The 70020-nt window shown below is 43.5% G+C and overlaps 1 protein-coding gene across 1 annotated transcript; it reads left to right on the top strand.

Moving 5' to 3' along the window:
- Window positions 1-15693: 15693 nt before the first annotated feature.
- Window positions 15694-49377, top strand: LOC147890123 (uncharacterized). The gene is made up of 8 exons (XM_087391118.1): window positions 15694-16362; window positions 19413-19576; window positions 19825-20053; window positions 44638-45031; window positions 45229-45363; window positions 45481-45637; window positions 48186-48603; window positions 48783-49377. The coding sequence occupies exons 1-8, from the start codon at window positions 16198-16200 to the stop codon at window positions 48972-48974; spliced, it is 1854 nt and encodes a 617-aa protein (XP_087247244.1). The 5' UTR covers window positions 15694-16197; the 3' UTR covers window positions 48975-49377.
- Window positions 49378-70020: the final 20643 nt, after the last annotated feature.

Genomic DNA, 70020 nt, shown 5'->3' with positions numbered 1-70020 from the left:
GTAAGCTGATCTAATACTATTCCAAAGAGTTGTTGGCAATCCATAGATTTCTCCTAGAAGGAGTTCCTTAACTGAAATAGAAGAAGGATGGATGCAGGACATGAGTTTGTTAAACCAATTTAGTGCGGGAATGTTAAAGCTGCATCCCATAAACAAATGTTGGAGAGATTCATTTTCAGTTTTGCAGCGGCAACATTTACCATCTCCCTTTCCTATCCTAAAAGCCCTCATGGAAGTCCACACAGCATGATGTAAGATTAACCAAAGTAGGCAAGACTTTTTGGGGCTGATGTCCCTTTTCCAGCAGTTGCTGAACCTAAATTCCCATTGTTTTACATTCCAATTGATTTTCCAAAGTCTATTAAGTTTAAATTGAAGACTGGAATTCAATTTATGAAGAGAGGGGAGGGGGAGAAGCTGACTCCCTTGGTGCCATTTAAAAGATTGGATTTTGAATTCTCCTTTGAAGTGGATCCTTGCTGCCCTGGAGTCCCAAAGGTCTATCCTTTCCTGCACAAGAAGATAATCAGAGTTAGACAATTTCAATAGACTTTTAAGACTCCTTTTATCCTTCCATCTCCTATTAGCGTAGTCCCATATGTGACCCCAGAGCCGAATGCCCTTCTTGTGCAGTTTATAAGCATGTTTCAGATCTCCAGAGAAGAAGTTCTGAAGTTGAGTGCTGAACCAAACAGAGTCCAAGTGAGCCCATGAGCAGATATGACTGGAGTATCTTTTGAGGATAAGTTGCTCTTTGAACTTGTTCCAAGAGTTCCAAATCCCCTTCACCAACTGGGAGCCTTTCGGAATGATTTTGAGAGGGCTACAGATGAGGGGGATAGTGTCCAAATTTTTCCAAGTAGGGCAGTCCTTAAGTCTAAAGTCCATGTTGTGCCTATGGAGCAGAAGGGACCAGTTGTCATTAGGGGAGAGAAGACTTCTAATGACCCATTTAGCAGCCATTCTGTCAGATAGCTCACAAAGGTTAGGGATCCCAAGACCTCCCTTCTCTTTGGGAGTGGTGCAGAATTCCCAGGCCACTTTGGGCAGTTTGTAGATGCTCCCGTCTCCACTCCACAAGAAGTTCCTGCATAATCTGTCAAAGGACTTTAGGTCAGCATTAGAAGGCCTCCAACAGGAGAGGAAATATATGGTGGCAGGAATCACTATGTGTTTGAGGACCAAAACTCTAGAGGCCATGTTGAATTGCATCCCCTTCCACTTGTCGAGCTTGGCTTTCAGCTTGTCAAGGACCCACTCCCATCTTTGGTGTAAGGAGACACCAAATCCCATCGGGATACCAAGGAGTCTAAAAATATCACCATCCCTAATCATTTTGCAACCTTGTTGCAGGAGCCAGTCAGGGGGGAGTTTTCATAGTCTTGATTCCAGTCTTGGAATGGTTAACTTGGCTGCCACTGGCCAAACAGAAAGTGGCCAGACAATCCCAGAAAGAGGAGATTGATTGGTCATCGTTATGGATGAGAGCATTGGTATCATCAGCAAAAAGTTGCAGGCAGAGGTCAGAGGGGCTATTGGGAATGGCAATTCCTTTTAGGGCGCCTTGTTCCATCTTATCCTGGACAAGCCAACCAAGGGCATTAGCAGAGATGGCAAAGAGGAGGGGGGCTAAAGGGCAGCCCTGCCTAATGGATCTCTTGAGAGGGAAGGGGTCAGACAAAGAACCATTAATGGCAACTCTAGATCTTGCATTGCCAAATAGAACCATGACAAATTTAATAAATTTTCTTCCCAAGCCCATGTCATGAAGGGATTGAAAGACAAAATCCCAGTCCAACCTATCATAAGCCTTGTCAAAGTCAATCTTAAAGAACATAAAGTCTTGGTTGGTAGACTGGGCATGTTCAATACCCTCCCACATGCTAATGATAGCATCAAGAATGTACCTTCCCTTGATAAATCCCTTCTGTTCCTTTCGGATCCAGGAGTTTAAGTGGTTGGAGAGTCTCAGAGCAAAGGCTTTGGCATATATCTTGTAAGCAGTGTTAAGACATGTAATTGGTCTCCAGTTATTAAGAAGGTGTTTTTCTTCTCTTTTATGAATAAGCTTGATAACTCCCTCGTTAACAGAAAGTGGGAGAGAGCCAAACCTGAGGGATTCGTTCCACACCATCAAAAGGGGAGAAGTAATACAGTCCCGAAAGGTTTGGAAGAATTCGTTCGGAAGGCCATCAGGGCTCGGACTTTTGCCTTTTTTTAGCTGGTCAATGGTGTACTTAATTTCAGTTTCGGAGAGGTCCCGGTTGAGAATGTAGTTCAGCTCCTCTGGGACAACAGCTTTTCTACAACGAGCTATAGTAGCTCGAGCCCTGGTCTTCTCAGTAGAGTAACAAGGATCCCTACTGAAAATTTCAGAGAAATAGCTTCTTATGTACTCTTTATTCTCCTCTTGGGAAGAGATGAAGAGACCATCTTTTTTCTGCATAAGGGGAAGGAGGTCTCTTCTAGACTTCTGTTTAAGGGTCCGAAACATTTCCTTCGAGGGTCTATCGGCTTTACCAGCCCACCAATTCCTAGTGTACTTCTTAATTTGGTTGCCCTCAATAAGCTCTTCCCTTTTGAGATCAGCCTTGGCTTGAAGGATGTCAGAGAGGGCTACTCGATTTCCAGCAAGCATACTAGTTTCAAGGGTTTTGAGGGAGTCATACTTGGCTTTCCTCCTGAGCTGCCTGATTTGTTGGATAGATCTTTTAGTCTCTCTAAGGAACTGTTGGGTTGATTTCACAGCACAAGCCCAAGCACGGGAGGGAGAAGAGGGACCTTCAAAATAGGAGGACCAAATCTTCTCAATCTGATCCTTGACAAGGGGGAGGTGAAAGAGGTCCTGATCCACATGAAACCACCCAGACTTGATATTAAAATTGGAGTTGGAGAGACTAAGCAAAATAGGTTTGTGATCTGAAAGACAAATGTCTTTGAAGACCTTGACTTGAGAGTTGTTGAACGAATGAAGGAGACCTGAGGAGACATAAGCCCGATCCAATCTAGCCTTCCTATGATCCTTTCCTTTCTGAGAATTATCCCAGGTGAAATCATTAGAGGACGAGGCATCGACCAGGGCATGGCTGTCTTTACATTTATTCCACTCTCTCTTCTCCCTACCACTTATAACAACACCCTTCCTAAAATATCTATCAATGCTAGACTCTACCATATTAAAGTCACCAAGCAAAATAACCGGAAATTGAAAAAAAGAGAGGGAGGTCCAGAGGGAGGGCCGAGAGCTAGCAGGACCCCAAGCATACACAGAGGCCACCACAAAGGTCTCCTCGGCTTGTATCTCTACCGCTACCCACCTGTGAGAATCATCATAGAAAATGTTAGTGATTGATGACCCCCATTTCTCATGGACTCCAAGGGCTGCTCCCCCCTTCCTTGGGGGGTGGTTAGTGTGGAACCATCTGTGGGAGGTTGACACAGCTTTGAGATTGTACTCAAGAGTCTTGTCAACAGCCTTTAATTCCTGCAAGCAAATAAAGTCAGCAATAATATTGTTGTCACTCATCCACTTCTTAAAGACCCTCGGTCTGTCTGAATCTGTTAATCCTTGGGTGTTAAATGAGATGGCTCTTATGGCTTGTTTCATTTCGAGTTAATTTTTCTGTTTCCTAGCTTGAGAACCTTTCTTCCCTATAGATTGGTGGGGGATTTCCTGGCTAGTACCCACTTTGGAGAGCCTGCGTTTAGCATTGAGGTGTTGGGGCTTACCTTGAACCTTGGGTGACTTTTCTAGAGGAGGTTGGAGGTTCCTACCTGGCAGAGTTTCTTCTTCAGCCTGCGAGAGAGAGTTGTCTTCCTCCATGATTGGCTGATTCAGATCATATTCATTTAGCTCCCGAGATAATTGTTGGTCTACGTTGAACTGAGTGTCATCAACAAAATCGTCTACTCCCATGTCATCTGTGGAGGATTTTATGTCTTCTTCCCCTGTCAGTTCTACATTATTTTTACCAGCATCTTTAGATTCCTTTTCATGTGGCTGGGAAACAATTAGAGCTGGTTCAGTCAGGTCAACGAGGAGAGGAGAGAACTTATTAAAGTTTCTACTCTTCACCTTATTGTGGACAACAGTTTTTGAGAGTTTATTTTTCTTAGAAACGGTCTGGAAACCATCACTATCAGGCTCATTCTTCTGCCCTTGGACGGGGGCAAGCTGAGAGTCAGTAGCAGACTTTTTTATTGTCTCTGGGCAGTCTCTTACAAAATGACCAGTACGCATACACTTAAAGCAAGCATTAGGAAGATTTTTGTAAGAGATTTCCTGTTTTCTGACTATGTTTCCTTCTGAATCCTTAATCAATATGAATTCGGGCATAGGACCCATCACTTCCATCTCAATGAGCACCTGCGGGTGCCATCTCGGGTTGATGTCTGTGAAAGGGCGTTGGCCTAGTAATTTCCCTAGAGGTTCAACTATTAATTTCAGTATAGGGACGAGATGAGCAGGCAAATTAGGTAATTCTACCCAAACCGGCATTCGGGTGGGTTTTGGGCCCATAGGGTCAAAATCTTCGTTCCATTTAAACAGAGACAAAGGGGAATTGCGAACCATCCACTGTCCCCCCCCCAACACATTCAACGCTGCTTCTTGACTCTCAAATAGAAAGAGGAAAAAATTATTAGGCAGATACTGTGTAGATAATACCTTGTTTCCTCTAAGAATCCAATTTTGTCGAGTCCACTGACGAAGGACTTCCGCGGGAGGACGAGGGCCATGGCATAGACCAACCAACGCACGTTCCTGATACATTTTGGACCAGCTGAAAAGAAGGTTGGAAGGGATTTGAACAGAAGCCATACCTCCCTTCGATGCTGCAAGTTCGCTGTTCTCACATGAGGCTTGATTGCTGGTTGTATATTTTCCTTGAGCTTGGGAGATTTCTGCAGAAGAGTACATGTCCGCTTGGAGATTCCCAGCAGAAAAGCCATCTCTCGTGGAAAGAATTGGAGGGCTTTCACCCAAGAAGGGGGCCTGGGGAGGGAATGGAGTCCTGAAGCTCCCAAATGCCGGGCTATTGAAGCGGACGCTATCATTGTGCGGGGGCTGGGAATTAAAGAAGGGTCTCAAAGGGACTGAAAAGGGTTGGAACACAGGGTTCCCCGTTAGCGGAGGAAAGGAAGGTTCCCCAGGCATGCGAGGAAATCCGAGGGAGGTTCCAAACATCCTATTATTCTGAAAATCCAGGGCTACCGTTGTATTGGTTCGGGCTAGCGTCTCGAGCTGAGATAGTCTGTCTGTATGGCTTTGAAGGAGATGGTCGTTTCCTTGCAGTTCCTGACCTTGGAAGGCTTCGTGCTCCAAGTCGAGGCGAGGGGGAAAAACTGCTGGATGGCGTGATGCAGGGGAGTCTTCCACCATCTCTGTGGAAGGGCCTGCCTCACCCATGGTGAGGTGGCCCTCCTTTAGGGAGACGGAGAGCCTGTGCGGAAGGGAAGGGGGGGGGAATAAAACAGACAGAGCTGGAGCTCACATGCAAGCTTCCTTCCCTAAGCTCCAGGTGTGTTTCAATTTCTTTCAGCTGTATTGGAGTTGCAAACGGACTATTCCTTCCAAAAAAGTTAATGATGTTGCTTTCTTTTGGCCTGCCCTCAAGAAATTAGGCATTTCTTGAATTTTTTGAAGTGCATTTTTCCTATTGGCTCTTCTTCATTGGACTTCAATGTAGACTTTAAAGTGGTTGACTTTCTCTCTCTCTCTCTCTCTCTCTCTCACCCCTCTCTCTCTCTCTCTCTCTTCCCTTCTTTATCTCCTCAAGTCTTCTTAGAGAGGATCTCCACCTTTTCTCCCACACCCTCCCCCCCTTCTCTCTCTCTCTCTCCCCTTTATCTCCTCAAGTCTTCCTCCACACCATTTCCAGTGGATTCCTTTTTGGCCTGCCCTGGGGGGAGACATAGCATTCTGCTGAAAACATCAAAGCAGAAAATACGATTTTTTTGAACTGAAAAATTAGAATTTTCGTCACTGTCCACTTGGCAAGCTAGTATTGGATGGGAATGCATGCATGTTGGCAGCATTTAGGAGGTGCCACGTGGGTGATTGGAGGATTGAATGCATTGCATGCATTCGTAATCTTTCTTCGTCATTTCCAAACTGGCATAGCAGCGGAAAGAATTCTGAGGATGCCTCTTTCTCCATGACATAGAGGTTATGTTTGGTCTCCGGGAGGATGAAGCTCTTGGTATCCTGTGTGGATATCCTGTGTGGATACGAGGTGGACACGACTATGCAAGAACCTGGATTTTTGGGAGCAAATGATTCAATAGAAGAGGTTCTTGCTTTAATACTGGCCCAAATCAAAGATGCAGAGACATCAATCTACTCTGACCTGATGTTCTAGAAGAAGCCTCCACATATCACTCCAGACAGCAGGAGGCCTCTAGATCCATCCTCATTGACAAAGAGGAAGGGATTGAGCATGATGACTCCATAGTGGTAAGAAACTATGAGCTTTGAATTTCTTCTCTCTTGGTATACTTTTGCTTTAATGGAATTCTAATGTAATGTTGGACTGTTGCAGGAGGCATTTGAGGTCGACCTATTCTCATCTCGGCAACGCCTTGTTCGCAGTAGCTTCGCGGTTGAGATCACTCACTGGCACATTACCTTGGCCAAGCAAAAGGGCGCTTTGTGGTTATCCACAAAAAGTTTTCTCCACATGGCACTGATGACCTCCTGAAGTGCAAGGCCTTGTCAAGAGTGATTGGTCATGCTGACATCAATCGCAATGCTGACAAGGTCATTTTGGTGAATCGCATGGCTGCCCTCAATGCCTTTGGAACCAATTTTCAAGGTATGGCATTGACGGCAGCAACCATGTCCCTGGCCAGCAACGACAATAGCAATGACTCTCTATTGACTAGGTTTAGAGCTAGGAGTGTATTTGGGAATTCAAAGCCTAATGTTCTTAGTGTTTTAGAGAAGAGAGAAAGGCTCTGAAGCCTTATTGTATAGAAATTTTATTTTATATGAATACAGCTATACTTTTTATACAGTGCCCCATTTTGTGTTCTTTTACAAAATTTATTTTATACTGTCATTGTATTTTGTAACTTTAATTGTTATTGGCATTAATATTTTCATTCACTATTCTGTTCAAAAGCATGCGATCAGATAAATATTTGCACTATAATGGTCATTTCTGAGCAATCCAATAAGAATCTCACCGCGTGACAGAAGGCAAATGTATGCGCATCGCGCGGGGAGCTCAAAAATGGCAAAACCCGCTATGGCGCATATGGGGCCGCTAGTCAAACAAGCCCCATACGTGCCATAGCAGGTTTTGCCATTTCTGGGCTCCCTGCGTGATGCCAAACACATTTGCCTTCTGCCGCGCGGTGAAAAAACATCATTTGACCACTCAAATTCACACTAAACTTGCATAAACTGATGGAAAGCATCACGTAACATGTATAATAACATGGGAATAGTAAGAGAACATAAAAATATCTTTTATTCATTGGCCTCAAAGGCCAGAGATTTACAAAATGATTCAGGTTACACCAAATGAACCTAAACAACATCTAGGGCCTAAGGGAGGGATCGGAGCGGATGCGCTTGGCGAGTGCAAGTTCCTTGTCCATCACTGTTACTCTTTTGGCATGGATAGCACATAAGTTCGCGTCTTCAAAAAGACCTACTGTCATCTGCTCCGTTGCCTCCTGAATTGCTCCCATAACGCCTGAAGTGAAATGCACATCACTCTTGTAATGTTGTGCTATTTCACGTACAACACGCTGGAAGGGTGCACGGGGAATGAGATTGTCCATAGTGGTTTGGAACTTGCGGATCTCCTAAAGTGCCTTCACTCCTGATTTTTTGCGCCTCTCTTTTATGTATATGTCGCCTTAGCGACTTTTTGTAATGGCTTCGAGCTGTGCTGAATAAAAGAAGATGTTTTGAATCATGTAATGTTTCTTAGCTATGTTGAATAAAAGAACATGGATAGTTTATGTGATGCAGATTTTGTTTGCAAAATTATAAGTTATGTGGTTTGAGATGGATTGCTGGCTGTAAAGTTATGAATTTAGTAGCCATTAGTTCTTGATCATTCACAATAGGTCGTTTTAGACCCCCTTCATCTAAAGCTCAGTGCACACGGGAAGATTAATGTGCCACTGGAGGCTCATTCTGAAGGTTGGCACATCTCCTATCGTGAATTTGGAGCGCCACTAATGCTCAAAGTAGCACCTCCATTTTGGAGGGTGCAAATTTGAGCATTGGTGTGCCCAACCAGTCAGTTTCTTCTGTGTGGCTCTGAGCAAGGTCTTCAATGCTCCTATACCTGACTGCTGGCTCTGTCCATCCAATGAATTGTTGCCACCTACAAGTTTGTAGTAGTATGCAGGTCACAGAAGGCTCCTTGGAGATGGTCAGACGGTCCAGCTTGCTAACACAGATCCTTAAATGCGTCTTGAATTTAGTTCACACGAAATTACAAGTCTCTAGCTGAAGAGTCGCACCAAAGTCGCATTTTAGGGCATGGGCACTCCCCCTTTACACACAGCAAAAATTTAGGGGACTCCAAAAGCTGAGTCAGTTGCCACCTCCTGCCCATCATAAGAGCTCTCTTGGGTAGGCAACCTTGGCTTCCAAGTGTGGGCACCCATTTCTCAACCAATCAAATTCAAGATGAGGATTACTCCCCATTAAATGCTCCCTTGGGCGGTGTGTAAAGCCCCTGCCCATTTAAGACTTTTCAAGACTTTTTGGCTTGTGCAGGGGGGTAGCCTAAGCAACGGTGCAGTTTTTGCAAAGTAACAAATATCATTTTTTGGATTTTTTGTTGGCTTTAATTTATCATTAGTCCACGTGTGGTGATTAAGTACATTGCATCAAGTGGACATGCACAGTTTGCATCCGTATTTTGTGTGCATGCAATGGAGATCTTCAATCTCGTCAGAATTTGCAAAGTGTAATGGAGATGTTGAATCCTGTCGGAACTCGCGAAGTGTTCTGCAAGAGCTTAGGAGACTCTTCTTGGCAATTGCCATATCTTATGGCTTATCGGCTCCATGGTGGCAGCTTCATTCACGTTGCATTTCGACCGTGTGTATCTCCTCCCGTCTCTGATCTCTTGCGCACTCCATGGCAGGACCCTGATTTTATGCTCTACTTCATTTAATTATCAGAATCTAATTATTCTCTGCATTGAAGTGAAGGAAATTTTCGATGGATTTTTGGACCCTGGCTATCAACTGTTTGGTTCGGCACCGTTCCTCCTGCAAAGAATTAGGTGTAATTGCAAACGTATTAGCCGTCAAGAAGCAAACATTTTTTTTGTGCTGACTACCATGGAGATATTGTGTGGATGCAATAACTACCTTCACATTCTATTTAAGCGCTCAAAATCTTGTGGTTGCATAGCCTTTTATCATCTCTCTCTCTCTCTCTCTCTCTCTCTCTCTCTCTCTCTCTCATAGTATTCAGAATTTGTGAAATGGCTCGTTCCACCGATGGCATGGACACAGACAGTTGTGCATTTGTGAGAGGTCTGAGGAGAAAGCTATCACTTGAGCTACTCTTCCTTGCTTGATTTTGCCCTACGTTCTTCATTCTTTCTTTTATACTTCTCAATCTTAGAGCTTCTTCTTGATTGCGGGTCTTGCGAAGACTTGCCCTGAAGTATTGGAATTTGCTTCTACCCCGGTTCCTGCAAAACTGTCCATTGGTGAACAACTCAAAAAGATTGCCAATTCACCTGATGGGATTGAAGGTATGTGCATGAAAATGATTGATAGTTATATCTACGCAACGATTGATAAGTGATATGATGCTAGCGGATGAGACCCATATGCACGTAGACTGATGCAGTTTTCTTGAGGTTTCGTATTCTGTGTTTGGTCAATTCTCAATGCTTCAATTTCTTCTGCCAAGCAGACGGATGCACTTCTCTTCATATTTTCATGTTCTGGTTTTTCATTTCCCACAATCTTGCCAAGCAGACCGATGCACCCCTGTTTTGACTCTGTTTATGGACCATTCAGTTTGAAACTTCATTCTTGATATTAAGGTATCCGTAAGACGGTATTCGACTTCATTCATCCGCTCGTTGTTCTTATTGAATACATATTTCTGATTTGAAATGCTTTAACAAAGTCTACGAGACTTTTGGATCTCCTCATACAAACAATATATATTTGCTATGTTTTGTTTCAATAGTTTGTTGCCATTTCGTTGGTCATGCAAAAAAAAACAGTACTAATGAAAGAATGTTTTGCTGCTTTATTTCATTTAAATTGGTTCTTGCATTTTGTAGCATTGACTATCAACTTCAATACGAAGAGCAATACTAACAAAAGAATATCTCATTGCATTCCACTCTTCATTAAATTGGTTTCTGCATTTCATAGCATTTAGCAGCATTTGACTATCATTGTTATGCATTAGTATTTGTGGAAGATATATTAAATCTATTCTAATACAGTTTCATATTCATTTTACTTGAGATAAATTTAACACTCTATTAGATATGTATTCAACTTGAAATATAGTTTCATATTCATTCTTCATTATATAAATTTATTTTTGAGATCGATTGGTTAACTAGATAGTGTTTTTAGGTTTGCCTGCTACCTCTGCATGCTCTTATGCTGAAAATAACACATCTCCTCCTAGTCCAAGGTCTACTCCAATGGTGTTAGATACCTCAAGCAAGCCACCAAAGGAAAATCTTTTAAAGAGTTTTCCAATTAAAAAAACACCACGGCAATCGTTGAAGAGCTCGTTCCAAGAAGTGGCTCAAGAGGCGTATGCTCAAGATGATTGCATGACTTTGTTTTTTAAGTTTTAATTTTGAAGGAAAAATGATGTTTGATTAGTTTTTTGTCTTCCTTTTGTGTAGCGAAGAAGCTTCTTCGTGAAAATCCAGACTACGTTAGTTTGAAGTCCACTATAACCTCTGAAGTGAAACGTAAAACTTCATCAAAAAAATCCAAACATGAGGAGCACAAACCTTCCCGACCCAATAAAGACATTACTGATGTTATTGTGATAGATTAGTTATGCCTGTGTCTAGCTTAGAGAACTCTAAATTTATTGATTAGAACGTATTTTTTGAACTTGTTTATAATTGCATATGAAGAAGTCTTATTTTTTATATTATGCAATTTCAATTGTGAAATTTTTTTAATAATATGATCATTATGAATATATTCTAAAACAACTCATTCTAGCAATTGAGCACATAAGTGCAAATCAAGATGAACACCTTTAAGAGACAATGGAACAACAAAACCTTGACAAAATAATGGAAGAAAAACTTCTCACAAATACTTTAGTCCACGGCATTTATACAAGCCAATAAGTTGTTGACTTTGCAGGACACACTATTGAAATTGCACCTTCAGAAGGGTTTTCACCTTTAAGCATCTTCAAAGACAAATATTGTGAAGAGCTTTCATTTCCTATGCTATTCTTTGGAAACCCACAACAATATAACATTCCTAAACATATCTCCTACCAAGACATCACAAGGTGGGAGCTCACAAATGTAGACTGTCGATTTGCTTTTTCTATAGAAAACCTCTTCTTCAAAATAGTGAAAATTTTAGTGAGACAAGTTCTATCATCATCTTGGGTTCGCATGCGAAAAGCACAAACAAAAGGAATAGCGCTACAAGCAAAGGATGCTCTATTGGATACAAACATTGAGAAAATACTTCATTCAAACATAGGATACCGAGACTTCTTCCACCTTAGAACATCAGCAGACTACAAGCACACTTGAAAAAAAACCTTTTCGCAATGCCTAGACAATTAGGCCCCCCAACCTTCTTTGTAACACTATCAGCAGTAGAAAAACTATGGGAACCATTAATCAAAGCCATCCAAAAAATAAGATTGGACCCGCTAGAGGAAAATGCAGATTCACAAATGAATATTCACAACTTGCTTCTAGCAGATCCTGTCACCACAGCTCAATATGATGTCCACAAATTCCAAGCACTCAAAAATGTTATAAGAAAAGATGAAACAATTCTCGGGAAAGTTAGCGATTTCTTTTTTGTTACAGAATTCCAAAATAGAGGTAGCCAACACGATGATGGACTTTTGTGGATTCAAAATGCACCCACTTTTTGAATATCTTCTAATGATGAAATTGAAACTTTTGTTGACAAATACATTTCGACAAACATTTTACTTTTTCCATGTGATAAAAAAGAAATTCAAGCACACAAACATCGTAAAACATGCTTTAAGAAAAAAAATAAATGTCGATTTGGTTATCCTAGGCCACCCATGTATACGACAAAAGTCTTAGTTCCATTACAACATGACCTATGAACAAATAACCTTAAGAAACAACTTCATTTAATTAATTCAAATTTACTACAAGAAGACACATAAAAATTAGACTACTATGCATACTTAGAAACTTTATATATGACAGAAGAAGAGTAGATTTTGGTATTGCAATCATCTATTTCACAACCTACAATATTCTTAAAAATGGAACCAAAAGACATTTACACCAACAACTTCAATCCTACTCTCTCCCACTTATGGGATGCAAACACCGATATCCAATTCATTCTTGATCCTCACGGCGCAGTAGCCTACTGTACATCTTACATGATGAAAGTGGACAAAGAGAGCACTCTAGCAGTTCAACAGGCACTATCACAATGCATCGATTCCAATGCACCGCCTAACGAAAGAATAAGAAGAGTGGGTAACGCAATCTTGAATACTCAACATATAAGTTTGCAACAGGCTGTATATCTAGCACTATCCTTACCACTCTCCACATCAACACTCCACATCAACAATGCAATTTCAATACATTAATACCAATCCACCAGAGAAAAGAACATTGTTACTAAAGCATAGAGAGCAACTCCAACACTTGAACCTCGAAAGCACAAACATTTTCTTCGATGATGTTATTCTAAAATATTTGAAACGCTCAGAAAATCTACACAACATTTGCTTGGCATCCTTTGTTAGCAACTACACAATTTTTCGAAACACAACTAAAAAAAGGAAAAAAGGAAAAATCATAAGATTCAACAACTACAGCCAAAATAAATGCCCAGAAGATTACTATATAGAACAATGTCTTCTATTCCTTCCATATCACAACATTGAACCAACTCTTGAAAACATTACCTCCACATGGCATGATCTGTACAATGACAACAAACATATAATAGATCCAAACAAAATACAATTCAACAAACTCATTCCAAAAGTACCATCAAGTTCAACAACAACTACTACTACTACTACATCATCCAGTGATGTAGAAAGAAGCAAAAACATTGGAAATTACGACATTGGAATGGACTTACCAAAGAATCCACCATCTAAAAAGTATGTCAACAACAATTTCTTAACATACAAAATTCAGTCAAACAATGATTACTACACTAACTTTAGATTGCTCAACAACAAACAACGACTTATTGTCGAGGATTTAATGCTAAAGAAAAGATACTCTCCATCAAAATCATTCCATTTTTTCTTAACTGGAAACGCAGGCATAGGGAAAACATTTACGCTACTCACCATAGTGCAAGCGCTTCTGCGAAACTACTCGCACAAACTAACACACAATGTCCACTATCCAAAAGTTCTTCTTTTGGCTTACACTAGTAAAGCTGCTTTTAACATAGGTGGGATAGCTATCCATGCATCACTTCATCTTCCACTAATGGCATCCCACTACACAAGCTTCTCTACATAAAAGTTACAAGAACTATCACAATTCTATCAAGATCTTGAACTTGTTGTCTTTGACGAGGTGTCATTGATAGGACATAGCACATTAGTTGCAGCGGATCTATGCTTGCGAGAAATTAAACAGAACCACCTTCAGCCATTTGGAGGACTTGATGTTTTATTATGTAGAGACTTATTAGCCCCACAAAAGATGCATGGATCTTCATCAACCATTTAACACAAACATCAATGCAAACATCGTTCTGGAAAGATAATGTCTTCCAATATGAGCTCGCAACTCCAATGCGTCAATCAAACATGCAATTCATATCTATATTAAATAGAATTAGAACGGGAGATCATACACAAGAAGACATATCCTACATAAACAACAACTATCTAAGACAACCATTACTCAAACAAAACATTCCACACCTATTCTATACTAATGCATCAAAAGATATTCATAATAAGGAAGTGTTTCATTTGTTAGAGGATAATCCTCATATTCTAGAAGCTATTTACAAAAGACACAAGACATGCAGCAAGACCATAACAATCCCTTCAAACCCAAGCCAAACTGTTGGATTACACAAAACACTACATTTAAAACCAAGAATGATAGTAGAAATATGTTCAAGAAATCTTAATATACCAAATGGTTTGGTAAATGGAGCAGATGGAATATTCAAGCACTCCACTATAAGAAATGAACAACACGTTTGGGTATTATTCAACAACTCCAAAATAGGTAAACAAGCACGCATACAAAACTCATCCCTTTAAAACATTGACATTCCAAATACGTGGACACCAATTCAACAAATCACAAAAGAGTTCCAAATAGGTAAAAACATCTTAAACTCTATATCTCGCAAGCAATTTCCCATACAACCAGCTGCTGCTCGAACAATCCATAGATCGCAAGGGCTATCAATGGATTACCTTGCCTTTGATCCATCCCTCATTAAAACACATGGTCTAACATACACAACGCCATCGCGTATAAGAAACCCTGAAAACCTTTACCTCGTCAAACCATTGGAACGAAAGCACATCAAAGTAGATACCAATGTCCTAAAAGAAATGAAACGCCTTAAATCAGATAGACAATGGAACCTCCAACAACAAAACTTCTCCAGAGTCCAAAACAACCATGTATTGTTGTAATTCCTAAACACACGTGCATCTACTCTCATTCCACAGACATACTTAATGATAAAAGCCTCCTAGCAGCCACAATTTTATGTCTCCAAGAATTGCATATAAACCCATCAACGCAAATATCATTACCAGGATTCACATGCTTGCAAAAAACAAATGGTGTTGGTATAGCAACTTGTTACGCCAAAGACACCCAATTGGTTCAACAACATTACATCGAAGACAAAGCATCCCAATACTTACTCACTATCTTCAACACAAAATACTCTACATCTATTGCCATAATAAATGTATATAACTCTCCGTTGTCAACAATTAACACACTACTATCATCACTAGAAAAACTAATTCAAAAAATCAAAAGTAATATACCAACAACAATAATAGGAGATTTCAACATAGATTACAACAAACCAAACAATAAAAACATAAAACTAACAACTTACATGAACAACAAAAACTTTACATAATTGATTCTTCAACCAACTACAATCCATGGCTTAACTATAGATCACATATGGACAAACACAAAAAATAACCACATTTTTCACAGTTCTAACTATATATACTGGTCAAACCACTCTCTCCTTTATGCAAACATTGATTTCTCTTATAATTAAACAACACATATTTCATTATTTCTATCGATTCACGGCAGGCCTACTGAATGAAATTCATCTTGTTGTGTTGAGAACGAATAATGCAAAGGTTCATGGGACAAAGATGCAGTGAGAGTAATGTTGGGTTGACTATAAATATGCACATGTGCAACGTGTCATGAAAAAATGTAGGGAGAAAAGTGCACTGTGTGCATGCTCATGATTGACGTCATTTTATGTCGGAGAAACTCTGCTCTACTCTCCTGCCTTGAAAGTTCAGGGAGAGCGACTCTCTCGTGAATTGAGAGAGAGAGAGAGACATAGAGTATACGTTAGTGCAGAGAATTGAGACACTTACAGCCACAGAGAGTCTATGGTTGTGAGAGGAGAAAAACTACTCTCCTTGCGCAAAGCTACTTAGCGCTCAGGAAGAGCAACTCTCTCGACAGACATAGAGAATAGGTAGTGGAAGAGACGGGAGACACATAGAGTATATGGATGTGAGAAGTGAAAGGAGAGTGATGCAGAGAGCTTCCATGTGGGTACCTCTCGTGTCTAAAGTAGACATAGAGAATAGGGAGTAGAAGAGAAGGGGGACGCAGAGAGCATGTGGATGTGAGAAGTCACAAGAGAGTGACTCAAAGAGCTTCCGCCTGAAATCTTGTACAGCTTACGTTAGTTGACGGAGAAAGTAGAAGCCCATCTCGGAACTGAGATTGAAAATATACCGAACGACGACCTGCGGCACCTTGCATGGACCCTGGGAAGTACGGGTATTTGGCTAGACAGCCCGTTACAGCCAACCCACGTCCACAATATGCAGGCCGTGACCGCAGACATCAGGAGCAGGAAGATTCCGTGGGATGGCGAGTTACTTCCAGCCTATCGTACAAACGACCAAAAGCATCATTTGCAGAGGTAATGTTACGGGCGCTACGAAATCTGTTTTCACAATTTCCAAGTTCAGAGTTTGGTAAACCTACTTGGCAACATCGAAACCTGGGAGCTGTAAATCGTACATGAGGACCTGTCTTGAATAAAGTGATTTCTTCTCATGTCAAGAGCGGAATGCGGATATGCAGATGATCCATAGAACTGCATTCTTAGTGGCTTCAGCCGACATCCCTACCTACAGGCGCCTAATCCAAAGCTTCGATATCTTTCAATCATGTTATGTTGATTCTCGTTTTCAAAACCTTCCACGTTGCAACTTCCAACCAAGTCGATCTCTTGTTGTAATACGGAATGATTTCAGGATAACAAAACTTGCTTTCGCGTCAATGTTTAGTACAGACAGTGTTCTATTCAAAGCCGCTTCTTTGTACAGGCAGCTACCAGTAAACTTGTCGGCCAAACAAAGGGCAGCTTTTTTAACAAACTTACATTTAGTGGAACCAGGTTGCCTAGCTGATGAACATGTTAATTGTCTGCAAAGTCCCAACTTGCCAATCGAGTTAAGCAGACATGGCCCGGCCTGATCCATCGAAAGGTGATCAATGGGGTTGTCCAAAACCGGTTTCAAGTAGGAGTCGTAACTTGGAGATATTTCCATGGATACAGGTCTTAATTAGACAAGCAGGGGTGTAAGAGATCTGGTTGATTTGAAATATCTAATCAAGTATCCAGATATGAATGGCTTGGAAAACCCAACCACCACTATTTTTAATCCTAGGATTTGTAATACTACAACGGTAAAGGTAAAATTGTAGGTCCTAATATGCTCTATCAAGGAAAAGCTGAGGTGGTGGGCAATAATGCTCTAAGTTGTGAGTCAAATGAAGAGAGTTTTTGCTCTCCCTGTGAGTTTCCTGAACATCATTCCCACCGACTCCCTTGTATGTATAATCTGTTAGCATATAGAGGGTCTCCTGGGCCCTTCCAGGCTCTATATTAGGCCATGAAGCCCTGCCATTCGAGCCCTGCTGCAGGGCACTCCAGCCCCTCTGGCTCAGCACATCATGCTGCTCATGTGGCAGCCAGATTCGTCAGATCTGCTTTGTGCATCCATATATGATGCAGGTGGTAGCCTTTTTGCTGCCCACATGACATTACTTGATGCCTCAGATCTGCCCATGTAGCATCCTCTACCTATGCCCATGTGGTAGGCTTATGAAGACCTAACCTTATGCAGGTGTCTCTCCCCAATGTCCTTATCGGGGGCTCACATGAATTTCTCTGACATCCTTCTCCTCAAACCAATGTGGGCCTACACCCGCCCGTTCAAAGTGATGCTCCATTAGCTCCCACAGGAGAGCTCTCAGGAACAATTGAAGGGGTCCTCAAACACTGGTCTACAATCTCAAATCTTCTGCTGCTCCTGGTACAGCTCCACACAGTCCTCAGACCTCTGAGCCAACCGGGATTATAAGAATCAGAATGCCGATTGGATTTGCCACTGTCAGACAGTGTCACACTATCTGCCAGAATCTTCTACGTGCCCGGGTAACACCATGGTGTCCATCCACAGAGTCACCGCCACATGCTCGACAGAGTCTTCTACGTGCCCGGGTAACACCATGGTGTCCATCCACAGAGTCACCGCCACATGCTCGACAAGTGGTCAAGCCATCCTTCAACTGACAGGTGACCATCCTCATGAACTTGGATGAGCCTTGACCTTGTCAGGCACCAAACACCAAGGGTCTATTTCTACCCATCCATCATCCAGCTCATTTGTAAACCTAGTAGAGGCATCCATCAATCTGTCTCTGCCTTTCTCAAGATTGAGCCCTGAGACCTCCAAGGTCACCTGTAGACTCCATGTGACTACCAAATCTGACACAATGTATTCAACACCTGACCGTTGCCTGTGCCTTTGCCAGCAGCTGAAAGCTTCTGTGGTTGAGCATGGCTAATTCACTAGAGTCCACCTTGCGACTAATTGTGCCCAGCTGATCCCCAAGATTCTTCACCACCATCAGGTGGTCACGTATAGACTCTCTTCCTTGATCATCATCATGAACTATTGAATTTGGGGCATAATTGTACTCGAATTGTTGTTGGTCTCCTAGTCCAAGGTGCGAGACCATGGCCAATTGGCCAGAATCCACCTTGTGACTAATGACTGCCAGCTGATCCCTGAGAAATCTTGACCGTCATCAGGCGTCAATGTATAGACTCTCTTCCTTCATCATCATCATGAACAATTGATTTTGGAGCATAATTATCATCGAAGTGCTGGTGGACTCCTACAAATTCTCAAAGATGGTCCAAGCTTTAAACGCAGACTCGGTGTACTGAAACACGTGGAATTACTAAGTCATGCAGTTATCCCAATAAACATAGATAATGCTTTAACGTCTCTAAGCACAAAATTTCTGACTGCTACTGGCTCTTCAGGCTTGGTAACCTTGCCGTGGAGTGTGTGGATGCCCCCTTCCCTCCAGCAAAAAGAGATGGACCACAAAAAGCCAAGGCCTCCAATCCAAACAAAAAACTGGGGAATCTCCAAAAGCCCTTCCCACAATGAACCAATGGCCCATAACTTACTGCAGCACACACACACTTGGATCATATACCATTGAGAAGATCATATTGTAGTTTTTCATGTGCCAAAGAGTCTAAGGTTGGCCTTGCAAGAGAAATGCCAAAGAAATGAGGCCTTTGCATTGAGGATTTTAAAGAAGAAAGAAAACAGAAGAAGTCAGCAATGCAACTAGGAAGTAAGGGGCAGGATAAGGTTGAAAGTAAATATTAGCCGTTTCACTTCTTGTTCTTCCCTTGTTGGGTTACACTGTGGAAAAAATATTGGTGTAACTATGATAATTTGGCATATTCAATCCTCTGGGCAGCTTCGACCAGTCCTGGTAGTTCTAATATATTACACAATTTCACGTCTTTGACTTAGAATGGGACATACCATGAATCTTTACAAGATAAATTGGTGTCAGGTCAACTTTTAAATGCAAGTTCTCTTCAGAATTTTAAGTAATGGAAGCTTCGGTACTGTTTTCATGTGCGTGTTGCAGAATTCTATATGCACTCTTTCATGGGATTCGAGATATAAGAAGTATACAGAATTCTGTATTCATACTAATGGACACATCAGGCCATCACAGATTCTTTGGAAGGATCAAAGGCATATTCATGGCCGTAGATTTTTATGGAGGACTGGAGATGATACTGTCTTGAGGTGATGTTATTTTTACTATTAATTTTTTGGATGTTTTCCAACTCGTATTGTTTTCCAATTTCTGATGCATAGCTGTACTGTAACCTTCTGTCCTTTCCATGCCTGAGGAATGGAATTGTGAGCCCCTAAAGATGCAAGACGTTTCCAATGCCAACATGCATGTAAATTGTTTTTAAGTAAGGCTTCTCACAGCTACAAATAGAGACATGTACTAAAATTGTCATAAATATTTCCTTCTTTGTTTATAGGTTTATCAGAGCACCACAGTCAAATCTCAAAGGTAGTGAAACGAATGAACATCCAACTCTACCTAAGGATGTCCTTGATTCAAAGGCATCTGAGATTTTCACAGAAGAACTGGTCATTGAGAACGTTGACTCAACTGAAAAAGGGTCACTTCGAGGTGCTGTTGCATTAATTACAGGAACGAGTGTCGGTGCTGGAATATTGGCTCTTCCAGCTAGAACTGTACACGCGGTGTGTAACAAAAACTTGTTACTAGTTAAATGGCAAAAAAGTGTATGAACATCTATAAACAAAGTAAGCGATCAAAAACTAACTATGGCTAGGACCCTGGCCAAAGAAACTCTATAACCCTTGTAAAATGTCTTTCACAAAGAGCGTAACCAAGTTTTGAATATGCTTATATTTGAATCTCTGTACTAATGTCTTAGCCATCACTATGAAAAGCTATGAGTAAAGTAGGATGCACTCCTAGACTTCAACACTGCCCAAGATGATTTATTAATCATTTTCTTAACAACTCTGTCATGAATGTGGAAAACTATGAGAAAGTAGGATGCACTGACAGACACGAGTTCTCGCTCTATCTTGAGGTTTTTTTAATGCTGTGATGCTGAGCAATGTAGCCATGTTCTGTCCACCAAATGTTAAATGCCAGGGCCTTTGTGTAACTTCCTCTAAGAAAATGATGCAAGGACAGTGAATAAGGATTACATTCATTCCAAAATAGGGATGGATCTTATGATTTGTCTGAGGTGGGGTCAGTCTGACTCTAAGAGGAAGTATTACGTCCAGCCTTTGACTGCTTGCAAGAGGAGATTTCCCTTTAGTAGCTGTGTGATCTCCAGCTGCGCTTTCCTTTAAAACAAGGAGGAGGACCCTAAACTGTAAAATACATATTTATGCAATGGGAAAAGAAATCATGGAGAATCAAAACATCGACATTACAAACTGGGATACAAGATGAGAATTCTGGTACAATAGGTGCTGCAATAGGAGCTGAGGTAAGCTTATCAAACGTTCCTCCCTTTAATCTCTGTATAGACACACTTTCTGCTTTCTTCTCTCTCCTTCATTCCTCTCACTCCTGGATGATTTCCCATGCTGTTCCCCTAATTGCCTTGCTCTCTACGCTATTGCCTCCTTATTGCCTGCTGTACTTTCTCCTTTGTTTTGACCAAGTCAGCCAGAGGGTACAATTTAATGCTTGCCTCCACTTTTCTTTGATCTGCTCCTCATCCACAGGTTGATGATTGAGCCTATGAGTACAAGGTTCTCATTTGCTGGCATGTCCTCGCCTATTCTGTGCTGAGAGGGAGTCAGTTTTGTGGTTGACAAGCTTCTTTTGCACTAATCCATTGGTCTTCCGCCATCACTACAATGACACAATAAGTGAAGCGGCTAAATTAATGCGCATCTATAAACTGGTACATTACATAGTCTGTGGATAGCCATATCCTTCCTCCATGCATATGCATAGATAGTCCACCAGGAATATGCCATTGGACACTTTCTGGACGTCTGAAGAGTCATCCTTTTTTTAAAAAGTTCTCTGCGAATAATACATTCATTGGTGAGGGAAAAACTTGAGCCAGTTGGTAAGCGCTCTGGAAAATTATGTGTAAATAATTACAAATTCTTATTTTCCTTCATTTCTTCAAATAGACAAGAACTAAATATAAATGATTGATTTTAAAAAGCTCTGGATCTGAGTCTATCACTCATTCACAAGCAGTCTGAGCTTTATTGTGCTGCCACATTAGGCTATTCAGATGAGTCATGTGGGTGAGGGTCTTATGCATGATTATGATCAGTTTTGAAGACGCATTTTAGCTTACATGTCTATCCTCTTGTAAAACTAATCCTGTCGAAAACATTGAAGCGGTATGTGAGATGTTTTAAGTTGTTGCTGAGCTTGTGTTCTTATGCTTTCTCCTAGTGGAGTCACCTCTATGGTGTGATTGACCTTCAAAACTTCAATCTGGCTGTAGCTCTTGTTTCTATATAACTCTGACATATCCCATTCCTCTTCAATGTTTGCAATTTCCAAGATAGACAAAAGGCTGGTTTTGTTTCCTATTTTCTCCTTAGTGAGTAGTTCATTACTTTTTTTCATGGAGCATTTTTGCCCTTGTTCCCACTTGCGAGTGCGGCCTAATCTGATTTTGACTCATCGCTAATATATATTCACAAGAAATTACACCCATCAGCTAAATGAACTGCCAGTCTAGCCTGCAGCAGGAGGCCTCCAAAAGGTGGTATAGACAATGCCTGGACAACTTTGAATCAAGCATACCATGCATGCACTGGTATGTGATAGGATCCATTTGATGATAATGTCTATTTCCTCAAAAACAACATTTACCTGGCTGTCAATTCTGCTGCACCTGGGATCTCTTTTCTATTTGTACAAAAGCATCATAGCAAAAACTCCCAAATAAGGAATGACAAGTTCTCTAAGCAATTGTGGTATTAAGGAGTCTCCCTTTCGATAGCTGTGGTCGTGATACAACCATGCTAATTGTTTTCACCCAAATGAATGCTAGAAGATTATTTCCTCTGATCATCTCCACAATGGATAAGCTCTTCCATTTTGCTACACCATTTGACTATGGGGTATGCATTGTGATATTGCCTCTTGGTCCATTTCTGCTGTAGGGATAACAATCCTTTGAACTAGACTCTCTCTCTTTCTTTTCTCAAAAGATCTTCGGCCATTTTCTTGTTTCAGTCCTGACCTTAGCGGACCTTGTGCATTCACGAAAGTGTGCTGTCGTTGACATTGTTGATCTCTTTTCGATGAATGAGAGGCACACGACGAGTAGGGTTGTGCATGCTCCTTTCCCCTTCTGAGCTCAGCTCCCAGTACCTTGCTCCGTTGCATTGAGGGAGGGTTTAGAGGCCATGGGTTGTGGTGAGTTGCAGATGGTAGGTGAGTCTGTTGTTCGTCTGATTGAGGGTCTGTGGGTGCCAGACCCATCTGTCGCACCTGGTCAAGTTGAAGTGCGTGAAGTAGAGCAGTGTTGACAGAGTTTGGAAGCTGGTCTATGGTGGCTTCTCATAAGTTTCGAATGAGGAGGCGCTCTAGTTGTTGCAAGCGATATCTTGTGTCGATCTCAGGTTGCAGACCGTGAAGGGTGGAAAGATTCAGATAAGAAATATTCTATTGTCTGTGAGATTCCCTTTGGAGAAGGTTAACCCTCTGAGCTGGCTAGATTGGCAAGAGGAGGGCTGTACGGGATTCCCTCATATGAGGAGCTGGCTAAGTCCGTGGTATTTGAATGTGAGCTGCTGGTTGATGCTTATGAAGCTAGATTTTTAGGAAAGAGTTTCTTTCGTCTACATTGTATATCTGAAGCAGTTCGTAATAAGTTGGTAGGACGATCTTTTTGGTTTGCTGGGGTCTTTTTGTGGCATCCTGACTTCAGTTTTGATGAATTTCTCTTCTATGAGTACCTTGTGTGGGTGGTATTTTAGGGTCTTTCCCTTGGCTTGGGAATGCAATCGAGTACCTTGCATGTTTCCTCGGGAAGTTCCTATTCCTCCCTCCTTCAACTAGAACATCTCTGGGTGTAAAGCAAGCATGGATATTGTGGGATCAGCCTTAGGACCTGCCGGATTAGTTGGATGATTGGCTATTTGGAATTGTTTCACTAAAGTGGATAAGGAGTTTCTCGGTGTGGGCAATCCTCTTTCTTTGCCGAAAGCAGGGATTGACAATGGATCATAGGTGGAGGTCACTGACGGGGAAATATTTCTATACTCCTAAGTGATCTGTGTTTTCCCAAGGGTTTGGAGGAGTCATCGGGGAAGTCGGCCCAATATAGGGAGGGAAGAAGTTTGGCAAGAAGGGTAGGGTTTGCCCAAAGGCAGGTGTCGAGAATCCTAAGGTGGTCACCCGGAGGCTTAGCCAGAGGGAGGCGTAGTGGTGTTCCGGATGCAGGGCAGGCATGTAGAAGGGTTTGGGCGTAACTCTGCTATTTTGTGGTTCTAGTGTCGGACTTAGATCTGGCCCATGTTCAGGTTCAGGAGCTTGGTTTGGGTCTGGACCTGGATTTGGGTCTGTTCTTAGCTAGGACCCGAGCCAAAAGCTTGGCTTCTAGCCTGCCTTGTGGCGTGTTTCCTAATCCAAACTTGGTTCTTGGACTGAATCCGATTAGGATCTGGTTCTTGGTACCATTCTTGGACTGGTTCATGTTATATGTCATGCATGCCGCTTTTGCAGTCTGGCTTAGAAATGGTCCTAGTTTTGGTCTGTGTTTTACGGAGTCAGATGAAGACCTTCCTGATCGGAGGAGAGTACTGAAGGGTAAGATTTAAACGAGGCCTCTTAAGGAGACTGGCAACATTAAGCCCAGTTCCAGGCCCTCAAGTGTGGTACTGTGGTTTGGTCAAACTAGGTTCGTTTGGTCAAAATAGGGTTTCTGACTGAAGAGATGAGGGCAGCTGTTGTGATTGAGAATCCCTGTCCAGCCTGGTCTTTAATGGACCTGATAAGAATGCTTCGAATAATCAGGCTGAGTGTGGGAGTCTACTTAAAGGATACATTAAGGGGGAATCTTGGCTTCTCGGTGGGAATTGGAGTATGATGGAGAGGGGGCTGTACCAGTTGCACAATAAAAGGGAGGTTGTGGTTGTTGTAAGTAACAGACTGGAGCAGTCTAGTTGAGTCCCTTGAGCTACTTGATTGCAGAACTGGATCTGGAGGGGATGGCGGGTTTCATGTGGACTAAGAAGAGAAAGGGGCCCGAATTTTGCATGGGCCGTATTTACAGGTTTCATGTATGGGGCAGTCGGTGGATGAGAGCCCCCATGGTCTTTCCCATCACCGTGTTTACCTCTGGTCTTTCCGATCACCTCTCGATCAAACGGTCCTTTTCCCTTCCAATCCAGCCGGGTAGGTACCATATATCCCATTCAAGTATTTTTTTATTTTTATTTTCAAGAAAGAGACTTCTATTAAGTAAGAGAAAAAACCCGCGAGAGCAAGCTCTAAGCGGAATACATCATGAAATCATGAGGATAAATAAAGCCCCCTCAAAGTGAGGTGAAAAACAACCAAGGCTGAGGCTGAAAGTGCCACCACAACCCTGTAGGAGTCTCAGAGAAGAAAGAAGAATTCTTCCATTCCCTGAAGAAAGAAGCCCTCCTAGCTGTGGCTGCACAAGAGTCTCCCTGCATACTCGTCCATACGGCCATCAAAGTATGTACGGTGTCTGTCCAGATATCTGTCCAGATACTAGCCAATGTGTGCGAGGGATGAACCTGAGTACCCTCCAAAGCCTTTGTGCATCCGGCTCTCCAGATATGCCAGGATGCTATGCTCGCTAGAATCTCCCAAGAAGTATCCACAGAGGCATGTACAGCTGTAAAAGGAAGGTGTGGTACCACATCCAATGAACAGGACTCAATCTGATGACGTCGAACCGAAATGGCATGAGAGGAGTCAAGTCTCTCATAGAATACCTGAGGCCCTGTAAGAGAAAGCCAAGCCACTGAGCCCCGTGTCATAAAGAATGGGGAGTGGGCAAAGTGATTGAAAATCCTAGCTACCCCCATCCAAATCATCCTCGCCTGTCTCCAATCCCATAAGCAATGTTGAATAGTCTCTAAAGCAGAGAGGCAACGAGGGCAAGTAGGGTCGGCTCCGAACCTGGATCTCCAAAGATTCACTGCAATCCCACCATGGATAGAGAGCCAAAAGAAGAGAGTGATCTTTCTATTCCCATTCAAGTTTGACAAGCATCATTTGAGTAATGTGGAGTTCTATTCATTAATCACCAAAGCTTGGGTGGGTAGTGCTTATCGATTGTGGATCCTTGCCTTAGGTGGGATGCTACCATTCGTAATGTAGTTCTCTATGCCGTCAAGTGAGATAGAGAGTTCATAATCTCCAAATTGAGAGTGTGGTGGGAATCAGGGCGAAGCTCTATGAGGCACTATGGTTTTGGGCCCAAGACCCCTATCTTGGGGCTCTGATTGTTGAAGTGGAGGATGCTTTGAAGAGGGGGAAGCTGAAAAGGCGGAGTATTAAGAGCAGGTAATTATGGCTGGCGTTGGGTGATGCTCTCTCACATTATTTCTTCCAAGCTATTAAACGTAAGCAAACAAGGGATTTGATTGACATGGTCTAGGATAAAGAAGGGAATGTGGTGATGGATTTCTAGTACGTGACAGAAGCGTTCTTGAGGGAGCTAGGTGAGATTGTGTGAGAGTTGACCAAGTGCCTGAGGGGAGGGGTTCCTATCCTTTCGGAGGTGTTACCGGAGACCAAAGGCCGTTGGCGTGAGAAGCAGAGTGTTGCAATGCTCTAATGCAATGGATCGTGCAGAGTGCACCGTGCAGTGGTGTGCGAGTGTCATATGCTATACTGCAGTGAACGATGACGTACAAGTGCACTATGCTAAATGACAATCACATGAGAACTCCACAACATAAGCAGAAGACGAAAAACCTGGTCATACACTAGTGAATAATCCCCATGTCGGGAAGAGACAAGAAAGATGAGAAAGTGATCAAGATGGCCAAAGCACATATCACTGGACCAACATCTACAGGTCACAAGTCGCAAGTCACTAGAACACACAGGTCTATCCACATAGTAGATAGAGGGTCCTTGGCGAGCTCATAGCTCCAGCCTTTATCTCTCCTCACACTCTCCTTTCTCCCGCTCCAGTGCTGAATACCGAATGCTCAATGCTGACTCTCCCCTCCCCTCTCCCCCTTCGCCTTCATCCTCATCCCCGCCTTGGAGGGTCCCTTCTTCACTGAGAATCTCCCCCTTTCTTCCCATTGGTCATCCTCTTATCTCCTTAGCTATTGACAATAGTCGTTGTGCCGCTAGCTCTCTTGATGGCTACAGCGACTTCTTGACTCACTAGCCTCTTCTAGTCAGGATGGTGTAAATTCTCCATGTGCAGGTGAGCTGGATCACCGCACCACTAAACCATTGAACCACTGTGTAAGTGTAAATACTCCTGACTGCTCCATGTGCTAAGCTCACTCTCCATGTGCGCAACTCTCGGTGAGATTGCCTTGGGCATGATACTCCTGGTTGACTTATGGTTGACATGTGTTGATGCATGGTTGCCTCGGATAGTGGATGAACCCGTGTGGTCAACTCCTCGTGTCGTGTGGCTAACCTGTGTTGACACATGGTCAACATGTGGTGACATGTGGTCAACGCTTGTCAACATGTGGTCAACGCTTGTCGACATGTGGTCAACACCTGTCGTCATGTGGTCAGGGGTGTTTCTATTGTAACAGTTTCCCCCGCCACTATCATTCACCGTCTCGGTGAATAGAAATGGAGGGAACGCGTCAAAAGAAAAAAGCACTTACAAACCATTGATATGGTGATGGAGTAGGAAATGAAAATGTTACAGACCATGTGGCTGGCTATGCGAGTAAATCCAAAATTTGTAATTGTGAAAATAAACTACTGTTTTTTTTTTTTTTCAAGAAAGAGACTTCTATTAAGTAAGAGAAAAAACCCGCGAGAGCAAGCTCAAAGCGGAATACATCATGAAATCATGAGGATAAATTAAAACCCCCCCTCAGAGTGAGGTGGAAAACAACCAAGGCTGAGGCTGAAAGTGCCACCTCAACCCTGTAGTAGTCTCAGAGAAGAAAGGAGAATCCTTCCATTCCCTAAAGAAAGAAGCCCTCCTAGCTGAGGCTGCACGGGAGTCTCCCTGCATACCCGTCCATATGGCCATCAAAGTATGTACGGTGTCTGTCCAGATAGTCTGTCCAGATACTAGCCAATGTGTGCGAGGGATGAACCTGAGTACCCTCCAAAGCCTCTGTGCATCTAGCTATCCAGATATGCCAGGATGCTATGCTCGCTAGAATCTCCCAAGAAGTATCCACAGAGGCATGTACAGCTGTAAAAGGAAAGTGTGGTACCACATCCAACGAATAGGACTCAGTGTGGTGACGTCGAACCGAAATGGCCCGAGAGAGTCAAATCTCTCATGGAATACCTGAGGCCCTGTAAGAGAAAGCCAAGCCACTGAGCCCCATGTCATCAAGAATGGGGAGTGGACAAAGTGACTGAAAATCCTAGCTACTCCCATCCAAATCATCCTCGCCTGTCTGCAATCCCATAAGCAATGCTGAATAGTCTCCGAAGCAGAGAGGCAGCGAGGGCAAGTAGGGTCGGCTCTAAACCTGGACCTCCAAAGGTTCATTGCAATCCCACCATGGATAGAGAGCCAAAAGAAGATAGTGACCTTTCTATTCCTGTGGGATTTCCAGAGTCTCCTCCAGAAGCACCTCTGCAGATCCGCAGTGATATCAAATGTCTCCCAATGAGGAACTCTGGAAGGTCTTGAACCTCTACTACTAAGCTGAAATCTCCTGGCATTATTGACCGTGTAACGAAAGAAGGGGATGCTCTTCTCTCGATGCCCTGCGTCAATCCACTCCCACTCTCCGGGGTCCCACTGCAAATACCTGATGGGAACTCCCCCATAGAGCAAGAGCCAGAGCCTCCAAGACCCGGTGGCCAGGGGTATGGGTCTAGGAACCACTCTGAATCTGATCCCTGCACCAAAAGACCTACAACCGTGATAGGCTGAAAAGCAGACTCAAGCAAGATGTCCTGTGTGGACTTGAGCAATCTGCCACCATCCTGGACACTAAAAACTAAAGCAACCTCCTGTGCATCTCGAAAGGCCAAAACCTGAAGCGGAACACCGCCTCTTGTAAAAGTACCTGCCCAAGTGGAGGAAGTGAGGCATATCATCTGTGTCTACCCAAACCTCTAGAAGGGCTGCCTCAATCTGCAAGATCCTCCCTGCACTCCCTCTAAGATGTCCTGTCAACCTTGATTTGGTGTCCTCTGGAAGCGTGCGGAAAGCTTTCCAAGACCCCATAGATGATGCAGGTCCCCTCTCCCACCTGGACCACTGCATGTAGAGTGAGGCACCCAGTGGTGTGCCATGATCATCTAAAATACTGTCATTCCACATGATGGGTTGCCAATCCTCCGAAGAGTGCTTCTTAAACTGGCCCAAGCTTTCAGAATGGCAACCATGAGAGGGGACAAAGGTGATTTGAGGTGTGCTGTGGTGAAGATCCACCTAACGCTGCTCATCCAGTCTCCTCCTGAAGAAGGTGTGCACCTCTGTATGCTGCTAATTAGAAAGTCCTTCCACGGTTCCTGCCCTAGCATAAGTCCCCGCACCACCATCTTGCAAAGTAAAGCTTTGCATTGTAAATCTGGATCAATAATATTGAGACCCCCTTCCTGTGTAGGGAGGATGAGGGTCTCCCAAGCCACCCTGGCTAAGGCATCTGCTGTGCCATCAAGCCCACAGAAAACTTCTGATCAGTCTTCTGAGCTGAATGATGCAGTCCCTAGAACGGCACCAGCATGAACAAACAAACCAAGCCGTGGCCAAGAGGACCTGGTTGACCACCACAACTCTAGAGGCAAAATCCAACTTGGCTGAGCTCCGAAAAAGAAGCTTCCTCCTGATGCTCTCCAAAACGGGAGCAAACTGCTGCGTGGAAGAAATATCCAAGCCGACCAGGCAGCCCAAATACCTAAAAGGCACACCCCTCTGCACCCAAGTGAATCTATGTCAAGCCCCCAAACTGGAGTGTCCTCATCACTGATCCAAAAGCCATTGTATTTATGCCAATTTATCTACGCCCCTGCCGCCAAGCAAAATAAATCCAATGCTGTCCTGAAATAAGTGAGCGTCTGTGGAGTGGCATCCAAGTAAACTGCTGTGTCATCTGCCAACTCACTGTCAAGTAGCTCCTCTTCCCTTCTGATGGGAAGTCTCAGCCCAAAGATGTCAGCTTGAGATCTAACATAGATATTCATAGCTTCGGCCACGAACAAAAAAAGGAAAGGAGCAAGGGGGCATCCCTGACGGACTGATCTCGAAATCTGAAATCTCTCACCGCTTACCCCACCAATAAGTACCTGGCTGTGGGCTGATCTGTACAAAGAGGAAACACCTCTTATCCAAGCATCAGTAAAGCCAAAGCGTAGAAGGGTGCCTTCCAAAAAACCCCAATCTACTCTGTCATAAGCTTTCTCAAAATCCAAAAGTAGAATGGCTAGATTCTGGCCACTCTGCATGGCCCACTCTGAAGCTTCCCAGAAAGAGAAAATGTTATAAAAAATGCTTCTGCCATGCACAAATCCCGTCTGAGTGTCATGAATAAGATCAGGGAGAAGGGGCTGCAATCAGAGGCTGATTGCCTTGGCCAGAATCTTGTAACAAGTCCCCAGAAGTGTGATAGGCCTCCACTGGGACACTAAATTTCTGCAACCTCCTTTTGGGATAAGGTGGATGAGACCCTCTGTAAGCGACCCAGGCATCTTGCCAGAGTCCCAAATGGCCTGCAGGGCTGAAGTAATGTAGTCTCCAATCATATCCCAAAATGCAATGAAAAAAGACGGGGTGAGGCCATCCAAACTTGGGCACTTGCCCTTGTGAAGGGCTGAAAGTGCAGTCTTGAACTCTGTGTTGGTGAAAGGTGCATCGAGCAAAACATGCATACCCGGATTCACCAACACGGGGATGCTCTGCCAAATAGCCTGTCTAGCATCCTCTCTATCATGTGTCTCAGGATCAACAGTAAGAAGGGTGGCATAGAAATCTGAAGCTATGCGTAAGACATCATCCGTCTCTGTCTGTAAAACCCCATGTGAGTCAATAAGCTGGGATACACTCTCTCTACTATGTCTAGGGCCAAGAGTAGAGAAAAAGTGTTTATTGACTCTACCACCCATCTGAATCCAGAAGGACTCCCGTGCAGAAAGGCATACTCTGCTCTCTGATCAAGCAATATTTGCTGATGAGCCCTTGCTGCAGCAAGGCGCTCCTGAATCCAAGCATCTGAAGGCCGTTTCTGCTCTTCCCTCTGCAAAGCTGCCAACTGCTGGCGAACACCAATCTCACGTGTGAGAATATCTCGTCTCGTGGTACAAGCAACTAAGCGGTAGAAGTCGCTAATACCAGAAAGGGCTGCCCACCCTGGACATGAGAAACCCATATCTGTAGGGCTGCCTCTATAAGGTCCTCCTCTGTGTAAAAGGCATCTGGAATCCTGATGCTGGCAGACCGGCCTCTCAAGTGAGGCTCTGAGATAGCCAGCACAACAGGAAAGTGGTCTGAGTGGAAACCCTAGCAGCAATGCATACTGATCCACCTCTGTCTAGTGCCCGATCCACCTCTGTCTAGTGCCCAATCATCTCCATAGAATCTGTCAATGCGTGCATGAATAGGCATCTGCTGCCTCCTGTTCGACCAAGAGAATAGGAGGGACTGTGGCTGAATAAGAAAGGCATCATCTAACCAAGTATCTATGCCACAGAAGTGAAAAAAGAAGGCATCCCAAGCTGCTCTCTCCAAAGAGTGAAGTCTGCCTTCTCTACCCCCTTTTTTGTATGACGGTAACTCAACCATGTTAAAGTCACCTCCAATCACCCATGAATCCGCAATGGGGGCCCAGGAGAGCAAATCCGTCCACATAAGGACACGTTCCCCTCTAATGTTGGAGGCATACAGGTTAAGGAAACTGACCTTACACCCTCCAATCAAAAGAATAATCCACTGAGCTCTAGAGGGAATAATGACTCCATGTCCAACAACTAAGGGGAGAACCAACTGCGAAACTGAAATAGAAGTCCCCCCTGGTGCCCAAGGCAGGTGACCAAAAAGTATGGCCAGAAAGCAACTTGCCTGACTTGGCACAATCTCTAGAATCGAGTTTGTGCTCTTGAATAAATAAGATATCAATGGAACCCCTAGTAACACCTGGATGAAGCTGATCCCGAATCAGCTGTCTACGGCGGCGATGTGGGACGCCACCTAGGCCCTATATGTTCCAACTAATAATCCTCATCGACAGGAGGATGTAGAGTGGAACACCTTACCCGACCTAGTGGCGGAAACAAACCCCTCAACAGGGGAAGACCTCCTGCTCAAGGAGAGAGGAATGGAACCAAGTGGCGGAAAATCAACAGGGGAAAGAACCCTGCCACCTGAAGAAGAAGCCCTGTCAATAGGAAACCCAATCACTGGCTCCCTAAAAGTAGTGGGCACAAACTCCTCCTCTGGGAAATCTGAACCATTTGCCAGGGCTGAAAATTAGTTCTTGTGAAGCAAGCCAGACACCAGAGTGCGAAGGAGGGAAGAGGATCAATAGTGTAAACCATCCTCTTCCCCCTACCCAAGGGAGGAAGTGAAGATTGCTCTCTATCTTGTGTCTGCCTAGCTGTGGAGACCTCTACTGCCTCAAGAAGAGCGTCTGGCACCGCTGGGAAGAAGCTGCAACCGGGGAGGAGGTCGAAGCTTCAGTGTCTCGGACTGTGCGAGGTGAGACTGGAGGGACAGCTCGAGGTGAAGCAGAGTCCACTAATGTACCCTCGTGAACTGAAGGAGGGATCTGCACACGTGCTAGAACCCACTGGAGAGCGTTGCGTGCCCCTGAGGTAGGTGGTGGGGGTTGAGGAGCAGGTAATGGATCTGTACCACCCCCCTGTCGAGGCCGAGGAGTAGGTGCTGGACCTGTACCACCACCATCCTGAGGAGGTCCGCCACGCAAAGGCCGAGGAGCAGGTGCTGGACCTGTACCACCCCTCTGTCGAGGCTGAGGAGCAAGTGCTGGACCTGTACCACCCCCCTGTCGAGGCCATGGGGCGGTAGCTATACCAGAGGGCTGCTTGGGCCTTTTCTTCTTCCTGGGGCAATCCCTGGCAAAGTGTCCAATGGTCCTGCATATCCGGCACTGGTCCTGTCTGCTTGAAATCTCTACTTTGGCGAAAAAAGGAACCATCCAGGCGCTAGATCATAACATGGTCCATCTTGAGGTTAGGATCCTTACAAAGAACCCTAACTCTAGGTACCCCATCAGCTTTGGTTGCCTCTCCTGCAGTCAATGACAACCCAGGGAGGGGTGGGATCTCAGCAATCGCGCCAAAATGCTCCCCGATAACAGAAAGAAGTCGATGGTAAACCTGGGGAAGCCCGGGAAATCTGATGAAGAGCGAAAAGATTTTCTTATCTGCCTCCACTGGGTCGAAACCAATATGAAAGGCTTCAAAGAAGATCTTCCTGTGTCCCAGGTGTAAAAACTCAGCTTTGAGCACAGTGCTCGCAGCCTCTAGAGTGTCAAAAACAACCTGGAAAAAACCTCATCCCAGAAGACGAACATCTAACAATCGTGGAGTGAGGTCTGGGGGGAGAGCCGCAAGCATCCAGTCTCTGGCTTGGGATCTGGAGGGTTGAGACCCGAAGATGCGTGCTGGCAACGTGGTAGAGCATTCAATCTCTACATCCTTCTTGAGCTGCTGCAACTCGTCTTTAGAAAAGGTAATAGTTTTCGCGGCCAGTGGAGGTGGAGTAGGATTGGCTGATGGAGTATCCATCGCCAATCGAGGTGAGGAGGCCGACTCTGACAATTTGGAGGCTCCTTCCGCTCCAAAAAATGCTGCAGGAGATAGGGGGGTAGAAAACAGGGAAAGGAGGTGAGGAGGGTGTTGGAAAGGTCACCTCCCCATCTGTAAGCTCCCAAATGAGGAGAGCGTGGGGGAGGGAGACCTAGGGCAGAAGATGCCCAGAGAAGAAAGAGAGAGGGGGCTGCCACATGGGCAGCACCTCACAAGAGAAGAAGGCTGCAAAGGACAGAACCTGTGGAAGGAGCAGAAGGTGGGGACAGCAAGCCCTAGATCTGACTTGGCAAGGCACGATGACATCAGCAGTGTACGGCGCAGGACACGTGGCTGGGAAGAGGGCCTGGCAGAGGCACAGATATGGCAGGGAGTGCAGGCCCAGCTATGCAGCAGGAAAAGTGGCTGTCAGTGGGCAGGAGGCAGGCCTTTTATAGGCTGGATACTTGCCTTGAAAGGAGGGCCAAAGGACCCTGAAAGTGTGGGCCAAAAGCCCTGGGGGAGTGTGCCCTTTTAGGGCTGGACCAGCCACAGACTGGTCGGCCAGTCTGTAACAGGCTGGTCGGTTTTTTACCAGCCCCCTTGGGGCCTATATAAAGAGGCCATTTGAGCCTCATTTCACATCACTTGGAGCAGCAGAAAAGCCCCATCAAAGGAGCAGCAGGAAGCTTGTCTTGGGCCTCATCACTAGAGGAGAAGAGGGCATACAGTAGCTGCAGACTTAGCTGAGGGTGCTGCCCACCTAGGCTGGTGCAAAGACAGCAAGGTGGAAGGGATCTAGACGGAAAGTCTACTTACGCTCGAGGTGGAGCACGCGGGCTCGAGTCTAGAGATAGCCAGCAGATTGGAGAAGGACCTTGTGGTTAGATCAGAGGACCACACCATTGGTGGGACTCTGGATCTGTCTATTTTGTATTGTGTCCATAGTTTTGGACGGAAATATATTTTGGTGGTTTCTCTATCTGGCTAGTTCATTGTCTATTGATGAGTTTGCACATCTATGTGACGCACATTAAGTAAAGAAGTTTGTGATTCCACACCCACACCGCACACTGTATGAGCTCTTGGGCATTACTATAAGTCTTCCGCTGCGTGTACCCTCTGTTGGGTTAATTTGTAACATGGTATCAGAGCCCAGTAGGAGGCTCACAGGTGTGGGAGCTTGAAGGCAGGGACCTTGCTGAAGGACGACCCTGATTCAGAAGCTCTAGGGAATCGACTCCCATGACTGAAGGATTGTGCCCTTGCGAGAAGGAGGGTGACTCAGGTTCAGTCAGGTGCGTTCAGAGTTCTGGTTTACTGAAATTGAGTTTGGTTGACTTTGCTGTGTGGTATAAGCAGCAGAGATGTCGACCTCTACAGCCTCTTCAGCCCCTGCTTTCCCTTCCTCCTCCTCCAGTTTTCTCTCTTTCACTATTCCTAACTTTGGAGAGTCTGGGAACCTGGACGGGACTAATTACCCGATCTGGAAAGTGAAGATCTGGAGTCATTTAGTGGCTCGGAAGTTGTGGAAGCTGACCACGGGAGAGGAGTCAAAGCCGGAGGACATGGTGAACAGTAAAGGGGAGGTACTCATGGCAGTAGATAGAGAGGAGCTTGAAGCTTGGGATGAAAGAGATGCCCATGCCCTGGCAATAATCATAGGGACTACGGCGGACTCCGTTCTTCCACATATCCAACTGGCCGAGACGTCAGTAGAAGCGTGGGCCACCCTAAAAGATCTGTACGAGACAGACAATACCTCCCAGATTGTGCTTCTTCAACATCAACTCTACAATTTGTACACAGCCATTTGACGAAGGTCAAGGTGGTGCGGGATCAGCTGGTAGCAATTGGTCAGAAGACAGACTCATGCCATCTGGCCTTGATGGTACTGAGGAGACTACCTCGGAGTTTCAAGAGCTTTGTTACAGCTGTGACAGCAGGACAGAGGACCAAACCTCTGACGTTTGAGGAGTTGTGTCCATTACTGCTACAGGAGGAAGCTCGGGAGAAGCTCTACAACGAGGATAAAGATGACAAGGCGATGCTGGTGAAGGATTCCGTTGGCAAAGGAAACGGCAAGCCTAACGGTGGCAAGTCCAATAAAGACGACTCTGACGACAAGGGGACTTCGAAGAGAAAGCACAAGAAGTGTTTCTATTGTGATAGGCCCGGACATTTTGCAAAGGACTGCAGAAAGAAAAAGGCGGATCTGAAAAACAAACAGGAGTCTGACTCAGATTCAGAGAGAAAGGCCAAAACAAATGTGGTAATCGAAGAGTTGTTCCTGGTGACATCATTGAGTCTTACCGAGGTCAGATATGTTGATCCAGAAATCACAGTAAGGATGTCTGACATAGAGATGTGGGTCGACGAGGAGTCAGATGCCTTTATGAAAATGAAGGACAGCATGGAGTGCTTGGTACCTTCCAGGTGTGTGGCTGTTGACACTGACACGAGGGTGGATTCCATGGGAGGCCCTGGGGTCTCATGGTCAGATGGATGCTAGAGTTCAGAAGGGGACAATACAGGATTACACAAGCGCTTGGTGGGTGCCTCATTGAGGTACAGGGTTTGCTTTCAGAGCGAACATTCAGGCAGTACAACAGTCTGGTATGTATTTGATATTTTGCATTTGAGCCTTTATAGCATGCTGTGGAGAGACTCTGCTCTTCATTTGTCTCAGGTGATAAGAGATTGGAAGGAATTGGCCTTCTTCGAAGGCAGAGGGGGAAGTATTGGTGCTTCTTCAAATCTCGGACGCAGATTGCTAGAAGGTGATGGACAAAGAGTACTGAAGCCAGAAGAGTACCTGCTTGAGAACTCAGGGAGAGTTCATGGTCCAGGTTATCTGGAAATATTCATTGGTTGCAGACCTTGCCAAAGGAAGGACGGGTTGAAACAGACCCTCAGAGCATGGTGCCTGGAAGACTCCAGGTTGTTCACTCATTATGAGGGGGATGACTGGAAGATTGTGACAGTTGGATTGCTCGAGTTTAGAGGCGGGAACGTGACTAAAGGAGGTGGTACCAAGAGGTGCTACCAGAGATGGACCTGTGTACCAGGATGGTGTGCGGAAGCGGAACCGGACCTGGTGGAGCAGGAGCCACTGGTGGATGAAAAGCCAGGAAAAGATTTCGACACCGAAAGGTTCCAAAGGACTACGACCAGGAAGTTACTGGAGCATCTTCATCGACGTGTTGGCATTGGGCTGAGATGTGTCGGTGAGAGGGGGTGTTGGAAAGGTCACCTCCCCATCTGTAAGCCCCCAAATGAGGAGAGCGTGGGGGAGGGAGACCTAGGGCAGAAGATGCCCAAAGAAGAAAGAGAGAGGGGGCTGCCACATGGGCAGCACCTCACAAGAGAAGAAGGCTGCAAAGGACGGAACCTGTGGAAGGAGCAGAAGGCGGGGACAGCAAGCCCTAGATCTGACCTGGCAGGGCACGATGACATCAGCAGTGTATGGCACAAGACACATGGCGGGAAGAGGGCTGGCAAAGGCACAGATATGGCAGGGAGTGCAGGCCCAGATATGCAGCAGGAAAAGTGGCTGTCAGTGGGCAGGAGGCAGGCCTTTTATAGGCTGGATACTTGCCTTGAAAGGAGGGCCAAAGGACCCTGAAAGTGTGGGCCAAAAGCCTTGGGGGGTTGTGCCCTTTTAGGGCTGGACCAGCCACAGACTGGTCGGCCAGTCTGTAACAGGCTGGTCGGTTTTTTACCAGCCCCCTTGGGGCCTATATAAAGAGGCCATTTGAGCCTCATTTCACATCACTTGGAGCAGCAGAAAAGCCCCATCAAAGGAGCAGCAGGAAGCTTGTCTTGGGCCTCATCACTGGAGGAAAAGAGGGCATACAGTAGCTGCAGACTTAGCTGAGGGTGCTGCCCACCTAGGCTGGTGCAAAGACAGCAAGGTGGAAGGGATCTAGACGGAAAGTCTACTTACGCTCGAGGTGGAGCACGCGGGCTCAAGTCTAGAGATAGCTAGCAGATTGGAGAAGGACCTTGTGGTTAGATCAGAGGACCACACCATTGGTGGGACTTTGGATCTGTCTATTTTGTATTGTGTCCATAGTTTTGGACGGAAATATATTTTGGTGGTTTCTCTATCTGGCTGGTTCATTGTCTATTGATGAGTCTGCACATCTATGTGACGCACATTAAGTAAAGAAGTTTGTGATTCCACACCCACACCGCACACTGTGTGAGCTCCTGGGCATTACTATAAGTCTTCCGCTGTGTGTACCCTCTGTTGGGTTAATTTCTAACAGAGGGAGCGGGGGAAGGGGCGAGGAGGGGAGGGGTAGAGGGGAGAGGCTGAGAGGCTGAAGGGGAGGGGGCAGGCTGAGAGGGAGGGACAGAATGGAAATTGCAAAAAAAAACTGAGTACATCCTGAGGATAGGACACCCGGATATTTACATTGAGAGCCAATCAGCTTGTCAAAAATCCAACAATGCAAAAAAAAAACCCAAAAACCCATGTATCAAGTTATTGAGGGAGGTGATCAGTAGCCTCTCCTCTTCTGCCTTAGTATGTAGCTCTGTGGCCTTTTGCTCACCCATATGCTTTGCCGCAGTCATATGTAGCTTTGGATGGTGTGTTTCCTCCTCAGCCTCAATCGTGTCCATCACGTTTCTCAAATTTTCATACTTGGTCTTATACCGGTGGTATCGCTGGTAGTAATGATCCTTTTGCCCTTGCAAGGTGGAATGGGAAGTCTGGAGGGTGGCCAACTGTGTCCGAAGGTCTGTGAATTCTTCCTCCATGGATGAACGCTTCTTTTCCAATTCAGCCACTCTAGATTTTGATTTTTCCTGGGCAATCTCGGAGGAAGACAACGACTCGTTTAACTGTGCAATCTCCTACTGAAATCTGGTTACCTCTGTGACATGCTGGCTTTGCAAAGTTGCCAGATCTGTTGCATGCTGGCTGCGTACTGTTGTCATTTCTGCTTCCCATTCCTGCTTGTGATTGTGGTGGCGATCCTCAAGGGCAGCCCGCTGAATGTTCCAAGCGATGTCATGCTCGTGAATAGCTGAGTCCTCTTTCTGCCACCTTTCCCCCTGTTGCCGAAGTGTCACCTCTGTGGCGTGCTGTTGGGCTGCTTGAGCTCTCTCGAATTCTAACTTCAAATGTTGCTGCTGGGAGAGGAGCTTATGAGCAAAGGGGGAGTTGGAAGCAATGGAGGCGGCATGACAGGAGGAGGAGGTGGCTCAGATGCTCGTGCAAGAGGGGGAGCAGGAGGTACTGGTGCTGGGCTAGAAGTTATGGGTACTGTTCAGTTGACTGCAGCAACTAGAGGTTCCCCCGAGGTATACTCTGGAAGAAGCTTCCTTAATCCTTTGAGGTACCTACACTCAGAGGCATCATGACCATGGATCTCACAAAATGTACAAAATGAGGTAGAAGTAGGTACCGTATGCTTGGAGGGGCACTTCCAGTAACCATGGTTAGAACCCTTGCATTCTGCGCACCAAAGACCACTTCGAATCTAGGCCTCAAAGGACCACTGGCCATCCACCTTTATTTCATCTTTCAGGCCTTCTTTGATTTCTTCTAACTCCTTAAGTTGCTGCCACGCGGATGATCCCTCCTCTCTTGGGAGTTGGGTGGTCGTAGTCGTTGATGAGGTAAAACTTAGCTGTGACCGTTCCATCTTGACAGCTTCTTTTAGGAAGTCTTGAAGTGAGGCATGTTCAGGGAGTTTATCAACCAACCTTATAGCAATGGTAGGGGGTAATGCTTTCAAAAACCGCCCCTTCATGACAGCATCATTAGGTGGCACATACATCTTTGCTGCCAAGACCCTCATCCTTGTGTACATCTCAAAGATGCTTTCTCCAAGCTTCATGGTGTCAGTGGATAACTCGTGGACAATCATGTGTTCGAATTTTTCCAACTTGAAAGTACATAAGAATTCCTCCCTTAGGTCTTTGTCCATGTCTCGAAGTGGTCAGGGGGAAATTGATTGTACCATACATCCGCGACATCCTCCAATGACGAGGGGAAGATGTGAAGGAACATGCTCATTCTCCACACCTTTAGCTCTACATTCTGTGAGGAACTTCCTCACATGAGCTTCCGCATCCTCATGGAGGTGGCCTTTGAACTTTTGAGTCTTCACATGGACCTTGTTGAGTAGCTCGAGAAGTCTAGCTCTGTTTGCAGGACTGAGAATGGCCATCCCCACTCGAGAGGTTGAAGCAGATGCAAGAGTTGGAGGGAGTCCCGATGGAGCCGTAATGAGTGTGGGTGCTCCAGAGGAGGAGACCACACCGACAACACCTCCTGTGGAGGACCACAATGGGAAAGTCACTACGGATGTAGCCATAGAGGAAGTGTACACATATGGTACTACATACGCGGAGGGTCTCGGTGTTGCAGAGGGAAAGGGTGAGAACATAGAAGATGTGGGGGTTAAAGAGGATGGGAGAGCATTTGGGAAAGAGAGGGACAGAGTTGCAGTCATGGATGAGTAGGCAGTAGGGAAGGAAGGAGGTGGTGGAAAAGACAGCACCGGTATGGATGGAAAGGGAGATGAAACCATCATGGCAGGTAAAGGCATGGCCGGAGCAAAAGTACCCCCGAGTGGAATAGATGTGGAAGAAAGATTAGCTAGGAGCCCGGAGCCCGGAGCCCAGAGCTATGCATAACATATGAGGCAGCAGCTTGTCCAGTAGAGGTCGAGCCGGGAGCAGAGGGAGTCACCACTCCAGCAGAAGAGGTGGTTGATGAAGACATCATTGCAAGAGGAGGAGAGGGGCTGCCTTGACCTTGATGAGTCGGTGAGGAGCCCTCGTCCTTCGCACCCTCTTCTTTCACCTGTTCTCTGCTTTGCCTTCTTCTTCTTCAGAGTCCGGATCTGACCACTAGGGTTCCTGTTGATCCAAGTCCATGAGAGTGTCGATGAAGTTACTTGCTCTGGCTACTGCTCCAATGGGCTCACTTTGTGCTCAAGTTGAGAACTTTGCAAGCTTACGTCGCACGTAATGCTTCTTGTACCGAGTTTGGTCTACCAGAAGTCTTTTCTCCACTCTCCTCAAGTACCTCCTAGTTCTCTCACTAGCTCCTTCAAATGTTTAAGAACTACTCGGCATAAGACCTCTCTCTACGATCCTAGATCACCACTTCACTTGTGCTACTCAACACCAATAGTGTCCCACCATGATCGCCATAAACTGTCTAAGGGGAGGGGTTCCTATCCTTCCGGAGGTGTTATTGGAGGCTAAAGGCCGCTAGCGTGAGAAGCATGAGTGTTGCAATGCTCTAGTGCAATGGATTGCGCAGAGTGCACCGTGCAGTGGTGTGCGAGTGTTGTATGTTGTACTGCAGTGAACGATGACGTACGAGTGCACTATGCTAAATGACAATCACATGAGAACTCCACAACATAAGTAGAAGACAAAAAAACTCGTCATACACTAGTGAACAATCCCCATATTGGGAAGAGAAAAGAAAGATAAGAAAGTGACCAAGATGGCCAAAGTACATATCACTCGACCAGCATCTACAAGTCGCAAGTCACAAGAACACACAGGTCTATCCCCATAGTAGACAGAGGGTACACACAAGTCTCTCCACTCTCTCCTTGGCAAGCTCGTAGCTCCAACCTCTATCTCTCCTCACACTCTCCTTTCTCTCGCTCCAGTGCCGAACGCTGAATGCTCAATGCTGACTCTCCCCTCCCCTCTCCCCCTTCGCCTTCATCCTCATCCCTGCCTTGGAGGGTCCCTTCTTCACTGAGAATCTCCCCCTTTCTTTCCATTGGTCATCTTCTTATCTCCTTAGCTGTTGAGGATAGCCATTGCGCCGCTAGCTCTCTTGATGGCTACGGTGACTTTCTGACTTCCTAACTCGCCAGCCTCTTCTAGTCAGGATGGTGTAAATTCTCCATGTGCAGGTGAGCTGGATCACCACACCACTAAACCACTGAACCACTGTGTAACTGTAAATAATCCTGACTGCTCCATGTGCTAAGCTCACTCTCCATGTGCGCAGCTCTCGATGAGATCGCCTTGGGCATGATACTCATGGTTGACCTGTGGTTGACATGTGGTGATGCATGGTTACCTTGGATAGTACTCCTGGATGAACCCGTGTGGTCGACTCCTCGTGTCGTGTGGCTGACCTATGTTGACACATGGTCAACATGTGGTGACATGTTGTCAACACCTGTCGTCATGTGGTCGACGCTTGTTGACATGTGGTCAACGCCTGTCGTCATGTGGTCAGGGGTGTTTCTATTGTAACACCAAGGCGGATGATAGGTAGGAGCTAAGGCTTAAGATGTCCTATCTCACGTTGTTTGAGAGGATGTCAGGTCTCTTCTGGAGGTATTTCTGGAGGACAAAGGATGCTGGTGCCAGTGTGTAGAACTTGCGACCATGGGTGTTGATGGAATACTAACTTGTGGCTTCCTCATATGTAGCTTATACTACAATTGATTGCATGGTGATGAGCAACTATATGAACATGAGTTCATGTGAAGTTCTGGGTTGCAAAAGTGGTGGACGTGAGCATGAATGACTAGGGGAGAGCTACAACATTTACAACGGTATGGTATAAGCCAAGGGGTAGGAAGGAGAACTAGGGTAACAATACACTATATACTAGTAATGAGTCCGAAACCACGAAGCAGTTTTAGAGCTTTCTACAGAGACAGTCATAGTATCCTGAAAATCAAGGACAAATAAAACAAAGAAGCACATGTTGTATAATGTAGAAGAAAAAATAAAAATACCGCAACCAATTATTTTGCATATTACGGTGTTCTTAAACATGCTCGCTAAGGAGCAAGTAGAAGGAGATAGCACAAATGAAGAATGCCCATGACAACACCATTCAAGCATCAATAAACACTAGAGATGATGGTGGTCAGATGAGAGTGCATGAAGATGGCACCTAAGCGATAAGTGATGACGAATCGGACATTCAAACAAGCAAGTGTCAGGCTCGCCTATTTGTACTTAACTCATTGTAAAGGCAGAATTAAATTATTCAAAGGCTATGATAGACTCCTTTGTACAAAGACTCATCAAGAGCAATATTTATTGTAAACATATGACAATGTAAAATTGCAAGCATAGCTATTGCTATTTTTGAGTACAAAAGAGTCTTCCATGTCTCTTGTCTATTCAAACCTTTCTAATGTTTTAAATCTTCAAGAGTGTCATAGTTCATGTGCTTAATCTTCGATCCATTCCTCTTTTATGTGTCTCTGAGTGGCATTCACAATGCTCCATGACTAGAAAGTGTCCTCTATTCACAGCAATAATATATGTTTGTTCTGAGTCTTTGTCTTGGGTTTGTCTTCTAGTTTACTTTCTTCCTTTCACTTTCTAGTAATGTCTTGGCTTGTCACAATAGAAGAACTTTTTCTTCTTATTGTCCTCCTTACCAGAAGACTTATTGCTTTTGGAGTATTTTGGTCATCTTTGGACTTTCCCTTGTTGGGCTTGGCGTTGGGCCTGAAGCAAGAAAGTCCTTCTCATCTTTTCTATCGATCTTCTCATCTGCGCTTGCAACAATAGGGCACCTTTTAAACATAAGTGGGCCTCGAATGCTTGGCAGTCGTCATCCATGCTTGTTACATATCCTTGGAACTTGCGGAAGCACGTTGAGCAGAGGTGACTATTGCATTGGTGTCCACCTTATGTCCCAACTAGAGCCAGCTAGTCTCTGCCCATCTTGACCTTCATGATGTGGTCATGTGTGCAGAGTCACGTTACTCCATCCTCATTTGAACAATGATTTTGGAGATTAAGCACTTAACTGGAGTTGCTCATCTTGTATGTATCCCTTAGGATAGTCCACGAGTTGTGGTCTCTGCAAACTAAATATGAGGAATCACCAAGCCTGCTGGGTCATGAAGATAAGTGAAAGGACTTTGCACCTTCTTATTTTCCAATTACTATATTCCGTGGCTTCTCCTCCACATCAGGGTCCAAAAGTGACCTTTTAAATCTTTTGTGCTACCATAAGGCTCCATACTTTGACTTTCCAAGGTGAATAATTGGCTTAATTTAGCTTTTCTCCCTTCATCAAAGTCAGAAATGGCAAAACGTGAGGCCATGATCAGAGAAAAACAGCCAACTTGTAGACACAGCAGCAGGTATTCAAAGGGTGAGCACACAACTGAATTTGCGTCGCCTTTCTTTCTCATGCGTTCAGATCTTGATGGAGATCACAAGAATTAAACCTTTGCCTCTGATACCATGTCAGAGAATAACCTGCACACCTAGAAGAACACACTAAAAGTTCTCAGCAGAATATTGGTAAAAAAAAGCAACTTGAAGCTCTCTTCAAGCTGCTCACACCAAGAAAGTGCACAAGTAGACAGCTGAAATCTGTCCTACAACAGCAGAAAATTGCAGCAAAGGAATAACCTTTATAGAAGCTCCACCAAGTCGTGGATAAAGCTACAAGGTGCTGCCCTAGATCTCAGCCTAAGATCTCATCCACACAGAGGCGAAAGCTGCTGAAGATGCTGCTGCTGCTCTTTCTCCTCAAATATGTGCTTTAAGGATTTTCTAAGAGGAGATGAAGACCGATTTGAATCCCAATAAATTTGAAAAGTGAAGAAAACTTGGAAATCCTGTGTTCCGCAAGTGTTGGCTTTCTTACTGTGCTGTGGCAGCCAACCCAAAAAATGAATGACTATTCTAAGTGAACTAGCATGACCCACATGATGCTAGAATGGTTCCATAAGGTCATTCCATTGTAGTATCTTCTACAAGGCCATTCCATTGCAGTACCTTTTGAGAATCTTATAATTCATATGCAGGGCAGTTTAATCTCTTGCAAGAAAGTAAAGATTAAACATCAAGAATTGCTTAAATCCTTCTTTCCTGATACCAGGATTCATATCAACTTAGGATCAAAATAGCTAATACGTTTGCTAAGAACAATTTTCTGTGACTCCAAACATTGCTACTCCGGTTTACTATACCATTACTATATGAGCATGCATCTTAATTGTTATCGTCTGTCTAATCAATATCATTAGCACCACTTACCTCTCCCTATTAATCATTAATATTGAAGTGCCAGTGCAGATCTGCTGGCATCTTCTCCTTGAAAGTACAAAGAGATCCTTCTAATTTTCATCTGCGAAAAGTGGGATTCCACGGTTCTGGCCAGAATTTGAATCCAGATATATTTGTCACGTACAGAGTGTGCAAAAGAGGCATTGCATGAAAGTGATGGAGTATTCGTAGGCTGCATAATATTCGAATTATGTTCAATAAAGTGCATTCCTGTTTCTGTCATGGCTGCACAGACAAACTTTCACTCACTCGATAGTGAAATAATGAATTGAAAGAGTAAATTTTAATCCTATCTTGATCTTATTGGAAATGATTCCTATATATAAGGTACTTGAAAGTTTTGTTGATGGTACCGGGTGGTGTGGGAAATGAGCAGGGTTTTGTACCAACAGTTACAATTATGGGAATATGTTGGTGCTTTTTGGTACTTGAGGCTCTTCTTCTTGCTGAGGTCAACGTGGCACTCCTTGAAGATTATATAGATAATGAGTCTAGTAACAGGAACTCTAGTGTTATTTCTCTGTGTGCCATGGCTGAGGAGACACTGGGTCCTTTAGGTGGAGTTTTCTCTGGTTTCGTTTATTGTTTTCTATCCTACACATTGATCGTGGCTTACATTGCAAGGTCTGGAGATGTGCTGTCACCACTGGTCCATATTTCGCCATCATTGGGTAGCTGTATTTTTACTTTGGTATTTGGCAGCATTGCAATTTTTGGAAGTACAAAACTGGCAGATTTCCTCAACCAGATGCTGACTGTTGCTTTAATAGGTATATTGATTTGTATTTTTTGCTTCCATATACAAGCACAGAAAATATAAACATTGCTTGTATGAAAATTGTAATTGAATACAATCCAGTACTATCTCAGATAAATAATTTTCCACAAGGTGGTCTCATTAGGACTTTTGAAACTAAATGCCAGTACGTTTTTTTTTCTTAACAGTTTCCTGAGTTCTTTTTTGCAGGTGTTTTTATGTTAATCATCCTAGGGGGGGCTGCAATTGCAAACTGGTCAGGTCTACAACACATGGAATGGGAAACGACACCGGAAACATTCCCTGCTATCTTCTTTGCACTTGTTTATCATGATCTCATGCCAGGTTGTCTTCTACAATCACAAAATATCTTTCCATTCTGCATGAATTATTTGTGGGAAACCCACATTCTCTTGTTTATGAAGATCTATAGACTTTTGTAATAAGGCTTTCTATTTGCAGTGCTATGTGCATATTTGAAGGGTGATAGAGGCTCTATAAGAAAGGCAATTCTACTGGGGAGTTTGTTACCTTTGGCAATGTTTATAAGCTGGGATGCAGTCATTCTTTGCATTGCCCCTACTTCTGGAATCGAGGATCCTCTAGAACTTCTGATAAGGTGATATAAATTCATTTTTTACTTCCAATAATACTCTTGGATCTGATGAGGGTATCTAAAACTGTTATTCTACTTGTCAGTATTCTGCTTTATGGTCAATCTATGACGGTAGTCCTAAATATATTTATAGAGCCTGGGTCAATGCCCAATATTCCACCACGAAATGTTTGAATCCATCATTCACTTTTTTTATGTTTTTCATGGACCATTTTGGGCAGGATAGATGGTTTATATTAAGAGTATGTGAACACATTAACAAGTTTTTAATGCTTTTTCACCTGTTTTTTGCTATTAAAAAAATATTGCAATGTACAGCTACAAAAACACATCAAAAGGGACTGCCAAATTAGATGCTACCATTTCATGACACCATTAAAAATTACAATTTACCTGAGAAACCCAAATTCTCTATTTTTGCTGTTCGAGAGTCACCTGCAAACTTTTGTGTTGATTATACAGGGTACGCATGATTTCCAACCATATTAATATGGTTCCAATTCATGAATTGTTTTATTGATTTTTTCTTTGCAATTTGAAGATCGCTTTTCTTGAACCTGCGACCAAAGGCCACATTGGTTCAATACATTCTAAGTCAAAATATGTATTTATCAATTGCAGTGTCAAGCTTATTAGGATGATGCTGTGCAGGAGCACACAATCATCCTGCCTCCCCCCTTTCCCCCTCAAGCAGTGGCTACAGTTTGGTGGTTGCAGAAATCGTCCAACAAGCTCCCGCCCACCAGTGCTACCAACAGCATGCAGTTCTTGGCTCCACTGATAGGACTAGCATGAGTGAAAACACTCTATGGTTGTAAGACTTTCAGGACACATCGAGAGCTCTCGTTACATTTTCCACCCAGCCACGGGTCTTACAGAGAACTCTCTAGTTTTCTCTACATGAACTCCTCCTTGAGTTTGTTCCTACAAGATTCTTCTTAGTTGGAGCTCTCTCTAAACCCTCCCCCGCACCCAATATTTGCCATTTGGCTTCTTTCCTTGGTGCCATATGTCCCACTAGGGACCCTTGCATAAAATCCCTCTCATGGGGTTCCTTTTTCACCTCTTCATCAATGCCTAAGCCTAGGAATAAAGCTAGACCTGAGCCCTCTAAGCCCCACTAATGCAGAGAGAGAAGTAGATCATAAAATAGATATATTTCGTGGATCTATCCCTGTTGCATTAGTGAGAGAGAAGTAGATCATAGAAGGATATATTTCCTGGATCTACCCCTTTTGGTAAACCCCCTTATAGACTTAGTCAAGCGGAAGAACTTTTTATACGTGCTAGCCTTCGTCATGGCTGAGTTTGCCCTTGACCTCCGGAGTGTCGACAGAAACTCGGTACGAAGACTTTGTATAAATGGATGCTCAAGTATGTGTGAGTGTGTGGATTTGTATGTGTGAGAGCATACTTTTATACTATGGTCTACACCCACTATTGGGCGCTGGTGATGTCAGTGGGGATGTCATAGTAGCTAGTCCCTGCTATGCGTGATGGAGTTTATGGTTTCCAATCTTATGAGCGACTCTCGTGAGATTGAAACTGCACTATGTTGTGTTTTTAGAGGATGAGTTTGGGAATGTTTCTGGATTCATCTAGGTATAAGCGGAAGAACTTAAGGTAGAAAGACAGACAGCTAAATGAATGTCTTAGAAAAGGTCAAATTGCTCACCTTGTTCTTCACTAATTTTACTAGTAAAGAAAAAGGATGGTACTATGCGCTTACGCATTGATTACTGAGTTTTAAATAAAATCACAATAAAAATTAAATATCCTATGCCCCGTATTGATGAGCTCTTTGATCAATTGTAATGGGGTATATATTTTACTAAAATTGATTTAAGATCAAGATATCACCAAGTGTGAAGATGTGCCCAAAACATATTTTCGAACTAGGTATGGGCGTTATCAATTTAAAGTAATGCCATTTGGTTTAACTAATGCTCAACAACATTTATGACACTAATGAATAGGGTCCTAAGGCCATATTTAGGAAAATTTGACGTAGTATTTCCAGATGATATGCTTACCTCAGTAAAACAAGAAACAAGCATATGGAACATTTGAGAGAAGTGTTCCAATTGCTTAGAGGAATCTCTCTTTTTGATAAAGAATCCAAATGTGAAATCTTTGCAAAAGAAGTATGGTTCTTGGGAAGATACTCTACGTATTGAGCTTGTGAAGCTGGTTGCATAGCTAGCTGCCTTTCTGATTGGTCAAGCATCCCATGGATTTCTGATCTATATGGGTTTCCAAAATTTTTTAATAGAGGTAACACTTCCATATACTATTGTTATAACTCTTGGGGACTAACAAGAGTAATCTGCTGAACTTTTTCCTAGACTGCTAAATAATTTAGTGCTTATTTGTGTGGGGCGCCATCAGCCTTTTACTGAGGACTTGTATATTTGGAGACTTCCAAAATATGGTCGATGTTTATTGTTTATGGCTGTTTGAATGCTCTATCATTATGAAGATAAAATGTTACATTTCTCAAGATCTTTCATGACTTGTTACGTTGTGCTGATGGAGAAATCCCACCAAACAGGTTAGGAGGAACAGGACCTTCGGTTATGATTGCGCTCTTCTCAATTTTAGCTGTGGCGACATCATTCATTGGGACTTTACTTGGTTTCATGGAGTTCTTTATGGAAAGATTAGGTCAGACATCAAAAGTCTCACAAGAAATGCTTCAAAGACTGGTTAGGATAATGCCAATGGTGAAAATAGACATGCCCATGTTTCATCGCCTTTCTGCGGGGAGTCACTATAAAAGCGAGAAGATCACAGGCTATTTTCATCTCCCTATAGATCTGAAGAACTGGACTGATATGATACAGAGTTCCCTGCAGCATTGGTGGATAGTAAACAACTTGCGAATCATGTCTTTTGTTTTGATTCTGGCCCCACCGTTTGCAGCTTCATTAATAGTTTCTGATGCTTTCTTTTCAGCAATGGATCTGGCGGTAAGAATATGTTCTTTTCAAAGTATTACTCATTTTGCAAGAAAAGTAGCTCAGGACCTTACTATCATTTTCCCCATTGGCCAGATTTAAACCATGGTATTACCCAGGTGTAATTTGAATAAAATTTCTTTCTCATATTCAAGTTACCCATGTAAATGTATGTTTTTGTAACCTAGCAGGGAGCGTATGGCATGACAACACTTTATGGGATTTTCCCGCCAGCCATGGCCTGGTCTTTGTACAAAAAGGGTGTTGGCCTAAGGAAAGATCAGTCTGGATGTATATTAGCTCTGCCCGAACCTCATGCAAAGGCTACTTTGATTGGAATCAGTGCTTGCGCTATTGGGATTATATTGAGTCAGATTTTCTGAGACTACACTTCGGAAGGAAGGAGCCCACTCACTTATCCACTTGTCACTCGTAACATCTACTGAGGAATATGAAATGTAACATTTAACTAAATTGTTGGAAATGCCATGTCTCCCCAGATGCCTTTGCATTTGTAGATCAATTGTGATCCTGCCGCCCGAAAGCATGTAAAACGTCTCTCAACTTGTTATGAGTAAGGTTTGTAGAGAACTTGAAGAGAGGAGAAAGATTCCATGCACATGTGCAGTTGCATAAACTTTATGAGCATGTCTTTTTAATCATTACAAAGGACACTTTCGCTGCCCAAAGAGATGAGAGGGAGTAAATGGAGTTATAATCAGCACAGGCCAAACTAGCTTATTCAAAGCTAACTTTATTCAAAACTGTAATGTTTGTACATTCCCATATGCCATATATCTCATATGGGATATGATTTATTTTGCCATGTGGCAGTTTCCTTTAACCATAAATTATACTTTTCTCTCTCTCTCTCTCTCTCTCTCTCTCTCTCTCTCTCTCTCTCTCCTCTCTCTCTGGCCGCCTTCTTAATTTGCAGTAGAAAGGCTTCACTACACAACATCTTCCTTCGAGGTGTTTCTTTTTCACAAGCTATTGCATCTATCTCTCAATGGAGTTGTCTCTAGTTTCTACAATGGATTCTTGAAATGCCGCATTTACAAATGAAGCTTCAAGTATCAAGGTTGGTCAATCAATAGACTCGGATCTTTCGGACATTACTTACATGGCCAGTGAGCTTCAACGCACTCTACCACTATTAGAGTTATGTCATGGGTGTGATGCTTGGTTTGTCTACTCTCTGGAAGGTGCAAATTTCTTTGATTATGGTACCTACTGCACGTCACCTACTTCAAGCTTAATTGTATCTACTACAGTGTATGAAGATTATGGGCTATGGACGTATGCGCAATATCCATTGCTCCACTACCCGGAGTCCCTTGCGAACCTTCTTGACTCTGCTCCCTGGATCATCCTCTTAATGCAATAAAACTTGACTGAGAATGTGTCGAGGAGATGGATTTCTTTCGAAATGAAGATGCTGGTTGTGGTGAATAAGGTTATCGGTCTTGTGTATAATGCTTGGCTATGGTGCTTGATTCTTGTGAATCTGTGCCACTTCCTACCTGCCATTGGTCTTTGATAGTCCTTTCTTCCTTATAAGATTGTGGGCCTTTTGCATTAACACGGTAGCTTTTTTTGCATACCTCTATTTGGCAAGGCCAATTTGGTTCTGCGTGTTTGGGTGTGGCCATCATTGGCATCAGCCTGAAGCTTATCTGCGTATACTTTTTGGATTTCTAGAAGTGCACGACTACAATCTAAAGGTTCAGGCTTCAAGCGTTGTATAGACGACCTTTTATCGCAACGATCATAAGCTATCTCATGGACGTCATCATCAGGAGAAGGGCACATGGCATCAATAAATAATTGGAAAGTCAACCTTCGATTTTTATTCCATATATTATGTTTAATATGGTTTTATGTTACATCTGATCATGTCTCTTCCACTTCCTACATCTCATCTCTTAATGAGAAGTTCTCTAGAGCAGATTTCCCATATGTCAAATCAAGAAATAGTTATTCTTGACTCTGGGAGATTGTTTGTATGATGAGAGTGCTCCTCCAATTGTAAGACTAAGTTGAAAACTTGGGAGCAATGCAATCAATGAGCAATTGCCGTTATCAGCCTTGGACTTGTAGATTCACTCATACATCATGTGTGGACGTCAACTCAACAACCAACCAAGTTTGGAACAATTTAGAAGGCATCTTTGGAAACAATATCACTAATTCCAAACTATTTTGGAGCTTCAATGGTCCTAAGATGGAAAATAGTGAAGAATTAAGTGACTATCTTGCAAAGTTATATTCATTAGTTCAATAGTTCACTAGCTTAAAGCGTCTTGAAGATGAAGATAAAATGGTTGTTCTTACATTGTGAAATCCCTTTTGTAAGTATTATTCTATAAAAAGTATGTAAAACCTTTCTATTGTACTAAGATAGGCTTCAACTAATAGTAGTTGAGCTTGCAATGTATATCGATTTGGATATGAATATAAGAACTCATTTTTACCCGAAAAAAAAAAAAAACTTTTACTGAAGCACATGTTATCTTACATATTCCTTAGTGAACCCTCTAGGGGGTTGCAAAGGAAGTGGCTCAAGAAAACGGAGAGCTAAAGAAGACGACTCTCGCCTTGCAGTTGAAAATTGATATCTTTTGCCCCTAGAGCTATGAGGAAAATGAGATATGGATTCAAGTATGAAAAAACTAAAATTAAACAGGTTGATCATAGAAAATAATTGATGAGAAAGAATAGAGGGGTAACCATTAGGAAAGCATGGAGGAGAAGCAACAAAGAGGAAACCATTTTTTAAGGAGCTACGTATGTTGCCTCTAGAATGAACATTAGAATGGTTTGAGCCTACTCTGTGAGAGGCCGAGGAACAAAGAGACTTAAGAGATTATAAGTAAGAGGAAATATGAATTTGCTTTCGGTTGCGATATGCATGTATAAGAGATTGAGTTTAGTCTAGTATTTCTATTCGCTTTTAAATGCATTTGTTATGACTTCCTCAAAATTTTGCTTTCTTTATTTCATCTCTCTAGTACATCTAACTCAATTCCATTTGGGCTTTTTGGATTGGAGAACGTTGATTTGAAGCACAATATTTCAACTCGAGTAATGACAAATTTGAATAGGAGAGCCACATTAATGACAAGGATGCCAACTTGGCCAATGTGAGGTGGACTATATTGGAACCTTGCAAGAGATTTTTTCAATTGAATTACAAAGCATTCAAAGTGTACATATTTGATGTTGAATGGTTTATGATAGTCTTCAAAGGGCCTCAAGTAGCAATGAACATTGTGCAGGAGTAACACTGCATCTTTTATATTGGTTTACAATTATATATTAAGTACTCTTTCCAATGCAATTACTAAGAAATATCTACATACTTTTGATAACAAACGGCTCTACATTGTTCCAATTGTCTTAGTTACTCTTTCCAATGCAACTACTAAGAATATCTACATACATTTGATAGGTTGTTTGGATGACAAAGGGTTGTACACTGTCCCAATTATATGTCAAAGAAGCATGTGTCTGAGGTCACAAAATTTGAAAATGAGATGCTAGATGTGATCACAAGTAATAGCCAAGAAATTTCCTCCATGTGTACACCCCACTCAAGCGACTTACGTGGGATGGCTTCTTTGATATGTTGTGGGGGCTTGGCACTTGGAGCATGCACAAGATTTAGTAAAAGATGATGAAGGCAATGATGTGAGAGAGAAATAGTTTTAGGCCAAGTAAAGTCATTGGAGGGCTCAACATTGTTAAGGGTCACCAATTCTTCAGTTGACCCTTTGGGCCTCCTTTCAAGATTAGTTTTATCATACCGGTGTTTATTCTTGGGTCCAGAAATCCTCTTTCCAGAGACTCCTCCCAAATCTTTAAGAGGTAGGCGCCTACCGTATCTCAGAAAACCTTATAAAATTCAGTCGGTAAGCCATCTTCTCTTGGGGTTTCACCATTCGCCATCTGGTCAATGACTCCCTTTAGTGCCTCTAATGTCAGCTCGTTGTCCAGGAAATGTGCATTAAAGCTAGCCACCATTTTGTTTCTAATATTACAGAAGAAGTCTTTGGCCCTAGCCTTTTCTGTAGTGGTTATCTCCGGTTCTCCAAGCAAGCATTGGCAATGAGAATTGACAAATTTTAGGATCTCCTCCGAGTTTAAAATTATTTGGTTATCCTGCTTGAGACATTCTAGAGTCTCCTACGTGTGCTTCTTTTTGACGATCTTGAACATGTCCTCATTGGCATGATCTCCCTTCGTGGCCCACCACCACTCCCTCAAGTAAGCTTGAGATGCTTCTATCAAGGCTTCTGCTTGGAGGGACTCCTTACAAGACTTTAGGCAAATCTTGCCATGCTCAGAAGGGTCTTCCTCAAGAGCTTTGATCTGTTCTTCGAGATTCTATCTCCTCTTGACTCTTGCTTTATCTGCTCTCTTCTTAATGGCTATGAGAAAGATCTTGGTTCTTTCATTGTCTCTAATCCACTTGTTAGTAATACTAGCAGATCCCCCAAAGGCCTTATGCCAAATACTGGTTACTTTGTTTTGAACCGCCTCTAGAAACTAGGGTGGTGCTATCTACAAGCAGGTGCATACATGTTCACAACTCCTATCTTGGACTCATCCCCAGTCAAAGACCCATCCAAACTACTTTTCCTACAATAAGCTTGCCCTGATCCATAATCTCTGGAGCCACTGCCCATGAAACTAAGATGCAAACCCCTCCGCTCTTGCCTATTGTTGGGGATCATACCTATGGGCTTCTACTTGAGAGCATGGCGGCAAAAATTGATGTCTGATGCTAAGAGTACATGCTCTTGTATTAAGGGAAAATCCATTGTCCATCCTACCACTACCTCTGCCACTCCTGATGAAGTATCAAATGTTTTGGTTGACTACATGGATGATCATGAATCCTTTGCATTTTCCAACTCACCATGGTCCAACTCATGGGGAGGAGGATAAATAAATTAGGGCTTGCTTATGAGTGGGAGCCTATACCGCAACCTTGGACTTCCTATGACTTTGAAATAAGTTTGGAAGGAGAGTACTTTATATATATACATTAGCGCACCAAGGGCATGACAAGCTCTATACCAACCTTTCGTGCCCACTTCATCATGAAGGATGTATTTACCCCAAACGTATCGGTGCACTACTAAAGCATCTAGTATGTCGAGTGCATGGGTTCCACCTCAAGCACCAAAAAGACCACTACTACTGCCAAGCCTATGCACGGCCTCCCTATTATGAAGCCGTGAGTTGGTAGGAACCTAAAGCACCATCATTGAGCCACCGGTCTATCCCCTATAGGCCCATTCACTGAGCATCCATCATGCGATACATCTGCTCTCCCATTATATAATGAAATAGAAATAGGGTCCAATGCTCCTCTCTTGTGGAGGCAAAATGGAAGGCCCAAAAATAGGCGAGTGTGGGAACAAACCACACCAATGGAACCTCTTTTTTGGGGCTGTAAGAGCCACCACCTCTAGAGCCAAGGGATATGCATCCAGAACCTCAAACTAGCTCTAGGGTGCAAGCCTCGTGCAAGCCTCCAAGACTATCTTGACAAGGGTTGCATTTGGCGGGGCTTAAACCTAGGAGCTATGAGAACAAGACCCCCTTTCCCTATCGACTTCAAGGAGGCTGTGTCATGGGGGGTCTGGAACTGCAGGTGAGAGGAGAAAGCCATAGACAGCTTGGAGGGAGGATGGAAGACGGATTAGCCTCCCCCTTACTCAAAGGTTGGAGACCAAGATCGGGCCTAAGGAGGAAGCAGACGATCCTACTGTAGCTATAGGATGATACAAAGATGGCGTAGAGGAGGAGGGGGGTGGGTAGAGACAGCTCCTACAATAGGGGCAGCATGCGAAGGGGGAGGAGGGGGATGAGACAAGAGGGAATTCAAGATGAGGGGAGGGCAGATGGGAGGGGCATCAGCCACTGAGGTAGCAGGGGCTCCCATGTCTCATTGTTGTGTAGGTACCTAAGAGCTCTAGACCCCTACCTTGAATGTTTGGGAGGGAAGCCGAGGGGCAATGGCCAAAGCAATAAGAGCTCTTGTGTACAACCCAAAGCAATAATCTTGAGCAAAACATTTGGCTACTAGCTAAGAATTTTATGTTTCTAAAAAAATAACTACTTAAACAACAAACTAGGCCATGAGATGGATATGAATCTGTAGAGCTTAAAATTTTGAGCATTTCTCCTTTTTGCAATCTAACATATTTATAAAAAGTTACAGGCAATGAAAGGGTAAAGTTTGTAAATGCCCCTAACCCCTATTTATTGAAAATAAAAATTGAAAATCCAAAATTATCCTACCTATCGAAACGTGGACAATTTGAAGGGTGAGGGTGCACAAGTGCTTGCTAAATCCACATCTCCCACCTCCTTTGTTATAAAAATACACCCGACCCCCTCATTCTTCTTCTTCTACATCTAGCCTACCTCCTCTTCCGAATTCTCTAGTCCCATGCAATGCCTTCCACCCTCTACATCAAATACCACCTTACTCCCATCCTCATCAATGGAGCTATGCATCGAGCCCTTCTCTCTACAATGACCTAGCCATCCCCACCCACCATACATTGTCTTCCTCAACCATCTTGAAACATTTGTAGGTGATCATGTCCCCCTCCTTCTCTACTTTTGTCAAGTTTTTCATCATTTTATAATTCAATCAAGTTCCAACCTTTTCTTTTCTTTTTTGTCAATTTCCCCCTCCTCTCACTTCCCTCACTTTCTCCCCTCCTTTTGCCTTTCTCTCTCTCTCTCTCTCTCTCTCTCTCTCTCTCCCTCTCATTTTGTCATCACCCCCTCTTTGTTTTCCATCTTTCTCCCCTATTCTATTGTCATCCCCTCACATTTTACATTCCCTATCCCCCCTTCCATTCCCTCTTTCCATTCTCACTTCAACCTCTATCCTCTCAACCCCCCTACAACTCTCTTAACCCTCCATCCCCCTAGCTTCACATTTCTTAGCCACCACCTTCGACTTATCCAAGGCAAGAAAATGTAGGATGTTCACATTGCATGACCGATCATATAGCTAATGAATGCCCCATCCTAGGTGCAAGATCAATGCACAATCAAATCCTCCACCCACCAAGGACATGCTGTCATATTTTTTCAATTACTAGGCATAATGAGAGTAATTGGATATTCAACATGCGAAATCGCCTTCCTCAACCTCAACAATGGCAATTGGCATCCATCCTAGTGTATGAGCAGTGCTCAATCACCACCAACTCCAAGATTAGATCCCGTTCAACTCTAGACACAAGCTCCAAACTTGCTCGAAAATGCAAATGTGTAGCAATACCCAAGAGCATCGACCCCCTTATCTAGCAATTCCAATAGAACAGCTTCAAAATGAGGAAGTGGAACCTTAATTTGAAAAGGATGCTAGGTACCCATTATAATAATTGGAAGGAGGAGAAGGCTTGGTACCTATTTATGCATATCAAGTTTGGCTAAACATAGGTCGAGCACCAATCAAGTGTCATGCATGTGGAGAGAATTGTTAGATTGCAAAATGCTCTCATCCTAGAAGCCCCACTACTTTCCAACCACTTTGCAGAGATTGTGGCATTTACCATGATTGTATGGGTTGAGTATGGATTGTCCCCTCAAAACCAAACCCCACAACTGAATGATGTTAAACTTGATGTTCCATTAGGCATTATTGGGGTTGATTAGCAAAGTTTAGGGCCCACAAGCATTTTGTTACATCCTATGAATGTCATTACACAACAACAAAAAGAGGCAGCCAAGCATCATTTTATTCCTATTCAACCAAGAAGGCACCTACCAAAGAAAACATAAGCACCTATTCCTCCACCAAGTAAAGAGGAGCCGTGTATGTCAACTTCTAGTCCAGATCCACATATCAAAGGAGCTCCATACCCTAATGCTATATTGGTGAAGGTAAGATTTCAAGCACTGCAACAATGGGTAGCAAAGGAAGAAGCTCAATTTGAGGCTGAAAAGCAAGCACGAGGTCTTGTCCCTGACTTGTCCCCCCAAGTCTTGACAAATAATCAAGCCTCTATTCCATCAACAAAGATTACAACACAATGCTCCTTCTACACCAACCATCAAGTATTGCTTTATCTTGTGAATCATCCATGTATGATAGGATCAATAACTAGATGGATCCTCTTACTTCAAGAATTCAACTTCCAAATAGTGGTCTAAAAAGGTGCCATGTCAAGACTGGTTGGAGAAGAACCCACTAGAGTCAAAGATGACTTGCCTGATGCCATATTGTTCCAAATAGAGGCTACACTAAATTGGTGTATAGACATCATCAGTACTCAATGAAAGGAAGATTCACCATTAGAGTTGAAGGTACATCATATTAACTCATAGTGGGACAACTAACAAAATAGAAAAATATTAGATCATGCATCGATGATATTGCACATGAAATCCCACTAAGGAGTGGGAGAGAAAGAAGGTGTAAGAGCATGGGGGAAAGAAGAGAGAGGAGGGAGGAGGAGGAGGAGGAGGAGGAAGAGGGCGGAGGAGAAGGGAGGAGGAGAGAGGAGGAGGAAGAGGAGGAGGAGGAAGGAGGAGGAGGAGGAGAGAGGAGGAGGAGGAGGAGGAGGGAGGGGGAGGAGGAGAAGGGAGGAGGAGGAGGGAGGAGGAGAGGGAGAGGATGGATTGCAAGGTTGGAGGAGAGGGGAGGAGGAGTTGCAAGGTTAGGACATGCTTTTGGACATGGAGTGCAAGGAAGCATGGACACTTGATACAATTGCTTGGAATACCAAAGTAGAACTCAACACAATGCCCCAAAGATTATAGGCTTCATTCCATTATGGGGTATTTATACAAGTTGGAGAGCTTCTCTCTATGCATGTAGGAATTGTAAGACATTCTCTCTCTACATGTAGAACTTGCATATAGAAGTTGCATGTAGGAGTTGCATGTACAACTCGCATGTAGGAGTTGTATGTAGAACTCGCATGTAGGAGTTGCATGTAGAACTCGCATGTAGGAGTTGCATGTAGAAGTTGCATGTAGAACTCGCATGTAGGAATTGCATGTAGAACTCGCATGTAGGAATTGCATGTAGAAGTTGCATGTAGAACTTGCATGTAGAACTCGTACGTAGGAGTTGCATGTAGAACTCGCATGTAGAACTTGCATGTAGAACATGCAAGTTGGATTTCTAAGAGGGATTATTTCTAGCCTTATGCAAGTACAAGTGGAGCTTTGCCACTACTCTACACATACATTCTGTTCTACCTAAGTCCATGTTGGCACAGAGACAACAAATTGCGAGTGCAAGGTTGCAACATAGAGTCAACTTGATAAGCATCAAAGTCAATCCGTTGGGGTATCCCGCACGGCACAAATCTTAGAGACTCATTGTAGCCCCCTTTTAGGTTGTCTTATAAACTTAATATCATCATTCTCCACTATGGCTCTATCACTCAAATATTTGAAAATATTCAATGTGGTCATAAACTCAACAAATCACTCAAACTTAAAAAAGAAGTATCGTTTCGCCTCCTTCTTGGAATCTCCACACACAAGACAAATGTACAAGACAATATTAATGCAAAAGCAAAATGGAAATGCCCTTCATAGCCTACAAAAATGTCAATATTGAGAAAGCATTGCCCAAACTAGAACTAGTTGCAATGTAATAGGTGGAAGTGAAGCTTAAGTTGTGTTTTCTTTACATTATTTTTTGTAACCATTTTCTATACTATTTTTAGAGTTTTTTCTTTATCATCTTTGTTGCCATAACCATAATGCAACATAAAATCTAGAAATATCTTTTGTCAAGTACCCTCTACTTACCCAACATAAGTAGGAGGTGTTAGAGCATATAATAAATTGAACTAGATAAGGTGCAATCCTATCATGAACGTTTGGAAGGAAGAGATCAACCCTTATCAATGAACATTTGGATGGAAGACATCGACCCTTATCCACTGAGACATGTATATTCTATTTTCTTTACTTGTATTGTTGGTCATCTTATGGTGTTCACTCCTCTCTCTATCACCTTAATCTCCCAATGAGAATGGATTTCATAGTGTAATTAAAAAAACAATAAGAACATTGTCGAAGCACCAAAATCCCAATATTGAGTACCCTACCCAACACAATTAGCACCTACTTTAGGTTTAGAGCTTGTTGTTAGGACATTGATCATCATCTACATGGAACAATAGAGGACTTCATGTCTTCCAATCAATGTGTTGCAATATAAGAAGCTATACAAGCTTGTGAGCTATGTTTATGAGTTTATTGCCCAAAACTTCATTATTCCTCAAGCCTTCTAGTTTATTAGAAAGATCATTGAACATCCTTAGTGGTAAACATCACTTTTGGTTCAAGATATATCTCCCTTTTGATCCGTTTTGGGATGCAAGTTTGTTAGTATGCAATGTTTTGTAGATTATTTACTCATTACCACTTATGTTATTCAATTTATATGTGCTTGTTGGTAAAGAGACTCCTGTGCAATAGGTTGTTTGAGGCATGGGGGCGAAGAGCAAGCAAGCAAGCTAGGCAAAGCATGCAAGTCTTAGCGTGATGGATGATGATTATATTTGTCAAAATTTGACGTAATACATAGGAGTGGGAACATAAGGATGTTAGTGGAACATAAGCAAGAGAAGCACAAAGCATGTGGTGGTAGGAGAAAAAAAAACATGTGGTGGTAGGGTTGGTTGAAAAAAGAAGAGAAAGCATGAAAGAAATGAAAAGGGGAAAAACCAGGCTGTTAGAAAGTGACACCAATCTTTGGGGACCATAAAACACCAATTAGGGCCTATTCTCACCTACCATTTTGTCATGTTAGTGAGGTTAACATTGCAAATTCTGTTAATTTAAATATAATTTTAACATGGAAAGTGCATTCCCATTAATATGCACTATGCTATGCAGTAAGTTGTTTTGCCTAAATCTTTTGAGACTTTTTTCACACAACATGCTTTATTTCATCAATCCAAAGTTCATTCTTTAAAGTTAAGCTCACAATGGATTCTTCTTTTCAAGACCTTTCAAATGACCCATGTTCTTTTTATTAAAAAAAGTAAAATACCTATGTTGTATAGTTCTGAGTTGATCTTAACCATGAAAATTTCTTAACAAGAATCTTGCTTAAAGGGGCATTCCCACTGCTCACCCCCTTAACTTAACCATTAACTTTTTACATTCCAACTCTTTCTTTCATAGGAGTCTTTAAGGTGCCTCTTCGAGAGGGGGAGGGGTTGTTAAATGTACATTTTACAACCTTTTTAACAAGCTATTAAGAGATTTACTTTAACTAGACTCTCTAAATGCCAATGGGAATGCACACTTATGTGAAGACTCCATTAAGAACCTTAACTAGTCCTCCTTAAGTGGTAAGGGGAATAGTCCCTAGGGTCAGGTTCATATCACCTGGCCGCCATGGACCACTCATGAAGGGCTGATTGGTCTAGCAGTTAAACGAGCTCATTTTGGTTGGTTGGCGTGGGTCTAGTATCCACTCAATCCACTTTGCAGGGGAATTCTCTCAATTGGCCGGGTAGTGGGAATCCTTCATAGTTTTCTTATTCATGTTAGTGTTCAATCCTATCCCTCCTATTGCACCAACTAGGATGGTAGTCCTTTACTCACATTTTTGGAGGATGGCCACTAGGTGGTGTGAACTGGGCCTAATTACGTTTTCCCTTTTTTTCAGGGAGGGGGGGTGGGGGGGGTAAATTATGTTTTTGGCTTGCCCCTTAGGGATAGGTCTTAAGGGGTAATGATATGGTGGGAAATTGGGAACGTGGGAAAAACTAATATTTCCCACCATTTCTAGACTTTCCTATGATGTGGACATCTTTGCATGTTAGGAGGAGGCCCTCAATCTTTCCCACAAATACATCAACGTCAAATGAGGGGGGGCAGGGGAGGTGAGAGGTGGGAAATTACAACCTACCATATAGGCACCAAATTCCACAAAAGAAACCTTTCACCTTACAAGTAGCATGATTCGTCTATGACATGTTAGAAACCCACTCCGCTAGGTCTCTACTTGCATATGCTAGTACAAACTTATTGTGGTCTCTGATTGGATACCTCTTTGGCCATTTGTGGTGCTTAACATCACCTTAACACCTCTCGAGGTTGGCACCACTTCGTTAAGGGGACCATTCATGGCTAAGATTGAGGCTACGGATCTTGTAGAACACAATTGCAGAGAGGTCAAGGTTGAGGGACAAACCTCGTGGATTCTCTTAGAGAAGCCACTCATGTAGGTAGTAACCTCTTCCATCCATTTGTTTTGGAGACACCAATGCAAAAGATTGATGGCTACTTTAAAAAATGTAGCTACTCTGCAACCTCCTTCAAAATTGGGAGGGAGGAGAGAGGGGCGGGACGGGGGGTTCTTGGGCAAGGCATGCTAAGAGAGGGAGCCATGTGGCACATCTCCTAGCTTCCCCTCCACTGCAGTCTTCTTACCACATGGCACCACTTTCTTGAGATAGAATAAAAGCATCATGGCTCTTGCACCTTACATGAGAAGATAATGCATCTCATGTAGTATTGGAAGAATCATGCCTTTATGTAGAGCTCAATGCCTATGCACCCATTATAGTGATGAAGAGAGTTCAGATAGGCATAACATGAAGGTTGACATGCTAGATGGGGCTCTGTCATGAAAGGTCATGTGAAGGTTCTCTCTTATGATATTGCATGTTAGGCAAGGGAGGGTTAGATGGGAGAGGCTGCAAATTATGTGGCTCAAAGATTTGTGAAGGGCTCTGCTCACATGAAACCCTCCTCTTGCCATGCGGAACACAAATTATATATAAAAGATAGATGGATATCGTGTGTGTGTGTGTGCACATGCATGTGTGTGTGTGTGTGTGTGTGTGTGTGTGTGTGTGTGTGTGTGTGTATGTGTGTGTGTGTGCAACACACATGTGTGGGGGTCGAAGGCCACTGTGCCTTAACCTCAGTTATTAGATGATGCTAGTTTTCAGACCACCATCTTTGGTTTTAGGAGTTGGAAAATTCAAAAGGGCTCTATGCTTTTGGGTAGGGACTCTATATCCCTTACATGTATCAGGGGTGTTTGATCATGTTGTTGCAATAATCGAGCAACCAAGTACTTTTTTGTGGCATTGCCGGATGGGCCATATGAGCCAAAATGGAGTAAAACTCTTATGTTGTTTGGGTTATGTACCGCATTTGAGTTTTTTTAACTTTCAATTTTGTGAGCATTGTCTCTATGGGAAGCAAAGTAAATCGGCTCATAAAAGAAGTAGAAAGAAAGAGCTTGAAAAGCTTGATTAGGTGTATTCAGATGTATGTCATCACGTGCCTACACAATCATTAGGCAGGGCTGAATACTATGTGACATTCATTGATGATGCAGGTGAAAGTGGAGAGATGGGCTATTATCTCTGGAATCCATAAGCAAAGAAGATCATACGCAGCCATGATGTGGTCTTTAATGAGAATAAGATGCATAATACACCCATGAGGGATGTGGAAATGAGAAGAATTACTTTCTAAGATGTGAATCCACGTGCATATGTTGAAAGACAACAAGCTGTCCATGCACCAAATGTGCAGGAAATGGTGCCCCCAGGTACTCCTACAGGTACACAATCAAGGGAAGATCATGGATCATCTATTGATGAAAATGATGAGCCCAATGAGGCTGATATACAAGCGGGACAACAAGCTGAAATGCCCTTGAGAAGATCAGCTAGAGTGTCTAGACCGCTTGAGAGATTTGCTCCAGGGGGAGACTATGTGATTGTTGACTCTTTCCCACGGCTTTCGCGGGAAGAGCAGGGTAGTCTCAATATGCAGGGGTTGTCGTTTATAGTATACGTGTAGCTTAAGACCTCGAGTCATGTTCCAGTGAGAGACGTAGGCTTAAGTGTGGTAAGCAAACATAGTTCATGCATGTGTAAAAGGAACGTGTATCATCATGGTTGAGGTAATGAAGACTTTCCTCTTCATTGGGGGTTGTAGGGTTTAGGAGGAGTTTAAGGATTAGAAGGAGGTTCCAGAGTTTAGAAGGAGGTCCAAGGTTTAGAAGGAGGTTCCAAGGTTTAGAAAAAGGTCCAAGGTTTAGAAGGAGGTTCCAGAGTTTAGAAGAGGTTCCAAGGTTAACGGCAGAGTACATGGTGGAGAACTCGTCTCCCTTGTAGATCATGGAGGTTAAGGGTTGAGGAACTAAGGGTTTAGGGGGAGCATAGGAGTGGGAGAGGAAGAAGGTGTGAGAGCATGGGGGAAAGAAGAGAGAGAAGAAAGGAGGAAGGAGGAGGAGGGAGGAGGAGAAGGGAGGAGGAGGAGGAGGAGGAGGGAGGAGGAGGAGGAAGAAGGAGGAGGAGAAGGAGGGAGAAGGAGAAGGGAGGAGGAGGGAGGAGGAGGAGGAAGAGGGAGGAGGAGAAGGGAGGAGGAGGAGGGAGGAGGAGAGGGAGAGGATGGGTTGCAAGGTTGGAGGAGAGGGGACGAGAAGTTGCAAGGTTAGGACATGCTTTTGGACATGGAGTGCAAGGAAGCATGGACACTTGAGATAACTGCTTGGAATACCAAAGTAGAGCTCAACACAATGCCCAAAAGAGTGTGGGCTTCATTCCATTATGGGGTATTTTTACAAGTTGGAGAGCTTCTCTCTATGCATGTAGGAATTGTAAGACATTCTCTCTCTACATGTAGAACTTGCATATAGAAGTTGCATGTACAACTCGCATGTAGGAGCTGTATGTAGGAGTTGCATGTAGAACTTGCATGTAGAACTCGCATGTAGGAGTTGCATGTAGAACTCGCATGTAGAACTCCCATGTAGGAGTTGCATGTAGGAGTTGCATGTAGAACTCGCATGTAGGAGTTGCATGTAGAACTCGCACATAGAACTCGCATGTAGAACTCGCATGTAGGAGTTGCATGTAGGAATCGTATGTAGAACTTGCATGTAGAACTTGCATGTAGGAGTTGCATGTAGGAATCGCATGTAGAACTTCCATGTAGAACATGAAAGTTGGATTTCTAAGAGAGATTATTTCTAGCCTTATGCAAGTACAAGCGGAGCTTTGTCGCTACTCTACACACACATTCTGTTCTACCTAAGTCCATTTTGGCATAGAGACAACATACTCTCGGATCCATTTTATTACCTGTCCTTGGGTTATGGCTTATTGCGAGCACGTACCTGGATTGCCATGCCTTTAGTCCAGTGGCTATGGAACTTGTGTCGTGCCAGTTGATCCTGCTATAAAGCCTTGGCACCATACAAATTTTGCTCAGTTTCCAAGTAGCCTGTATCCACCATTTGCTCGAATAGAGATATGTGGCGTGCTTCTAAGAAGATCACTCTTTGATAGAGTCGGCTTGTAATTTGAGCATCGACCTGTTCATTGGGGTTGAAACTGAGTGGAGGCAAATGTGAATCGAGGTAACATGGGACCTCCAAAATGAATTCCAATGTTTTATAAAATATAGCACTTAGGCGAAGGAAGCCATCAATGTTGTCGCGCATTATTTGCTCATGCTACTGAAGTGCTCTAACCATCGTGCCTTGGATATTCCATTCTATACCAGAGGATGGTTCAATCATTGAACAATTAATGGTTCGATCTTCATCCCAAGTGTGTATGTTGGCTTTCCATTTTTTACGCCGTGGAACTACATAGAACTTGGGATGGGTTCTAAGACATGGAGGTGCACATAGGTACTCCTTTAAGAAGATTACATCAAAGAGCTTGGGGCGGTGCTAATTAGGTTGTGGATCCAACTTGGTAATCCAGCCTTCACTAATTTGACACTGACGAAGGTTGGTAGGAAAGTGCCTAAGGTCCATCCACCTCGAGTTTTCATATCATGATGTTTGCTCCAAAATTCCTTGATGGGGTTACTGGGAAGTGGTATCTCATCAAAATCATACCCATCATTGGAACTTGGCATGGGAGTATGAATTGGATTATCCAGATCCTGATATTCAAAATCAAATATTGTGTCATTTTCTATTGAGATGGAAGCACAAGTAGTATCAGAGGTGATGACAAGGCAGGGAGAGAAACTGGGGACATGGGGGAGAAATATGGAAGAGTGTTAGTTGCAGAAGGGAGAGCAGAGGGGAGGGGGGGAAGAACTAGGCAAATGGTTTGAGCAGCTTAGTAATCCTCAAGGTTAGGATTAGCAAGGGGGGAGGGGAAGAAGCTAGGTGTGAGGGGCTCATAAGTTTGTGATTGTTGGGTTAGTTGAAAATGGTAAGAGGCATGAGCAAAGAGACGATGGAGGGAATAGATGTTAGGATGGAGCTCGGAAAAGGTTAAGAGGGTGGTAGCAGCAAGGATAAGCGAGGTTATGAGGTTGGCAGAAAGAGTGGTTAGATATGGGAAGTTGGATGTGAGATAGGCCCTATCATCTTCTGACACTTCTTTTTGCTGGTGCGATGGGATCATCAAGTGCATGGGTGGGTTGGCTATGTCGTGCCTTGAAAATAATAGTGTTGGCCTTTGTAGCAATGGCAACAAACTTGCTATAACCCTGAGGGGAGGACTACCCATGAGGCATACATATGCAATGAAAGCATCCATCCTAAGTGATATAAACCCGACATGTGTAGACAGGCAGAAGATATTTTTCTCATCTTTGAACAAGTCTTGGCAAATTATATGCAAGGCATTGGTCCCTATGGAATGTTCCCCTTTGATTGTTGGATGAGCAGATATGATCTTGATTTGGAGTTGCTTCCATTGGATAAGCACACATGCATTGAGGTGATCTTCCACTTATAGAGCAACCACAAGTTCTTGGTACACCACCACTGTGCATTGTAGTGGGGCTTCATTGGTATTGTCTTCCAATGCCTCATTGTTGTGAATTAGCAATTGGAGTTCAAGCTTGGAGGTGATTATCTTTTGGGAATGCATCTCATTCATTTTTTCTTTGTATTGCTGGTAGATGGTTGTATATGCCTCCTTAAGCTTTCTCATTTGCAAGGTGACCTTTGCCTGTTGAGGAATGTCTTCAATGGTATCGGGCCATTGGAACAAGACTTGTGCTTGTGAAGTGTTGGCCTCTTGAGTAGTAGCAAGTTGGTCCTTTAAGATTTTGCATTCCCTTATAAGCTTGTCACATTAGCAATTGGAGTTCAAGCTTGGAGGTGATTATCTTTTGGGAGTGTATCTCATTCATTTTTTCTTTGTATTGCTGGTAGATGGTTGTATATGCCTCCTTAAGCTTTCTCATTTGCAAGGTGACCTTTGCCTGTTGAGGAATGTCTTCAATGGTATCAGACCATTGGTCCAAGACTTGTGCTTGTGAAGTGTTGGCCTCTTGAGTGGTAGCAGGTTGGTCCTTTAAGATTCTGCATTCCCTTGTAAGCTCGTCAATGCTGAAGGCACGTACTACCAAAGATTGTTTCATGTTTTCAAGCTTGTCTTTGCAATACTAGAGCTCATCTTCTTTGTGAATTAGAGTGAGTCGAGCTTGTGCCACTACCTCCATCTGTTGAGCATGTGCGAATGTTAAGGAGTTATAGTAGGTCTGTAGGATTGCCATTGCTTGTATTGCTGCCATCAGGTGTGTTTGAATTTGGTGGAGGTTGGAGGTCACATCCCTCACTACCTTCTCTTGAGCTTGGAGAGCTTGGTTCATGCGCATTTCTTCTACCTCCTTCTCATCTATCTGCACCAAAGTGCCTTGATGTCTATGGCAATTGCCTGGAATTTGTTTTCGATTTCTGTTGCAATCTATCTATCCAATTCTCTTGCATATTCTTCCTTGGCCAAGCTAGTGAATAGTTCTGACATTTGGATCATTTGGCTAGCTTGATGTTGGAGAATGACAGACGGTGATGAGGTCTGGTGATACTGCTGATAGAAGTGGTGCCCATGTAGCCATCTCTATGATTCTGTAGTATTTGGGGGAGGTTGTTCCAATGGTATTTCAGTCCCTTGTGTACAATAGTCATATTGTTGATCTAGCACTAGCTCCCCTTGTGGCTCATTGACTGGCATGGCGTCGATGGGCGGTTCTAGTGATGATGTAGCCTCAGGCTCTGGTGCCGATCTTTCCTTAAGTTTTGGTGCCGATCTTGCCTTAGGCTCTGGTTGCTACTATTATTGGAGATATATTGGTTGCACTTGTGCACCGAGCTGTAGTATCTCGTGGGGCAATTCCTCAATCCCGATCTCTAGAATAGGTATTTCTTCTAAGGTATGTGCACTTATCAATGTGATAGTAGGAGAAGTTGGTGGCTCCCATACTGGTGAGAAAGGTATGTCCAACTCCTCAATTGGTTTTGGTGACTGGGGTAGAGTCATTTCTCTTTGTTGTAGTTCTTTTTTTATGATTATAGCCAATAAGTGTGGAATTTTACATTTTTGGCATGATGAACCATCTAGTTTCTTTATAAAGAAGATGAGTAAGTGCTAGACCCAGTCTTGTTTTAGCTTCCTACTCAGCAAGTCAAATGTGTAGAGTGGAAGGTATTGATTCTTGCTGCACTTGACCCCCAGGATTGTGGATAGGAATTGTGCTGCTTCCTTGAGGCGATGGTTAAGGATTGTACGAAGCAATATGACGTCGCTATGGAACAATGTGCCCTTGGTGAGGAGAGACTGTACTTCAAGAAACTTTGCATCGACAGGCTATGTAGGGTATTTGGCACCTTGTGTTGGCAGCGAGAAAGCCCTTTGAATGACTGTACTATCGAGGATAATGTTTAGTGGGCTCTGATGTACAATGATTGTACTGTACTTGCCAACCTTTGCATTGCTGGAGTGGTAGGAATGGAGAAATTCCCTAATGTATGTGGTCATTGTAGGACTCTCCTCCAAGGATTTTAGGCTCACATGCAAATTGCCTAGACCCCTTTGCTCTAAGTAAGATGTTGCTTCTTGGGAAAGAGCATAAGTCGATGTGGGTGGCCAAACAAGTTTCAGTGACTGGGCCCCATCAATGGTTGTATAGGCCGGTGGTGACTGGGGTGGCATTTGTTCTTCTTGGTCATGCACTGAATAATCTTCGGAGCTATCGCTCTAGACCACAAATGCTTGTGGTCACTGTGGTTGCGAGGATGTAGATGGCTGCGAACTTTGGAGGGGGTCTCGTGGTTGAGGCGATGGGCTCTTTTTGCGCATCCTCTTTAGTGGTGGCATCTTTTCTGAACCTGCATCCATGTGCATGTGGTGTACCATTGATCATTAGATTGGTTGGCATGCCTATATGACCTTTCTGTGTGTGTGAGAGAGATCTTATTTTTATACATGCTTTGAGAGTGTGGAATGAAAGTGTGTGGTACAATTATTCATGCAATCATCTATGTGTCTAAGCGAAAGCATGTGAGTGCACATGACCTAGTAGCTAGGTAGGGACTAACTATATGCTTTTTTTGTTGCTAGGATTTTCATAGGACAACTAGAACTTAGGCATCACTTCTGAGCCCTAGGTTAAAATCGATTGATGCTACCTATATGTGCGAAGACGTACATATGCAAGTGAGTGCTCGTGATACAATCTAATCCTAACTAAGGAAGATTTGGTTTCCCAAATCTTTGTTTTTGTTGGGGATGGCTTGTGTCTTAATGTAGTAGCGATTTAGTCGCGGCTCCCATTTATTGTTGTGTTGAATTGGACTCCATCCAATGTTTGTAGTAGCACAGCTCTGATGGGATTCATCTTTTGTACTCGGTAGGGTCCTTGACCTAGATACTTCATTTCCCATTGTGTACTTTGGCATTGTATAGCCAAGAGCTGAAACCTGAGCTTGGAGTCCTCCTTTTTGTTGTCTACCTTGTACATATGCTCTTGAGTCTTGTGTCTAGGTCCTAGGTTTTCACTGAGTTCATCAGTTTAGAAGGTGCATTGCACCTTGGTCTTGTATCTCCATTTTCAAGAATAAAGTGAGCCTGGATAAGGGGGGGGCCCCGTCTTGGCCCCTCAATCATATTGCATTCTCCAATGATGTCACTTTGTGTTTAAGCTGTATAAGTCTTAATTCTAGCTTAATTGCAAACTCTTAAGTTCAAGTATATGTGTTTGGCAACTCGCATGGCATGGTAGGCAACTACTCTTGTCTGTGTATGCTTCTCCAATTGATAGAGCCTTTCTTTCAAGGATTCATGGTCTCCCATGCATTCTTGTACTACGATGCATAGGTTTGGTATCACAAATTCTCGTGGGACCACAGCTTCAAGGCCATACACCAATTGAAAAGGTGTGTTCCCTGTACTGACCTTGCATGTGGTTCTATATGCCAATAAGGCTACATTTAGTTTCTTGGCCCAATCAGAACGTTGTGGTTCTCCTACCTTGGTGAGGATAATGCATATTATTTTGTTGGTGGATTCGGCCTATCCATTCCCTTGGGGATAGTAGGGTGTGCTTTTTCTATGGATTACCATGAAGCCAAACAAGAGTTCTTAGATTACCTCATTGACAAAATGTGTGCCTCTATCCGACACAATTTCAATGGGGCATCCAAATCGGGTGATCACATTTTTGTATAAGAATCTTGCTGTGCTTTTGGCATCTGCCTTTCTGACTGCTTTAGCTTAAGGCCATTTTGTAAAGTAATCAATGGCCACAATGATATAGCATGCCTGTGTTCCTTTTGCTGCTAGATGTATGGGATCCACATAGTCAATCTCTCATTTTTCAAATGTTGTTTTTGCAACAACTATTGTTAGGGGATTGAAGTCTTTGTGTTGTGGTTTAGTAGTCCGTTGGCATACATCACAGCCTTTTACATATTCATAGGCATCTGCCCACACTGTTGGCCACCAGTAGCCTACGAGAACTTTTCTTGCTGTGGCTTCCCCTTGGAAGTGTCCTCATGCAATGCCTTCATGGACTTCACTCAAGATTGGCATAACCTCATGAGGCATTACACATCTTCTTAATATCTGGTCCTTGCCCATCTTGTACAGTTGTACTGCAATGAGTTGATAGGGTGCATCCTTTAGAATCAATTTTCTAGCATTTACTGCTTTCATTTCAGGGGGTGGTCTTCATGCCATTAAGTACTCAATGATATCTCCACACCACTTTGGAACAGCATCTATTTGAAATAGTGTGGCATCTGGTAAGTCATCTTCTACTCTTGTGGCTTCTTCTCCTGACTTGACATGAGACATGTGATCAGCAATGTAGTGTTGGGCACCTTTTCGGACCACTATTTTGAAGTTGAATTCTTGAAGCAAGAGGAGCTATATGGTTATTCTTCCTGTTGTACATAGATGGTTCACAAGATAAAGTAATGCTTGATGGTCGGTGTAGAAGAGAAAATCATTTGCCAGTAGATATTGATGAAATTTCTTTACACTATACACCATTGCTAGGGCTTCTCTTTCTGTGGTGGTATAGTTGATCTTTGCATCATTGAGGTATCGACTGGCAAAGTAGAATGGGAGTCTTTCTTATGTTCACCAGGTTGACAAAGCACACTCCAAATTGCATACTTGGATCCATCAGTATGAA

The sequence above is a fragment of the Dipteris shenzhenensis genome, chromosome 19 (genome assembly GCF_047967505.1).
Source record: "Dipteris shenzhenensis isolate YYH24624 ecotype China chromosome 19, Dip_SZ_1.0, whole genome shotgun sequence".
In the NCBI taxonomy this organism is placed as follows: Eukaryota; Viridiplantae; Streptophyta; class Polypodiopsida; order Gleicheniales; family Dipteridaceae; genus Dipteris; species Dipteris shenzhenensis.
The sequence above is the reverse complement of the archived record's forward strand: the minus strand, read 5'-3'. Positions and strand labels throughout refer to the sequence as shown.

Excerpts from the sequence above, each read along its gene's own strand:
- LOC147890123 (XM_087391118.1), top strand. The coding sequence starts at position 16,198 with ATGGACCCTGGGAAGTACGGGTATTTGGCTAGACAGCCCGTTACAGCC. Across the intron at positions 20,054-44,637 it reads CAGCTAGAACTGTACACGCG|GGTTTTGTACCAACAGTTAC; the intron begins GTGTGTAACAAA and ends GGAAATGAGCAG. Across the intron at positions 48,604-48,782 it reads TTTCAGCAATGGATCTGGCG|GGAGCGTATGGCATGACAAC; the intron begins GTAAGAATATGT and ends GTAACCTAGCAG.